Here is a 72,089-nt window from a genome sequence, read left to right as displayed (position 1 = left end):
TAAACGACCTATTTTTACTGAGGGCCCAAATTATGTTTAGGCTTGTTAAAGGCCCACTATGGGCACAGGCCTACCAGAAAATTTTGAAAGCTTATGATGATTGAGGCCCAGATATTTTTAGTGGGCTACAAGCCAATTTCGGCCCGTAATCGTTTTTAGCCCAATTGGAATGGGCCCGACGAATGTTGGCATGTTGGGCTCCTATGAAGCTTTCGGCCGAATATATTACTAAGATAAACCTACACTATACAAAAATAGCGTCGTAATTACTGCAGCCTGAGGCAGCATCATAAATGTCGTATCACAACAAAATAATTTCCAACCATACAACAAAAGGCATGTTGGCATAAAGTTTACAGTCCTTCCAGATAAAAGCACCATCAGATGTATACAGGCGCAGATCATTTGACCTGATTGCTAATGTTTCAGGCTGTAGAATCTGATGGAGCAGCACAATCTCCACCTTTTTTCCGCCATTGCTCTTGAACAACGAAGTGAATGTCTAATAGTCTGGTTTCAAAACCATTCATACCTTGACGACATTTCCCAACCACTATTCTTGTTTCTGAAACAACGTCCATTAGGGATTGGACTTGTGTCTGTAGCACAGATATATCACTCTGTCTAGCAGGAAGATTTTGTTCAGTAGGCGATTTGGACGAGGTTACCTTGACAACCAACCCAGAATTACGCAGGAAGGTGCTTTTTGCACTGTTAGTGGAGTGATACTGACGCACTGCAGCAAGAGGTGACATTGTGCCTGTAGTAGCCTCGTCACCTTCTGGTGGTTGTGGCTGTTCAATCATTTGTTCCATAGCTTCCTGAAAGTTTGAACTTGTAGATTAGTGTACCAGATAAGTTACTAATGAGACAAAAACAAACAAAGTAGGTTAAACGTTTATACATAACTTTTTTTGGTGAACTACTTTAATACATTAACATGTATTGTAGTGTCAACTACATAATAAAATCACTTTTGGAACATATGTCCATGTAGAATGCCTACTGTATTGTCTATTTCCTCACATTCGTTGACATCTAAGGATAAAGAGACATGGTTTAAAGTAGGATGAACATAGTATGACATCATTCATATCATGGGCAAACAGATATAAAACAAACAGGCTATTTTATCATTGTGTGCGCACGTGAACATAACAACTAGATTACAGATCAAGACCAAAAGAATATCCTTCATCTCTTTTAAACCATGTAAGGTGAAATGATACGTTAAGAAAACTATGAATAAAAGTGAACAGAGTAACTGACATTGGCTGCAAACCAAGTAGTTAAATGAACACGTCACAGTACCAATCAGTTCAAGGCAGGAGGAGTAAGGACTTACAACAGCGGCTTGAACTGGTGTGCTCATGCCCTTCATCTTGCTGGTGTGGCAATCCTTGAAGATTTGCACTGCATTCGGTTCAGGTTCTTTTTGGTCCGCACAGGATTTCCTCTGTATTTGGAACAAGTCAATATAGATACGATAATATGGCACAAAAAAAAGAAGGAAGTAGCAGCTATTTACAAGAGCCTCGCAGTGTGCAATATAGCTACGAGATCCTGTTGTCTGTTGGAATTTCACTTTGGAACGGTTGGTTTTGTTCTTCAAACAGTTAGCCTAGAAGAAGATACACTTGTAAGGCACATACATAAATACAAGTTCAATATGTGGTCTGATCAAATACATATAGCCTACCTGATACTTTGGATTAGACCAGTGTTTAACGAGGGCTGTCCAGTCTTCATCTGTAATATATTCCACTGGAGATGTTTGGGCGATTTCATTGTTAGCCTTGCCTTCAAAGTGATATTTTCGAAGGTGGTACCGATACTATCGCAGAGTAGACTGAAAAACATGAGTGCATGCTTGTTTAGTTGCATCATCTTTCGGATCCAACTTGAACATCATCTGTTGAAAAAAGAATGCGAGTCTTATTAGGAGGAAGCTAGAAAGTATGGGACAGAGCAAGACAATATTACTAATTGCGATGAATAACATTACTTACGGATAAATGGTCAAGGAAGGTGTTAAACTGGGTATTGTCTTTCTCATTCCTGTACTGGATCCACGTTGGGAGGATACGTGCATGACACCTAACGGCAACGGCTGCCTCTGATACTAACTTGGCTGACTCTGTAGCATCACGTGGCCTTTTTAAACTTGCCTCAAAATGGATCTCCATTCTTCCTCCTTTAGATTTTGTTAATTTGTCAAGCATTATCCCTGATGTCTGTTTCCGCTTGTGCCGTGGTGGTAGTTCAACAACGAATATGGAAAGTGTTAGTGTACATCAAACTGTGAGAGTACATATAAAGGAGCATGCAACTGCAACTTGACTCGGTCAGGTACCGTCTTGGTGTTGATGCTCATGAGGTTCATCTGATCTTGCCAAGTCCTGTTGTGTCAGCAGTGCTTCAGAAGTAGTGTTAGGTGTGAAGGCAGTTTGGGAACTGGCCAGTTCCGGAGCAAACAAATGAGTAACTAGTTGAGATGTTGGTACAGTTGAAGCGGATGCTGCAGCTGGTGGAGCAGGTGATACTGTGTTTGTAGATTTAGCCGGTGGACTTAGAGCTTCTACTGCACTATAAGTACCGGCAGAATCTCGATGGCAGAACCTTTTCCGTTTCACCCGACGAGTAACAACACTCCCTACTATATTATTTTCCTTGCTCTTTTTTTACTTTGCCATGTCAAGCTGTACCCACAACACAAAATAATAGAATCACTCTTCAGAACTCATTGATGCATGATACATACAAGCAATACTTTGATGTAAGACAACCGTATGAGGATGGAATATGTAAGAAAAACAGGACGGCATGACATATTCATAGCTACGATGTGCAAACTAAGCAAAAGGATTTTCAAGAAAATAGAAGTAATGCAAGCTAGACACCATATGAAAGATGCAACCAATATTACTCTGCCAAGTTAAAAGTGTCTTGTCATAAGTGGCAATTCGAAAAATTAGAAGCAGTACAATGTAGAAATCAATGCAAGATGCAACCACTATCAAACTGCCATGTTAAAAGCGTCCAATCATGAGTGACTGATGCGGGATACACAACAACAGTACTTTGATGTAAGAACATGGTATGACAGATAGATGCAGTGTATTCTAGACACAGAAAGTCATGTCATATGCACATGTATAACGTATAAACTCAGCAGGTGAAATTTAATCAAAATAGAAGAAATACAGGCTAGACAACATATGCAACATGAAACCAATTATCACACTGTCAACTTAGAGAAAGCACCTGCGATGGTGGAGTACGGAAGATGAACTCATCATGTAGACTTGGGATTTCAACTTCATTAGCAGTAGCAGTGGCAAATCTAGAGAGTCTCTGTTTGCGTCGGTGCAGAGGACCACCAACATCCCCTAACTTTCTCTTTTCCTTCCTATTTTCTGATATTGCCTTATGAAGTCAAAACCACAAGAAGATGTATAAAGTTAGCTCTGCATAACTGGTTGATGCATGATACAGACGAACACTAATTTCATGTAAGGCAAGTGCAGGATAGGAGGATGGAATATATACAAAAAAATAGCATTTCATATTCACACGTACGATAGGAGGATGGAATATGTATGAAAAAATAGTAAGCGGAAGGCATTTCAACAAAATTAGAAGAAATGAAAGCTAGGCACCATATGAACATGCAACCAATATCAATCTATCAGGTAAAAGTGTCTCGTCGTAAGTGCCATTTCAAGAAATTAGAAGCAGTACAAGCTAGAAGAAAATGCAAGATGCAACCTACATCACAGTCCCAAGTTAAATGTGTCTTATGGGTAAGTGATCGTTGCAAGTATAAGGTATAAACTACGCAGATGCAATTCAACATAATCAGAAGCAATACAAACTAGACATCGTACGGAAAACGCAACCACGTATAACAGTTCCAAGTAAGAGCAAGCACCTGTGATGGTGGAGTAGGGGAGATGTGCTCATCATGTACACATATGTTCTAGAAACAGGAACACATGTCATATTCACAGGCATTATGTGTAAAGTAAGCAGATGCAATTCAAGTTAGAAGCAATACAAGCTAGACATCATACGCAACATGCAACCACATATAATAGTGTCAAATTAGAGCAAGCACCTGTGATGGTGGAGTAGGGGAGATGTGCTCATCATCTACACAGCTACGTTGACTGTCCAGCCTTGTGTTGTCTTGCGAATCTTGTTGGGAGGATGGCGGAGTAGAATCTGTAGAGACCCCCTGTTTGAGTTGCTCCAAAGGACCACCATCATCCACTGCTGGACTAATTTCCTTCAGCTGTAATGATTTTGCATTGTGAAGTCAAACCGATAAGAAAAAGGAATAAAATTCGCTCTTCAGAACTCATTCATGCATGATACTGAAGAACACTACTCGGATGAAAGGCAAACACATGATGCGAGGATGGAATATGTATGAAAAACAGGATGGTGTGACATATTCACACCTATGATGTGGTAACTAAGCAGAAGGCATTTCAACAAATTAGAAGCACTGCAAGCTAGACACCATATGAAAGATGCAACCAATATCACTCTGCCAAGTTCAAACTATATGGCGTTTCAACAAATTAGAAGCAGTACATGCTAGAAATCATATGCAAGAAACAACCAATATCAAAGTGGCGACCTAAAGGTGCCTTATCATAAGTGACTGATGCGGGATATGCAATAATAGTAGTCTGATGTAGAAACAGGAACACATGTCATATTCACAGGCATTATGTGTAAAGTAAGCAGATGCAATTCAACAAAGTTAGAAGCAATACAAGCTAGGCATCAGAGGTGTGAAGTAAGCAGATCCAATTCAACAAAGTTAGAAGCAATACAAGCTCGACATCACAAGCTAGACCACATATCACACTGCCAAGTAAGAGCAAGCACCTGCGATGGTGGTGTGGGGGAATTGCGGTGATCAACTAGAGAGCTACGTTGACTATCTTCATTTAGCCTTGCTGTTTCTTGAGAATCATGTGGGGAGGATGACACTGCACTCTTTAAACGAGTATGGCGTCTCACAGTAAACCACCCGGGTGACTGTATCATCATAAGTGATTGACGAGGGATACAAAAGAGCATTAGTTTGATGTACGAACATGGTTAATAGACATATGTAATATGTATCAAAAACAGGAAGGCATGTCATTATCAAAGGTATAATGTGTAAAGTATGCAGATGCAATTTAACCAAATTGGAAGCAATACAAGCTAGACACCATATGCAACATGCAACCACATTTGACAACGCAAAGTTAAAGCAAGCACCTGGGATGGTTGTGTGTGGCAATTCAGATCATCAACTGCAGAGCTACGTTTACTGTCTCCTACTGCTGACACTGCACCCGTTAGAGCGCTGGAACGCTTAGTGCTTATCTTCAAATTACACTGGAGCGACTTCTGTCTTTTCTTTTTCGCATTCATCAACACTGCGTCAGAGTCTGAAATACCCATGCATAAAAAAACAATAGTGTGAGTATGGGTGAAGTGTGTGCACAATTAGTACAGCGTAAAGGTAGCAGATAGCAGGTCGGTGAGAAATAAATGACGGGAGACATATGATAGCTCTACAACATGCATGTCACACTAAATTATTACAGGATTCTATGAAAATAACAGTCGACTGAAAGCAAATAGGTCAGTCGATTTTTTCTGCACCATCTGATGTACAAAGAACGGGCAGATCGCCTTCATCTACCTCCCGCCAGTCAGTGTTGACGATCTTCCTCGAAATGCCAATGACCACTGTCCCAATATTCCTCCCCTGCCTGCGCCCTCCCCTTGATCTCACTGCACCGCCGTGCTTGGCACCGCCCCCTGGCCATCCATTCAAGCCCCGCCGACCTCCAGATCGAGCGCAAGCAGCTCCTGCGCCCCACACCCCTATGATAGACACCGATGCACCACTTCCCCGGGGAACAGGCGGACTACGTGCTCCGCGCGCCTAAGCGGGTGCTGCTTCTTTTAATTGCGGTTCGACTGACCCTGAATTGAAATCCAGGCAGGCTACTGACCTCTAGCAAAGGTGAAATAGTAAAAGGGAGGAAACCTTGTGCATTTAGTATCACGAAGAAGATGCAGTAAGAAGCGCTCAACTAGTTTCTTTAGTGGGATGAATACGGTGTGAGCGGAGACGTAAGATTTGCACGAATAAGGGAAGAGGACTGGTAGTGGTGTGTCCTCCTTCTATTTTTCCGACGATCTTCTTGTTATTCGCTGGAAACCAGAAGTTGTGGAGGACGGTGCAGCCTTGGACAAACCCATGGCCAAGTTGTTAAGTGTGGTGCGGTGGCCATCTGTTGGCGGTGGGGAAGCAGATCCAAGGAGGCGAACAATGGCGTAGCGGGAACAGCTCCAATGTGGTGGACGGTTGCGACAGTGGAGCCGCAGCAGTGAGGCGCAAGACGGCGTGGTCGGAGTGGTTCTGGTACGGCGCACGTCGGCGTCGGTGTCGTGGAGGCAGCTCTGCCTCGGCTTCAGCTGCTAAGTCCTTAAGGGCGTTGCTGTTGCGGTTGCGTTGGACGACGACGCCGGGGTACCGGCTCCGGCGTGATGGAGGAGGGCGGCGGTGGATTGGCCGCTATGGGGTGGAGGACTGAGGAGGCTTGGGTTTCGCGGCTGGTGGAGAGGGTGTTTTCGCGCCCACGGAGTATGAATGGGGAAACGGAGGGAGGCGGGGAACTAAGGGGGAACAATGTTTCAGTTTGAGACACGCTTGTTTGAAATTTGGGGAAAGCTACAAACTTTGCCCCCATCTAAAATTTCAGACATATTGCGGGTTGGGGGTAGGACAGTAATGTCAGGTGTCCCAAATGTGGGCGGGATAGATTTCAGCCGAGCGCATGGGTAGGCGCCCACGGCGTATGAATGCTTCTCCTACGTCTTGGTGAAGTTACAAACCTACCCTGGTTTAGACCTTTGGACATCGGGCCGATAGGCTACACGGGCCAGAGTCAGGACAATAATTTCCTACCACCAAAACATTAGTCTCGCGCGGTTTCGGGTGACCAGAGGCCTATTTGGCGCTTCGTTCAATATTTCGGAGCAGAAGCATTAATGTTTTCGGTTCTCTTGAATTGAACTTTCAGGATTTGTCAAACTTCACAAATCTTTACTCTTGAAAATCCTAAAGCAACGATTATTTTGGAATGGAGGGGGTACATTTGAATATACATTGTACACGAGTATATATTAAAAAAATATGCAACTTACCTCAGTTCATGCATGGTTCCAGATATAATCTCCTTGGTTGCAAAAAAAGTTAGATATGCGTATGAATATATATAGCATGTTCGAACTCACAACAAAGATTGATGCCCCCTTTTACATCTGATTAACAAATGCCATTATCTCGGGTTCAAATAGATGAATGCACTTCCTATGAATTCGAATCTTCGAAAGCCCCTTTATGTTGAATTCGACATGTATTCTATTTCGTAGCTAGCAATTTGGAATGTATCCATGCAAGTGACAAATGTATAAAGTGCTTCACACTAACAACATGGAGTGCACTAATTAATGTTCATACATGAATTGCAAAAGCATCCATTGCCTGTATTTCAAACCGCTCTCTGGATGGATAATATGAAATAAACACATGCACATGCGAGAAATCAATTGCAGTTGAAGAAAGAGCCTACTCCTGGTACTGTATATTAGTGATAGGGGTGTGTAGAAAGTACATGTGAATACCAGGCATTGTGCATGTGTGTATACTATCGACGAACTATCCCCCAAGCTTGTATAACATACTAAGGGCCTAGGGTTACAAATCATATATAGTCGGCTTATCACCAGTGGGGATAGAGTCCTCCGCAACTCTGGTAGCTTCGTGTTGTACACCGAGTCCTCCACATGGGTCTTCGTATAACACGTCTCGGTCCAACCTATATGTGGCGGAGGATGGAACCGACCCATGAGTCTTCATGTTGACCCACCAAAACTAGAAATGATGTGCCCACCACACCACACACGCAATCGGCCACTAAGAAAATAAGCATATACAATAGTACAACGGTATCTAGCTCATGATACGTCTCCATATTTTGTTGATGACACTGACGGACTTTGCATTTGATGTGTGCTCCGTATTTTTTTGACGACACTTACGGTCATTGTATTTGAAGCGGAAGCACGATATGGTCACTGGACTTCAGAATAAGCTCATCACGGTCACCACATACATTTTGTCGTGCTAACCAACATGTGGTTGGATGGTTAGAGGATGATTATACGGTCACTGGCTCACCCGTACAACTCCGTATTTTGTTGATGACACAATCAATTGACCAGTCAAACGTTCCATGCGGCGCAACTAGTGTTGCACCATCGGGGCGCGTAACCGTGGGGCCCACCTGTCAGCTCGTATATGAAAGAAAGAAATGGTAGTTTGAGTCTGTACTGTGTTAATTAAATAGGAGTACATTTTAGGGTGATCATACGGTCAATGGCTCACCGTACAGCTCCGTAATTTGTTGATAACACGATCAATTAACTAGTCAAATGGTCCACATTCAGCAGCGCACATTACCATAGGGCCCACCCGTCAGCACGTATATGAAGGACAGAAATGGTAATAAATTAGTGGTCGGTGGGTATTCGAAGTCGTGAGACCTCTGGTTGGCAGTCAACGGCGGTTGGGGGGCGTTCATTGGGCGGTGGGGTGGGGATCCCCAGAGAAAAAGCTCGGCGGGTGGGGGGGGCTAGAGGGATGGCCGATGCAGCGGCGGACCGGCGGTGGGGAGTGGTTTCGGGGAGGGCGGGCCGGCCGCGGGCGGCGGGGGCTGGCGGTTCGGTCAGTGGTGGCTAGCGGCTCAGGGGGGGTGGAGTTTGATGATAAACTGGAGGCCCTTGATTTCGTATCCAACGCTGGAAAATATAATGACCAGAGATGAAAAAGTCAGTCAACTGACGTGTAGCCTCACCCCGCACGTACACATGCACGCACTCAAGACACGCATGCATGTAGGCGTGCAACACTGACACGTACACACGCACGCATGCTGGCGTGCAACACTGACACGTACACATGCACTCACGAACACACGCACGTACGCATCCATGCATGCAACACTGAAACGTACCCTTGCACGCACACAACACTCGCACGCCTGCATGCACACAACACACGATGCAAGACACACGCTCAACCTATACGTGCATGCACCCTTTGTTAAGGACATGGATTGTTATGGGTATTAATCAATCTTATCCGTGATAAGCAGAACATTGATGTTTGCAGCGGTCTTTATGAATCACAACGTATCGAACGGGCTATCAACATAGTAGGCTTATCTACATGAAAAAGATGACGTCACACTCAATGAACAATCATCGGTTTATGAAATGCCCGCTTCTGACCGCCCTGGCCCACCAAAGGTTCCTCTGCTGTGCGTTGCCTGTGTTGGGTCACTGACATGCAGGCCATGCACCCAAAGAGCCCACAGGTCAGTGGAAGAACAGCGCAGTGTCCTAGGTCAGAGTCGAGGGCGCCACTCGCAGCACGCCCGACTGAACACGCCTCTGTGCCGCATTCAAACGCCTCCATGAAACCCGCCCGTGTGGAAGCCGAGAAACCCACTCTGGACACACCTCTGTTCATGACCGGGCCGGCGTTAAACGCAACACCGGCCGAGCTCCTCCCGTCCGCCGTCTATTTAATCTCCTATTTAAACGAGGCCAAACGCCGGCCAAGAATCGCACACCTCCGCCGCTCCCCTATCTCCTCCACCATTTTGTCCACTCTTACAATGGCTTACGAGAGTAGTTATTCCGCATCCAAGTCGGCTGGGTAGCCCGCCAGATATGAGCTATGCAGATCGCCGATCCACCTCCCTCCCCTCGCCCGACGGAGCCAGTTGCCGCCCCAAGCCGGTGCGCGGTTCAGCAACTCGCCGCTCCAGGACAGCTAGATGAGGAGCGGCGCACGGGCGTCGTTGCTGCCGTCCACGCCGCCGCCTCATACCGCGTCTCCCATTTCTGTGGCCGAGACTCCCATGCCGGCGGCCGCGCCATGCAAGCAGCGACAGAAGTCGGGTGCACGGAGAGCGACGAGTCGGTGGCCAGCGCCTCCGCGCCCGCCGCCATCATCGAGGAGAAGTAGAACATGGGAGGCCGCCGCCGCTTGGGTCCCATGAAGGCCACCACGGAGGCGACGCCGGCGTACACAGTAGGTGTCTTGCCGGATCCTTTTGTTGCGAGGACCTTCATCGACCCCGCATGGGCTCCACGGAAGAGGGGAATGTTTGGATGAACTCGAGCCGGTGCCGGCCATGGCGAAGTAGTGGCCGGTGATGAACTCGAACCGGTGCGGGCCAACATCATCTTTGGCACCAGCCAATGATATAAGTTGGGTAGTGGGGAAGCGAGCCCTCCTTTGCGCTGAAGCATATACCTCCGGGGCTCCCGGCAGTCCGATGATCGTGTTGCCGGACATGAGGAACACAAATCGATCGGCGGGCGACCATTTAGGCCAGGTATTATATACCTGTGCTGTCCAGAACTAGCACCGCGTAGTTCATTTGAATGTAATGAAATCCGCATGTTTGTATGAAAATCCGGTATTTTATATGATTTCCGTCGTTGTTTATACGAAATATCAGTTTGTGTACGTGTTTGCGTGAATTTCGTCCGGTCGGTTGAGTTGCTGTCATAATGTGTGCGGCTCTGGTTGGATGGCGTAATTTGCGGGTCGCCGGTCGGTCTGCGGGCGGCTCGGGCGCCGTTGTGGGACAAAAAAACACAGCTCGTGTGAGCTCATCTCCAACATGCGCGCTGGAGGATGCATGACAGCATGAGCACCCGAGCCATTCCTCGTTCATCGGTGGCAAAGGCACCGGTGGACAAAAGGGTCGCCAATATTTTGGCTATCCCGGGCAAGATCCAAACAGCCCCTCCCAACAGATTCAAATCCCTCGTTCGCCATGGAATTTTTCCATGTGTTGTTTTCATGGACTAGCAAGATGCCCGTGCATTGCACGGAACATCAAGATGCATTTTTTTACAAACTTCCGCATCCATGCAAGGGATAATTAATGTCCTCCTTTGCTAGTACCACGAGGCAAACACCATTAATATTGCATCAATTAGTGTTAGTGGCCTTGTATATCTGCAAATTGTAATTTTGATAGTAGCCCCTTGTATATAAAAATGGAGGGAGAAAGATGAGAGATAAGGCGAGGAGGAGTGGGGCGTGGTGGTGACTAGTGGTCGGACTGGGCGGAGGCATGGGGATGGACGGTGCATTATGTCTAGGTTTGTATCTCTCTCACACACACACCCACGTAGGTGGGCGACGTGCACGAAGAGAAGAGGTGCACGCACGGCGCACGTACTCCCGTCTCTTTCCCAACCACACCCGCGTGGGTACACGGTGGAGCTCATTTCAGTATGAAAAAGGCAGCCCACGTGGTAATTTGGCACGTGTACTGGTTGTCCACTTGGTTGAGGGAGGATCGTCTACCATAGGTGAACAAACAAATTGCGATTTGACGCGTTATGTTAAATTTAAAAAAGAGGCAAACCATGTGGGGCCTACCTTAGAGGCAAGGCTCTATACACTGGAGTACTTTTGATGTGTCCCGTCAACTCATAGAACGAGGAGAAGCTTGCTCAGTACGCCGTCTCCACCGCCCACGGGTGCGGTGGCTCGCAGGATGAGGTGAAGCTTGCTTACGAGTACTACTACTACTACTACTGTACGCCTTTACGCCCGCTCCCTCGCCCACGCGCGCGGTGGCTCGCAGCACGAGGAGAAAATTTTACTACTCCCTCCGTTTACTCCTCGTCCCTACTACGTAGGAGTACTTTGGTTAGTACTCCCTCCATTTACTTATACAAGGCCACTATAAAAAAACATTTTGCATCTATACAAGGCCACAAATAGTAATCGACACAAAAGTTACTACTCCCTCCTTTCCAGTTTATGGCTCAATTTCAAAATCTCTCCAACCAAGGTAGACGGTGAGTGGTCGAATTAATTTCGTAGTTTGCACAAGTAATTAGTACGCTCATTTTTCTCAAGAAGTTATGTTTACTGAGGCATTAATTAGAACGAATGCATGAATGACCACTAAATTTCCATGAACTTGTACATGCATTGGTTAGTTTCCTCTTAACACTGCTTGCGTCGGGTGATCTAACGCACCTCGAAATCCAACATGTAATGGTACTACTACTAGTATAGTAGAATTGAGACTTATCAAACGAAAAAACGAATGTTTTTTAGATGAGCCTTATAAACCCTAGTGGGTACGTACTCCGTAAAAACAGATTTTTCCAAAACTAAGTCGCTCCCTTTCATGAATTATGTAGTATACTCCTCCGTCGACGCTCCCTTTCATGAATTCGGTACTTCCTGTCGCCGACATGTGGGACATATAGCAACCGGGTCGACGTGTCAAGCACCAAATAACAGTGCAGAACAGCAGGGGGGACGCACCGCACTCGTACCGGCCCAGTAGTAGTAATGAGCAATGAGACGTGAAATCACAATGCCGCACCTTCCCAGACGGACGAAGCAACCATTATTTCACACTTTGGTTCGCCATCATCTCAAACCACGTAGTATTGCTTCTGCCTCAAGAGGGACACGCGCATCGCCTTGGTACATCATGACACGTGGGACCGCATGACAGGCCATGCTCCCCCACCGATCACTCGGTAAAATCACCTCATTTTTACTATATTTCCTCCGTATCGGTTTACTACATGGCATGCACGTCGTTCTAGGTTGAGAATTTAACTGGCTATATATGTGATGAACAGTACTCTAGCCTTTTAAAAAATGTATACTTTTGTACAGTAGTACTATCGATGGATTGCGCCATGGAGCAAAAATTGAAATTGAAAAAAAGGTGGTACATATAGAGAGCGCTCGTCACCAAATTATGCATATAGTACTATTAAAAAAGCTAGTACGTGCTTAATTGGGGTGCTAAATTCTATTAAAGAAATACTAGTAGTATGTACATACTGAAGAGTTAAAGTAACGAGAAGAAACATAACATAGTTCTGTTGGGGGCTCAGCACAACACACCCCTCAAATTAAACTAAGCACACCTGAAATTAAACTATGCAACTAATCCGGTAGACACTACATTAGAAGTTTAGAACCACCATGAGCGACGACACTGCCACCTTACTCGGAGTCCTCGTCCACGTCCTCGACTTCATCCTTGTCCCTCTTCCTCTTGGCCGATACTTCTTTGCTTGAACCGCACACTTGGCTGTTGCTCTTCATCCAACCCTTGTAGATATTGAAACAAAGGTAGCCATCCATTGCAGCATAGTGGATGTGGTCTATATCTAGTACATTCCGCTGCCATGCATGACGATGAAATGTGTAATGAGGTTTCTCCAGTTTACGGTACGAAGGATGAACCATGGCTCCTGCCAGGGTCAGCATTGAAGGCTGACGAGAGGGCACCAGCCGATTCTTCTGGAGGTCGAAGGGGTTGCCTACAACGAGGCCGATCCGACCCAGGACTTCTTCGTCGTTCTTAAAGTCTAAAGAAACGAATTTCACTATTTTGTCCTTGAGGAAGTTCTTAAAATCCTAGAACTCAACGTCGGCATGGCATATGTGGTAGACCAAGCAAACGTTATGTACGCAAACCTGGATCACGGCGGGCTTCTTCCTCTCTTCGTCCTTTAGATCCTTCTCTCGTCTCAGGACTGTGGTGTACTCAACATCTAGCCTAGCGACCCACTCATCATCTGAGTTTTCGAACATGCGTCTGAAGCGAGTAAGGCATCCTTTCACCGTCGCGGAAGAACGGGTGTAGATGACGTCGAACTCATCACTAGTGATGGTTCTAACCATGTACTCCCCACCGATCATGGAGATTTGGGATGCCATGGATTTGGGAGGAGGGTTAGGATTAGTGGAACTACCGTAATGTGAATGGACAGGACGACTACGGGCGAACCACCGTAGTATTGAAGGACGTGCGGGGACGAGTAGGAGCGAACTGCCAGCGTGCGAACGGCAGGGTAGTACTTTCCATTCTCCCATGATACGGGCTTCCGAGAGCCCTTGGATCTGAGATCGAACGGTTGCATAGCGTGATTCTAGACCTATGGGTGAATATCCTATCCTGGAGGGTTATTCTGCAAATTTTCAGCAACTTAGCATACGACTATCTTTCAAAGTTATTGGCACACTATATAGTTCTTGTGCCATAGTTGCATGTTTTGGAAAAAAGCTACTAGTGGGTTGTACTATCTATTTAGGAATAGAAGATGTATACATGGAAGTTGTAGGGAAAGAGATGACATGGAGCATCTCAATTCCTATGAGTAGGGATTGGAAAAGAGATGTCATTTGGTTCACATCATAGGAACTTTTCTATTGAATCTAGAGATGACATGTATCTCAATTCCTATGAGGAGGGATTAGAAAAGAGATGTAATTTGGTTCATATCATAGGAACTTTTCTATTGAATATACGCTAATGTTTATTTTCCTTTGAAATTAAGGGAGTATAGGAATCCATTCGTATGAACCAAGTGGCTCTAAAGCTATAGAAATGATATCATGTTTATTTCCTTTGAAATGTGGAGTATATGAATCTATTCCTATGAACCAATTGGCTCTAAAGGAAAAAATCCTATAAAAATCATATCATATAGAGTTCCTATGATATTCCTCGACACTAAAGGATGCTTGAAATTGCTGCGGGTGATACGATGGTCTTTCTTTGTAGACTCCTCACCCATCTTTATAGTTACCTCTTGAAGATGAATGAAATGATATATACATGGTATTCTACATGTGCAATTTGGTACACGAAAACTCGGTAAAAGTTTGCGAGGTTCGAATTTTCAATAAAGCTATATGCACTGCATTTTGGAACGGAGGGAGCATACGGCAGTTGCTAACACTCACATGGAAGATTTGTGTGTAGGAGTGGCTGTTCTGTTAAATGACATGGCAAAACTGACACTGTCGGATGCCGATCTAACGGTTCTTCTGGCGTTCGTCAGGAAAAGGCTTATGGCGACCGTTTGTCGGATAATGATTTACGGACACATGCATTGCATTGATATGTGCCCCCCTCTCTCTCATGCACACGCACCCTCACGAGTCACGACTGTCCCGAGTCCTCTCGCAGACTCGCACGTCGCACCCACCGTCTATCTGCAGGTAGACGTCACGCACATATGTGCTCTTCACACCCTACCCTCAGAACTTCTAAAAAACAAAAGACGGCGCAAACATTTTATTTTAGCTCACACGTCACACACTTATACTATTACTCTTGCGGTGAACGTTCTTTGGGCATAGTATACTGTACTCTCACAAAGAGAAGCGGTGCACGCACGCACTAGTTCTCTCACACCCACTCGCGGGTACACGTAGGAGCGCATTTTTTTGAAGCTGGTACAACAAAATCACTCCACTATATATAAAAAAGGAGCCTTAGCGCTTGCTTTACTAGGGTTCCTCTCGTTCACTCTCTCATGCTATCCAGATCTAAGCAACACATAGGTGGCCATACTCCCTCTCAGCTCACGGTTGGTCACAAATCCGGCTGGACAACCTCGACCGGGGCAGGGGTGTAGGTGCATCGTTCACGCTGTCGTCGGCGGCGAGGGAGGAGACCAACGGCTGCCCGCGCGTCCCGATCGGCGGCCGTGCCGTTCTCTCCGAGAGAGCGCCGGCTCGGGAGGACCTCCGACCCCTTCTTCCTCCCTGCGGTATTGTGGCCAAGATGCGGCCTCCCAACACCGTCTTTGCCACATGCCGACGACCCTCAGGTATATATTCCTTCGAAACCTACCTTGCTCTACTGCCCCAGCTCCCTTCATGTGGATCCTTTTCTACTTCCGTCCGCTGTTCCAAAGCCACCTAGACTTCTACTATTATTAGAAGTAAAGCTAGTTCATACAGTTGACTCAAAGCGTTGGTTCAAACAGGGAAGAAAGTGGGAAAGCTGTAGCATGAATCTAGGACTTGGTTCTAAGAGGAAACAGGGGAAAGTAGTAATATTTGTCCCTGTTTAAATAACCGTATTTCGTATTTGCGCAACCAGGGATGTCTGTCTCCATATCGTTTCGGGATGTCTGTCTCCGTATCATTTCTATCCGCGCAATCAAAAGCACACACCTCAGTTTTAGTACAACTGCGCAAAATGAGATGGCTATCCCTCGTTGCCGTCGTCTAACCTCCCATCTTCAAGGTATCCCTACATTGGTAGTAACTAAGGTAGAATGACCAACGCAATCTAAAAGAAGTTGATTCATACATTTTACTTCCTGATTGTAGTGCAGGGACAAGCGAAAACAACTACATCCTAGTCTGGAATGCACTTTCTACCAGTTCATCCATGGACCAAGGACTAGCTAGCACGGCTACACGGCGGTTTTTTGGACAGGTGCGCGGACAAGAGGCATTGTGGTCTGCTTATTTCTGCAAATAGCGGTGCTTAAATTTAGTGGAATGCACAAGCATTTTAGCTGGTCAGTACACTGCATGGTTCAGTTCAGCATTCCAGCTGAGACCACAATTATAATTGGTTATTCTGGAATGAGAGAACCCAACCCTGAATGGTGGCAACAAGAAAAAACCAGAGTGAACTCCAGGAAATTTAAGCCTGCCGGGAGGCCCTTTGCTCAGAGAAGCCTTGCTTGTTTTTTCCTAATTTGTAAACCTTCTCACAACTATGTCTTTTGCTGTGAACTAGTATATGTTTGTTATGTTCTATGAATCATTGAGATGTATAAAATTGCTTAACTTATGCTTTTCATGTTTTTTATGAAGACGAGTTTAATGTGAGTGCTCCACATGAGCGCTGGACTAGTGTGTGAACGTTTGGAATTTATTACATTGTGGCCTCAATTAACTGCATGAACCACTGTAACAAGATACATAGTTGCTTATATGTCAGACAGCAGATTGTTAATTGTTAGCTAGTCGATAGCCTAGTGTTGAAGCGAGCCGAGCCAATGTGTCGTGTTTTGCACAACTGCTTACAAGTGGGGTAGCACCAACAGTTTTTACAAGTACTTATGTATACGTCGGCGCACGGTTCTCGAACGAGTGCTCTATTTCATCAAAACACTCACTACTCGTATGATAAACCGTGACAACTTATGTCTTACCATGCCATATTCATGAAAAAACTAGTGAGGACGCATCTGTTTCAGCAACAATTATGATGGTTCTCACATGATTCACGGGCACACAAAAGTAGCAGTAGTTCCCATAGACGGATTCAAACAGAGTACTAGCCCGAGAGGGGTTGATAACCCACAAGTATAGGGGATCGCAACAGTTTTCGAGGATAGAGTATTCAACCCAAATTTATTGATTCGACACAAGAGGAGCCAAAGAATATTCTCAAGTATTAGCAGCTGAGTTGTCAATTCAACCACACCTGGAAACTTAGTATCTGCAGCAAAGTGTTTAGTAGCACAGTAATATGATAGTGGTGGTAACGGTAACAAAAGTAAAGGAAGCAAAGGTAATATTTTTGGTATTTTTTAGTGATTGTAACAATAGCAATGGGAAAGTAAATAAACGAGAACCAGTATATGGAAAACTCGTAGGCATTGGATCAGTGATGGATAATTATGCCGGATGCGGTTCATCATGTAACAGTCATAACATAGGGTGACACAGAACTAGCCCCAATTCATCAATGTAATGTAGGCATGTATTCCGAATATAGTCATACGTGCTTATGGAAAGAACTTGCATGACATCTTTTGTCCTACCCTCCCATGGCAGCGGGGTCCTAATGGAAACTAAGCGATATTAAGGCCTCCTTTTAGTAGAGAACCGGAACAAAGCATTAGCACTTAGTGAATACATGAACTCCTCAAACTATGGTCATCACCGGGAGTGGTCCCGATTATTGTCACTTCGGGGTTGCCGGATCATAACACATAGTAGGTGACTATAGACTTGCAACATAGGATCAAGAACACACATATATTCATGAAAACATAATAGGTTCAGATCTGAAATCATGGCACTTGGGCCCTAGTGACAAGCATTAAGCATAGCAAAGTCATAGCAACATCAATCTCAGAACATAGTGGATACTAGGGATCAAACCCTAACAAAACTAACTCGATTACATGATAGATCTCATCCAACCCATCACCGTCCAGCAAGCCTACAATGGAATTACTCACGCACGGCGGTGAGCATCATGAAATTGGTGATGGAGGATGGTTGATGATGACGACGGTGACGAATCCCCCTCTTCGGAGCCCCGAACGGACTCCAGATCAGCCCTCCCGAGAGGTTTTAGGGCTTGGCGGCGGCTCCGTATCGTAAAACGCAATTATTTCTTCTCCTTGATTTTTCTCTCCCCGAAAGCAAATATATAGAGTTGGAGTGGGTGTCGGAGGAGCTCCAGGGGGCCCACGAGGTAGGGGGGCGCGCCCTGGGGGGGGCCCACCCTCGTGGACAGGATGTGGGCCCCTGGTCTTCATCTTTGGCAAGGATTTTTATTATTTTTAACTTCACGATCCGTGAAGTTTCAGGTCATTCCGAGAACTTTTGTTTTCTGCACATAAAGCAACATCATGGCAATCCTGCTGAAAACAGCGTCATTCTGGGTTAGTTCCATTCAAATCATACAAGTTAGAGTCCAAAACAAGAGCAAAAGTGTTTGGAAAAGTAGATACGACGGAGACGTATCAACTCCCCCAAGCTTAAACCCTTGCTTGTCCTCAAGCAATTCAGTTGGCAAACTGAAAGTGAAAAAGAAAAACTTTTACAAACTTTGTTTCTCTTGTTGTTGTAAATATGTAAAGCCAGTATTCAAGTTTTCAGCAAAGATCATGACTAACCACATTTGCAATAATTCTCAGGTCTCATGTTTACTCATATCAATAGCATAATCAACTAGCGAGCCTTAATAATAAATCTCGGATGACAACACTTTCTCAAAACAATCATAATATGATATAACAAGAGAGTATCTCGCTAGCCCTTTCTGAGACCGCAAAACATAAATGCAGAGCACCTTTAAAGATCAAATCACCGAAAAAGTTTCGGACACCGGAAAGGTTTCGGACAGCGGAATCGTACTGCAGAGAGAGGTCATCGGATAAGTTTCGAATGATACCGAAAAGTTGTTTCGGGATATACTATTAAGTCAAATTGGTTTCGGCACATGCCTGATAATTCTTGGAGCGTGCCAGAATCATTCTAGAAGCTTTTGGAATTTTCTGAGATAAAACCCAGAAATGTTCCGGAGCTGCCGGAGGCGATGCGTTTCCCACATGAAAATCACTAAACCGGAATTGTTTCAGGACGCGTTGAAAATCATTTTAGTGGGTACTGGAAATGTTCTAATTAAGCCCACATAAATATTTTCGGTTTGAACGGACGCTGAAATAAGTCATCGTGAATAGTGAAAATCACTTTATGGATTTTTTTGGAAAGCCACCTTTTAGGGCTTTTGCAAAAAGGCTTCTAGAAGGGCTTGGGGGCCAAGGAAGCCCCTCATGGGGGGCCCCAAGGGGGTGGACAGCCAAGCATGGTGGAGCTCCATGGAGTTCCACATGGCATCCCATTTTTCCCATAAATCCCTCATCCCTTGGTTTTTTGGTAATTTGTGGAGGCACACTACCCCTTGGTTTTCCTATAAATAGAGGGGGTGAGGGCTGCCATATCTTCATCCCTTGCTCTCATACACATGCCATGACTTGTCTGGATTCTCTCTCCCTCCCAGCGAAATAGTTTCGTAGAGCCGAAAGGCTGTCTTGGTTTCGGCAGGAACTAGTTCTGGACGGCGAAGCCCTGCTGGATAGCTGACACCGTATGTGTGCAACCCCGTAGAGAGATTGTAGTTTCGATCTTTTGCCCGAGGGGCTGTTCGAGTGTCCTCCTGAAGGGCTGTCCGAGTCTTCGTCCGAGTTTCGAGGGTCCTCCCGAAGGGTTGTCCGCGACATCATCCGGGGACTGTCCGACCGCCTCCCGAAGGGCTGTCCGGAGAGGGAGTACATCCTCGTTGTTGGGAGGTTGTAAATCCTAGCTGCGGGGATCTGCACCGACGATCTCCACTGACTCTTCTTCCGCTGCGCTTCGAGTCGGTATGGATCAAATCAAACCTTGTATGCAGTCTCCATAGTGGTCCTGGGCGCGATCGCTATACCGACAATTTTTGTTTTCTGTTGCGTTCCCCTACACATATCACATCACAACATGCCCTGCAAAAACAAGTTAGATGTCCTCTATTTTGTTGTTGCAAGTTTTACGTGGCTGCTACGGGCTTAGCAAGAACCGTTCTTACCTACGCATAAAAAACCACAACAGTTTTCCGTCAAGTGTGCTATTTAACCTTCAACAAGGACCGGGCGTAGCCACACTCGATTCAACTAAAGTTGGAGAAACTGACTGATACGTCTCCAATGTATCTATAATTTTTTATTGCTCCATGCTATATTATCTACTGTTTTGGACTATATTGGGATTTATTTTCCACTTTTATATTATTTTTGGGACTAACCTATTAACCGGAGGCCCAGCCCAGAATTGCTGTTTTTTGCCTATTTCAGTGTTTCAAAGAAACGGAATATCAAACGGAGTCCAAACAGAATAAACTTTCTGGAACGTGATTTTCTTCCCGAATATGACCCAGGAGACTTGGACCCTACGCCAAGGAAGCTTCGAGGTGGGCAGAAGGTAGGGGGGCACGCCCTACCCCCCCAGGCACGCCCCCCACCCTCGTGGGCCCACCGAAGCTCCACCGATGTACTTCTTCCTCCTATATATACCTACGTACCGCAAAACGATCAGAGACGGAGCCAAAAACCTAATTCTACCGCCGCAACTTTCTGTATCCACGAGATCCCAGCTTGGGACCTGTTCCGGAGCTTCGCCGGAGAGGGCCGTCATCACGAAGGGCTTCTACATCATCATAGCCTCTCCGATGAAGTGTGAGTAGTTTACCTCAGACCTTCGGGTCCATAGTTAGTAGCTAGATGGCTTCTTCTCTCTCTTTGGATCTCAATACAATGTTCTCCCCCTCTCTTGTGGAGATCTATTCGATGTAATCTTCTTTTTGCGGTGTGTTTATTGAGACAGATGAATTGTGGGTTTATGATCAAGTCTATCTATGAATAATATTTGAATCTTCTCTGAATTCTTTTATGCATGATTGGTTATCTTTGCAAGTCTCTTCGAATTATCCGTTTGGTTTGGCCAACTAGATTGGTAGTTCTTTCCATGGGAGAAGTGCTTAGCTTTGGGTTCGATCTTGCGATGTCCTTTCCCAGTGACAGAAGGGGCAGCAAGGCACGTATTGCATCGTTGTCATCGAGGATAACAAGATGGGGTTTATTTCATATTGCATGAATTTATCTCTCTACATCATGTCATCTTGCTTAAAGCGTTACTTTCCATTTTCCTTTTACTTTTCACTTTGCATCTCTATATCAAAAATACCAAAAATACTATCTGTCAGATCTCACTCTCGTATGTGACCGTGAAAGCGATTGACAACCCCTAATCGCGTTGGTTGCGAGTAGCTATCATTTTGTGCAGGTACGAGGGACTTGAGCATGGACTCCTACTGGATTGATACCTTGGTTCTTAAAAACTGAGGGAAATACTTACGCTACTCTGTTGCATCATCCTCTCCTCTTCGCGGAAAACCAACGCAAGCTTAAGAGGTATCACTGACACCCACTAGCCACCTGTGTGCGAAGAACGTCGGTAGAACCAGTCTCGCGTAAGCGTACACGTAATGTCGGTCTAGGCCGCTTCATTGAACAATACCGCTAAATCAAAGTATGACATGCTGGTAAGCCGTATGACTATTATCGCCAACAACTCTTTGTGTTCTACTCGTGCATGTAACATCTACGCATAGACCTGGCTCGAATGCCACTGTTGGGGAACGCAGTAATTTCAAAAAAAATCCTATGAAAACGCAAGATCTATCTAGGTGATGCATAGCAACGAGAGGGGAGAGTGTTGTCTACGTACCCTCGTAGACCGAAATTGGAAGCGTTATGACAACGAGGTTGATGTAGTCATACGTCTTCACGATCCGACCGATCATAGCACCGAAGGTATGGCACCTCCGCGATCTGCACACGTTCAGCTCGGTGACATCCCATGAACTCTAGATCTAGCTGAGGTCGAGGGAGAGTTTCGTCAGCAGGACGGCGTGATGACGGTGATGATGAAGTTACCAACGTAGGGCTTCACCCAAGCACTGTAAGGATATGACCGAGGTGGAAATCTGTGGAGGGGGGCACCGCACACGGCTAAGACAACTGTCAACTTGTGTGTCCTAGGGTGCCTCCTGCCCCTGTATATAAAGGAGCAAGGGGGAGGCCGGCCGGCCCTCATAGGGCGCGCCCCAAGTAGGATTCCTACTAGGAATCCTATTCCTAGTAGGTTTCCAACAAGGGAAGAGAGGGGGAAGGAAGGAGAGCGGGAGAGGGAGAAGGAAAGGGGGGCGCCACCTCCCTTCCCTAGTCCAATTCGGACCCAATGGAGAGGGGGAAGGAAGGAGAGCGGGAGAGGGAGAAGAAAACTAGCTTGACAGTAATTCCCATGTGTCCTCGGGAGCGCTTTGCTTTATATAAAAGTTCGTCCAGGCTTGTCCTTTGCTACAAAAAGGATTGACCCACCTTGCTGCACCTTAGTTACTCTTGTTACTTGTTACCCTTTACGAATTATCTTATCACACAACTATTTGTTACCGATAATTTTAGTGCTTGCAAAGAATACCTTGCTGAAAACCGCTTGTCATTTCCTTCTGCTCCTCGTTGGGTTCGACACTCTTACTTATCAAAAGGACTACGATAGATCCCCTATACTTGTGGGTCATCAAGACTCTTTTTTGGCGCCATTGCCGGGGAGTGAAGCGTCTTTGGTAAGGAAACATTTATATAGTGTTGTGAAATTTACTATCACTTGTTACTATGGAAAATAATTCTTTGAGGGGCTTGTTCGGGGTATCTTCACCTCGACCGGAAGAGAAAAGAGTTACTCCTCAACCTACTACACGCACTGAAAATATTTATTATGAAATTTCTTCGGGTATGTGATGTCGCTTGAAGCTACATCGGTATTTCCCCAAAGAGGAAGGGATGATGCAGCACAGCGGTGGTATGTATTTCCCTCAGATATGAAACCAAGGTTATCGAACTAGTAGGAGAACCAAGCAACACAACGTAATCAGCCCCTGCACACAGATAAGAAATCCTCGCAACCTGACGTGCTAAAGGGGTTGTCAATCCCTTCCGGGGTACGGCGCCTCAATATAAGGAAACGGGCGTGAGGAAATTGTAGTAGATTGATAGATCGAACGCCAAATAAAATAAATATAAATAAAACGCAGCAAGGTATTTTCTATTTTTGGTTTAATAGATCTGAAAAAAATGCAAGAGAAAAGTAGATCGCAAAGGCAAATATATGAGAAAGAAGACCCAGGGGCCGTAGGTTTCACTAGTGGCTTCTCTCAAGAAAAATAGCAAACGGTGGGTAAACAAATTACTGTTGGGAAATCGATAGAACTTCAAATAATCATGATGATATCCAGGCAATGATCATTATATAGGCATCACGTCCAAGATTAGTAGACCGACTCCTGCCTCCATCTACTAATATTACTCCACACATCAACCTCTATCCAGCATGCATCTAGTGTATTAAGTTCATGGAAAAACAGAGTAATGCAATAAGAACGATGACATGATGTAGACAAGATCTATCTATGTAGATATAGACCCCATCGTTTTATCCTTAGTAGCAACGATACATACCTGTCGGTTCCCTTTCTGTCACTGGGATCAAGCATCGTAAGATTGAACCCACTACAAAGCACTGATACATCTCCAACGTATCTATAATGTTTGATTGTTCCATGCTGTTACATTATCAATCTTGGATGTTTTATAATCATTTTATATCATTTTTTGGTACTAACCTATTGACATAGTGCCAAGTGCCAGTTGTTGTTTTCTGCATGCTTTTTACATCGGAGGAAATCAATATCAGATGGAGTCCAAATGCAACGAAACTTTACGAAGAATTTTTATGGACCAGAAGACACGTAATGGGCCTTGGCTACGCCTGGAGAGTGTCCTGAGGAGGGCACAACCCACCAGGGCGCGCCAGGAGGCCCAGGCGCGCCCTGGTGGGTTGTGCCCACCTCGAGTGCCCCCCCCGACCGCCTCTTTGCTCTATAAATACCCCAATATTCCAGAAACCCTAGGGGAGTCGAAGAAATATTCATCCAGCCACCGCAGAGTCCAGAACCACCAGATCCAATCTAGACACCATCTCAGATGGGGTTCACCACCTACATTGGTGCCTCTCCGATGATGCGTGAGTAGTTCTTTGTAGACCTTCGGGTCCGTAGTTAGTAGCTAGATGGCTTTCTCTCTCTCGCTGAATTCTCAATATAATGTTCTCTTGGAGATCCATATGATGTAACTCTTTTGCGGTGTGTTTGTTGAGATTTGATGAACTTCGAGTGTATGATTGCTTATATTCATGAGTTATATCTTTTTATATCCATGACAGTTATTTGAGTTTCTTTGATCTCTTATATTCATGATTGCTTATAACCTCATATTTATTCTCCGATATTTGGGTTTTGTTTAGCCAACTTGATCTATTTATAACACTCTGCGCTGGATGAATATTTTGTTGACTCCCCTAGGGTTTCTGGAATATTGGGGTATTTATAGAGCAAAGAGGCGGTCCGGGGGGCACCCGAGGTGGGCACAACCCACCAGGGCGCGCCTGGGCCTCCTGGCGCGCCCTGGTGGGTTGTGACTGATACGTCTCCAACGTATCTATAATTTTTGATTGCTCCATGCTATATTATCTACTATTTTGGGCAATACTGGGCTTTATTTTCCACTTTTATATTATTTTTGGGACTAACCTATTAACCGGAGGCCCAGCCCAGAATTGCTGTTTTTTGCCTATTTCAGAGTTTCGAAGAAACGGAATATCAAACGGAGTCCAAAAGGAACGAAACCTTCGGGAACGTGATTTTCTCACCGAATGTGATCCAGGAGACTTGGACCCTATGTCAAGAAACAAGGGAGGAGGCCACAAGGTAGGGGGCGCGCCCACCCCTAGGGCGCGCCCTCCACCCTCGTGGGCCCCCTGTTGCTCCACCGACGTACTCCTTCCTCCTATATATACCAATGTACGCCCAAACGATCAGATACGGAGCCAAAAACCTAATTCCACCGCCGCAACCTTCTGTACCCACGAGATCCCATCTTGGGGCCTGTTCCGGAGCTCCGCCGGACAGGGCATCCACCACGGAGGGCTTCTACATCATCACCATAGCCCCTCCGATGAAGTGTGAGTAGTTTACCACAGACCTTTGGGTCCATAGTTAGTAGCTAGATGGCTTCTTCTCTCTTTTTGGATCTCAATACAATGTTCTCCCCCTCTCTTGTGGAGATCTATTCGATGTAACCTTCTTTTTGCGGTGTGTTTGTTGAGATCGAGGAATTGTGGGTTTATGATCAAGATTATCTATGAACAATATTTGAATCTTCTCTGAATTCTTTTATGTATGATTGGTTATCTTTGCAAGTCTCTTCGAATTATCAGTTTGGTTTGGCCTACTAGATTGGTTTTTCTTGCAATGGGAGAAGTGCTTAGCTTTGGGTTCAATCTTGCGGTGTCCTTTCCCAGTGACAGCAGGGGCAGCAAGGCACGTATTGTATTGTTGGCATCGAGGATAACAACAGTACAAACAAAATACACTTCCGTGATGATACGTGTTTGTCACAGTAGGTCGCGTTTTTTGTCATGCATGTACATCCATGACAAATTTATGACAGAATCAAGATAGTCATACCTGTGCTGTCGTAAAGTGTTCCATGACATTGCCAAAATTATCATCACGGAAGTGTCCACTTCCATGACGATAAATCGCGCGTCACAGAAGTGCTTTCGTCAAGGGTGACCGACATGTGGCATCCACCGTAACTGAACGCTGTTAAGCTATCGAGTTGGATTTTGGATCCGATAACCCATTAACAGCCATGACCAATGCTGATTTTCCACGTGTAAAATTCTCATTGGCTGACGGATCCACGCGTCAGCTCCTCATTGGCACAGGTGTCACTCATCCAACGGTCGAGATGGGCCTATGATATGTTGACACTTGGACCGGCCCAAAAGTGGCCCACAAAGTTTAAATGGACCGGCCCAACTGAAGGCCCATAAGATTTAGCGGACTATAATGGGCCGGCCCAGCTAAAGGCCCACAAAATTTAGCGGACCATAATGGGCCGGCCCAGCTAAAGGCCCACAAGATTTTGCGGACCACAATGGGCTGGCCCAACTAAAGGCCCGCAAGATTCCGCAGACCATAATGGGCCGGCGCAGCTAAAGGCCCAACATTCTCTGTCAAATCGGCCCGTTAGCGGCCTGTCCTAAACTTGTCATCAACGCGGCCCATGGTCACTTCTGGCCCGGTAACAGTCCGCTAAGTAATTGGGCCGAATTATGGCCCGGTGTATTTCCCGCCTGTTAAAGGTCCAGCTTCATTTGGGCCCATTTACAAGCCATCAAAACTTTTGGCCCATAAATGACCGTGAAGGATTTGGGTCATATTCGGCCATGTCTGACATTCGGCATGTTAGAGGCCCACTATAGCTTTGGGCCACTTTCGGCCTGTTTTCATTTTCGGCCTGTTAACGCCGGACGTAAACCATGGGCCATATGTGGCCCAACGTCATATCGGGCCCAATAACGACCCATATAAAAATGACGATAGTCTAGCCCGACCGAAGTTCCGGCCTGTTAAAGGCCCGTGTATTAGGTTGGCGCATTTACGGCCCGTCCGAATTTCGGCATATCAAAGATCCGCATCGTAAATGGGCCACCATTTCAGCCTGCTTTCGGTCTATTAAAGGCCCATGTTTTTTATGGGCTTGAGATATTTACACCTGTAAACGACCTATTTTTATTGAGGGCCCAAATTATGTTTAGGCCTGTTAAAGGCCCACTATGGGCACAGGCCTACCAGAAAATTTTGAAAGCTTATGATGATTGAGGCCCAGATATTTTTAGTGGGCTACATGCCAATTTCGGCCCGTAATTGTTTTTAGCCCAATTGGAATGGGCCCGACGAATGTTGGCATGTTGGGCTCCTACGAAGCTTTCGGCCGAATATATTACTAAGATAAACCTACACTATACAAAAATAGCGTCGTAATTACTGCAGCCTGAGGCAGCATCATAAATGTCGTATCACAACAAAATAAATTCCAACCATACAACAAAAGGCATGTTGGCATAAAGTTTACAGTCCTTCCAGATAAAAGCACCATCAGATGTATACAGGCGCAGATCATTTGACCTGAGTGCTAATGTTTCAGGCTGTAGAATCTGATGGAGCAGCACAATCTCCACCTTTTTCCGCCATTGCTCTTGAACAACGAAGTGAATGTCTAATAGTCTGGTTTCAAAACCATTCATACCTTGACGACATTTCCCAACCACTATTCTTGTTTCTGAAACAACGTCCATTAGGGATTGGACTTGTGTCTGTAGCACAGATATATCACTCTGTCTAGCAGGAAGATTTTGTTCAGTAGGCGATTTGGACGAGGTTACCTTGACAACCAACCCAGAATTACGCAGGAAGGTGCTTTTTGCACTGTTAGTGGAGTGATACTGACGCACTGCAGCAAGAGGTGACATTGTGCCTGTAGTAGCCTCGTCACCTTCAGGTGGTTGTGGATGTTCAATCATTTGTTCCATAGCTTCCTGAAAGTTTGAACTTGTAGATTAGTGTACCAGATAAGTTACTAATGAGACAAAAACAAACAAAGTAGGTTAACCGTTTATACATAACTTATTTTGGTGAACTACTGTAATACATTAGCATGTATTGTAGTGTCAACTACATAATAAAATCACTTTTGGAACATATGTCCATGTAGCATGCCTACTGTATTGTCTATTTCCTCACATTCGTTGACATCTAAGGATAAAGAGACATGGTTTAAAGTAGGATGAACATAGTATGACATCATTCATATCATGGGCAAACAGATATAAAACAAACAGGCTATTTTATCATTGTGTGCGCACGTGAACATAACAACTAGATTACAGATCAAGACCAAAAGAATATCCTTCATCTCTTTTAAACCATGTAAGGTGAAATGATACGTTAAGAAAACTATGAATAAAAGTGAACAGAGTAACTGACATTGGCTGCAAACCAAGTAGTTAAATGAACACGTCACAGTACCAATCAGTTCAAGGTAGGAGGAGTAAGGACTTACAACAGCGGCTTGAACTGGTGTGCTCATGCCCTTCATCTTGCTGGTGTGGCAATCCTTGAAGATTTGCACTGCATTCGGTTCAGGTTCTTTTTGGTCCGCACGGGATTTCCTCTGTATTTGGAACAAGTCAATATAGATACGATAATATGGCACAAAAAAAAGAAGGAAGTAGCAGCTATTTACAAGAGCCTCGCAGTGTGCAATATAGCTACGAGATCCTGTTGTCTATTGGAATTTCACTTTGGAACGGTTGGTTTTGTTCTTCAAACAGTTAGCCTAGAAGAAGATACACTTGTAAGGCACATACATAAATACAAGTTCAATATGTGGTCTGATCAAATACATATAGCCTACCTGATACTTTGGATCAGACCAGTGTTTAACGAGGGCTGTCCAGTCTTCATCTGTAATATATTCCACTGGAGATGTTTGGGCGATTTCATTGTTAGCCTTGCCTTCAAAGTGAGATTTTCGAAGGTGGTACCGATACTAACATGAGTGCATGCTTGTTTAGTTGCATCATCTTTCGGATCCAACTCGAACATCATCTGTTGAAAAAAGAATGCGAGTCTTATTAGGAGGACGCTAGAAAGTATGGGACAGAGCAAGACAATATTACTAATTGCGATGAATAACATTACTTACGGATAAATGGTCAAGGAAGGTGTTAAACTGGGTATTGTCTTTCTCATTCCTGTACTGGATCCACGTTGGGAGGATACGTGCATGACACCTAATGGCAACGGCTGCCTCTGATACTAACTTGGCTGACTCTGTAGCATCACGTGGCCTTTTTAAACTTGTCTCAAAATGGATCTCCATTCTTCCTCTAGATTTTGTTAATTTGTCAAGCATTATCCCTGATGTCTGTTTCCGCTTGCGCTGTGGTGCTAGTTCAACAACGAATATGGAAAGTGTTAGTGTACATCAAACTGTGAGAGTACATATAAAGGAGCATGCAACTGCAACTTGACTCGGTCAGGTACCGTCTTGGTGTTGATGCTCATGGTTCATCTGATCTTGCCAAGTCCTGTTGTGTCAGCAGTGCTTCGGAAGTAGTGTTAGGTGTGAAGGCAGTTTGGGAACTGGCCAGTTCCGGAGCAAACAAATGAGTAACTGGTTGAGATGTTGGTACAGTTGAAGCGGATGCGGCAGCTGGTGGAGCAGGTGATACTGTGTTTGTAGATTTAGCCGGTGGACTTAGACCTTCTACTGCACTATAAGTACCGGCAGAATCTCGATGGCAGAACCTTTTCTGTTTCACCCGACGAGTAACAGCACTCCCTACTATATTATTTTCCTTGCTCTTTTTTTACTTTGCCATGTCAAGCTGTACCCACAACACAAAATAATAGAATCACTCTTCAGAACTCATTGATGCATGATACATACAAGCAATACTTTGATGTAAGACAACCGTATGAGGATGGAATATGTAAGAAAAACAGGACGGCATGACATATTCATAGCTACGATGTGCAAACTAAGCAAAAGGATTTTCAAGAAAATAGAAGTAATGCAAGCTAGACACCATATGAAAGATGCAACCAATATTACTCTGCCAAGTTAAAAGTGTCTTGTCATAAGTGGCAATTCGAAAAATTAGAAGCAGTACAACGTAGAAATCAATGCAAGATGCAACCACTATCAAACTGCCATGTTAAAAGCGTCCAATCATGAGTGACTGATGCGGGATACACAACAACAATACTTTGATGTAAGAACATGGTATGACAGATAGATGCAGTGTATTCTAGACACAGAAAGTCATGTCATATGCACATGTATAACGTATAAACTCAGCAGGTGAAATTTAATCAAAATAGAAGAAATACAGGCTAGACAACATATGCAACATGAAACCAATTATCACACTGTCAACTTAGAGAAAGCACCTGCGATGGTGGAGTACGGAAGATGAACTCATCATGTAGACTTGGGATTTCAACTTCATTAGCAGTAGCAGTGGCAAATCTAGAGAGTCTCTGTTTGCGTCGGTGCAGAGGACCACCAACATCCCCTAACTTACTCTTTTCCTTCCTATTTTCTGATATTGCCTTATGAAGTCAAAACCACAAGAAGATGAATAAAGTTAGCTCTGCATAACTGGTTGATGCATGATACAGACGAACACTAATTTCATGTAAGGCAAGTGCAGGATAGGAGGATGGAATATATACAAAAAAATAGCATTTCATATTCACACGTACGATAGGAGCATGGAATATGTATGAAAAAATAGTAAGCGGAAGGCATTTCAACAAAATTAGAAGAAATGAAAGCTAGGCACCATATGAACATGCAACCAATATCAATCTATCAGGTAAAAGTGTCTCGTCGTAAGTGCCATTTCAAGAAATTAGAAGCAGTACAAGCTAGAAGAAAATGCAAGATGCAACCTACATCACAGTCCCAAGTTAAATGTGTCTTATGGGTAAGTGATCGTTGCAAGTATAAGGTATAAACTACGCAGATGCAATTCAACATAATCAGAAGCAATACAAACTAGACATCGTACGGAAAACGCAACCACGTATAACAGTTCCAAGTAAGAGCAAGCACCTGTGATGGTGGAGTAGGGGAGATGTGCTCATCATGTACACATATGTTCTAGAAACAGGAACACATGTCATATTCACAGGCATTATGTGTAAAGTAAGCAGATGCAATTCAAGTTAGAAGCAATACAAGCTAGACATCATACGCAACATGCAACCACATATAATAGTGTCAAATTAGAGCAAGCACCTGTGATGGTGGAGTAGGGGAGATGTGCTCATCATCTACACAGCTACGTTGACTGTCCAGCCTTGTGTTGTCTTGCGAATCTTGTTGGGAGGATGGCGGAGTAGAATCTGTAGAGACCCCCTGTTTGAGTTGCTCCAAAGGACCACCATCATCCACTGCTGGACTAATTTCCTTCAGCTGTAATGATTTTGCATTGTGAAGTCAAACCGATAAGAAAAAGGAATAAAATTCGCTCTTCAGAACTCATTCATGCATGATACTGAAGAACACTACTCGGATGAAAGGCAAACACATGATGCGAGGATGGAATATGTATGAAAAACAGGATGGTGTGACATATTCACACCTATGATGTGGTAACTAAGCAGAAGGCATTTCAACAAATTAGAAGCACTGCAAGCTAGACACCATATGAAAGATGCAACCAATATCACTCTGCCAAGTTCAAACTATATGGCGTTTCAACAAATTAGAAGCAGTACATGCTAGAAATCATATGCAAGAAACAACCAATATCAAAGTGGCGACCTAAAGGTGCCTTATCATAAGTGACTGATGCGGGATATCCAATAATAGTAGTCTGATGTAGAAACAGGAACACATGTCATATTCACAGGCATTATGTGTAAAGTAAGCAGATGCAATTCAACAAAGTTAGAAGCAATACAAGCTAGGCATCAGAGGTGTGAAGTAAGCAGATCCAATTCAACAAAGTTAGAAGCAATACAAGCTCGACATCACAAGCTAGACCACATATCACACTGCCAAGTAAGAGCAAGCACCTGCGATGGTGGTGTGGGGGAATTGCGGTGATCAACTAGAGAGCTACGTTGACTATCTTCATTTAGCCTTGCTGTTTCTTGAGAATCATGTGGGGAGGATGACACTGCACTCTTTAAACGAGTATGGCGTCTCACAGTAAACCACCCGGGTGACTGTATCATCATAAGTGATTGACGAGGGATACAAAAGAGCATTAGTTTGATGTACGAACATGGTTAATAGACATATGTAATATGTATCAAAAACAGGAAGGCATGTCATTATCAAAGGTATAATGTGTAAAGTATGCAGATGCAATTTAACCAAATTGGAAGCAATACAAGCTAGACACCATATGCAACATGCAACCACATTTGACAACGCAAAGTTAAAGCAAGCACCTGGGATGGTTGTGTGTGGCAATTCAGATCATCAACTGCAGAGCTACGTTTACTGTCTCCTACTGCTGACACTGCACCCGTTAGAGCGCTGGAACGCTTAGTGCTTATCTTCAAATTACACTGGAGCGACTTCTGTCTTTTCTTTTTCGCATTCATCAACACTGCGTCAGAGTCTGAAATACCCATGCATAAAAAAACAATAGTGTGAGTATGGGTGAAGTGTGTGCACAATTAGTACAGCGTAAAGGTAGCAGATAGCAGGTCGGTGAGAAATAAATGACGGGAGACATATGATAGCTCTACAACATGCATGGCACACTAAATTATTACAGGATTCTATGAAAATAACAGTCGACTGAAAGCAAATAGGTCAGTCAATTTTTTCTGCACCATCTGATGTACAAAGAACGGGCAGATCGCCTTCATCTACCTCCCGCCAGTCAGTGTTGACGATCTTCCTCGAAATGCCAATGACCACTGTCCCAATATTCCTCCCCTGCCTGCGCCCTCCCCTTGACCTCACCGCACCGCCGTGCTTGGCACCGCCCATTGGCCATCCATTCAAGCCCTGCAGAATTCCAGATCGACCGCAAGCAGCTCCTGCGACCCACACCCCTATGATAGACACCGATGCACCGCTTCCCCGGGGAACAGGCGGACTAGGTGCTCCGCGCGCCTAAGCGGGTGCTGCTTCTTTTAATTGCGGTTCGACTGACCCTGAATTGAAATCCAGGCAGGCTACTGACCTCTAGCAAAGGTGAAATAGTAAAAGGGAGGAAACCTTGTGCATTTAGTATCACGAAGAAGATGCAGTAAGAAGCGCTCAACTAGTTTCTTTCGTGGGATGAATATGGTGTGAGCGGAGACGTAAGATTTGCACGAATAAGGGAAGAGGACTGGCAGTGGTGTGTCCTCCTTCTGTTTTTCCGACGATCTTCTTATTATTCGCTGGAAACCAGAAGTTGTGGAGGACGGTGCAGCCTTGGACAAACCCATGGCCAAGTTGTTAAGTGTGGTGCGGTGGCCATCTGTCGGCGGTGGGGAAGCAGATCCAAGGAGGCGAACAATGGCTTAGCGGGAATAGCTCCAATGTGGTGGACGGTTGCGACAGTGGAGCCGTAGCAGTGAGGCGCAAGACGGCGTGGTCGGAGTGGTTCTGGTACGGCGCACGTCGGCGTCGGCATCGTGGAGGCAGCTCTGCCTCGGCTTCAGCTGCTATGTCCTTAAGGGTGTTGCTGTTGCGGTTGCGTTGGACGACGACGCCGGGGTACCAGCTCCGGCGTGATGGAGGAGGGCGGTGGTGGATTGGCCGCTATGGGGTGGAGGACTGAGGAGGCTTGGGTTTCGCGGCTGGTGGAGAGGGCGTTTTCGCGCCCACGGAGTATGAATGGGGAAACGGAGGGAGGCGGGGAACTAAGGGTGAACAATGTTTCAGTTTGAGACACGCTTGTTTGAAATTTGGGGAAAGCTACAAACTTTTCCCCCATCTAAAATTTCGGACATATTGCGGGTTGGGGGTAGGACAGTAATGTCAGGTGTCCCAAATGTGGGCGGGATAGATTTCAGCCGAGCGCATGGGTAGGCGCCCACGGCGTATGAATGCTTCTCCTACGTCTTGGTGAAGTTACAAACCTACCCTGGTTTAGACCTTTGGACATCGGGCCGATAGGCTACACGGTCCAGAGTCAGGACAATAATTTCCTACCACCAAAACATTAGTCTCGCGCGGTTTCGGGTGACCAGAGGCCTATTTGGCGCTTCGTTCAATATTTCGGAGCAGAAGCATTAATGTTTTCGGTTCTCTTGAATTGAACTTTCAGGATTTGTCAAACTTCACAAATCTTTACTCTTGAAAATCCTAAAGCAACGATTATTTTGGAATGGAGGGGGTACATTTGAATATACATTGTACACGAGTATATATTAAAAAAATATGCAACTTACCTCAGTTCATGCATGGTTCCAGATATAATCTCCTTGGTTGCAAAAAAAGTTAGATATGCGTATGAATATATATAGCATGTTCGAACTCACAACAAAGATTGATGCCCCCTTTTACATCTGATTTACAAATGCCATTATCTCGGGTTCAAATAGATGAATGCACTTCCTATGAATTCGAATCTTCGAAACCCCCTTTATGTTGAATTCGACATGTATTCTATTTCGTAGCTAGCAATTTGGAATGTATCCATGCAAGTGACAAATGTATAAAGTGCTTCACACTAACAACATGGAGTGCACTAATTAATGTTCATACATGAATTGCAAAAGCATCCATTGCCTGTATTTCAAACCGCTCTCTGGATGGATAATATGAAATAAACACATGCACATGCGAGAAATCAATTGCAGTTGAAGAAAGAGCCTACTCCTCGTACTGTATATTAGTGATAGGGGTGTGTAGAAAGTACATGTGAATACCAGGCATTGTGCATGTGTGTATACTATCGACGAACTATCCCCCAAGCTTGTATAACATACTAAGGGCCTAGGGTTACAAATCATATATAGTCGGCTTATCACCAGTGGGGATAGAGTCCTCCGCAACTCTGGTAGCTTCGTGTTGTACACCGAGTCCTCCACATGGGTCTTCGTATAACACGTCTCGGTCCAACCTATATGTGGCGGAGGATGGAACCGACCCATGAGTCTTCATGTTGACCCACCAAAACTAGAAATGATGTGCCCACCACACCACACACGCAATCGGCCACTAAGAAAATAAGCATATACAATAGTACAACGGTATCTAGCTCATGATACGTCTCCATATTTTGTTGATGACACTGACGGACTTTGCATTTGATGTGTGCTCCGTATTTTTTTGACGACACTTACGGTCATTGTATTTGAAGCGGAAGCACGATATGGTCACTGGACTTCAGAATAAGCTCATCACGGTCACCACATACATTTTGTCGTGCTAACCAACATGTGGTTGGATGGTTAGAGGACGGTGGTTTCTCGAGCTCACCAAGGTTAAAGTCCCGGTGCTCGCATTTATCTTCTGTTAATTTCAGTATTTTCCGGTGATGTACGTTCAGTGGGAGGAGACGTTCCACTCGACTACGAGGCACCTATGGTGACTTCGTAAAATCTCAAGATCATATATGCTGGCCCACTCTCTCGAAGGTGCTCATAGGGGTAGGGTTCACGTGTGTGCGCTTATAGCGGTGAGTGCTTGCGTGTATATATGAGCCATTGTGTATGTACCATGTTAAACAAATACATATCATGATTATACGGTCACTGGCTCACCCGTACAACTCCGTATTTTGTTGATGACACAATCAATTGACCAGTCAAACGTTCCATGCGGCGCAACTAGTGTTGCACCATCGGGGCGCGTAACCGTGGGCCCCACCTGTCAACTCGTATATGAAAGAAAGAAATGGTAGTTTGAGTCTGTACTGTGTTAATAAAATAGGAGTACATTTTAGGGTGATCATACGGTCACTGGCTCACCGTACAACTCCGTAATTTGTTGATAACACGATCAATTAACCAGTCAAATGGTCCACATTCAGCAGCGCACATTACCATAGGGCCCACCCGTCAGCACGTATATGAAGGATGGAAATGGTAATAAATTAGTGGTCGGTGGGTATTCGAAGTCGTGAGACCTCTGGTTGGCAGTCAACGGTGGTTGGGGGGCGTTAATTGGGCGGTGGGGTGGGGATCCCCAGAGAAAAAGCTCGGCGGGTGGGGGGGCTAGAGGGATGGCCGATGCAGCGGCGGACCGGCGGTGGGGAGTGGTTTCGGGGAGGGCGGGCCGGCCGCGGGCGGCGGGGGCTGGCGGTTCGGCCAGTGGTGGCTAGCGGCTCAGGGGGGGTGGAGTTTGATGATAAACTGGAGGCCCTTGATTTCGTATCCAACGCTGGAAAATATAATGACCAGAGATGAAAAAGTCAGTCGACTGACGTGTAGCCTCACCCCGCACGTACACATGCACGCACGCAAGACACGCATGCATGTAGGCGTGCAACACTGACACGTACACACGCACGCATGCTGGCGTGCAACACTGACACGTACACATGCACTCACGAACACACGCACGTACGCACCCATGCATGCAACACTGAAACGTACCCTTGCACGCACACAACACTCGCACGCCTGCATGCACACAACACACGACGCAAGACACACGCTCAACCTATACGTGCATGCACCCTTTGTTAAGGTCATGGATTGTTATGGGTATTAATCAATCTTATCCGTGATAAGCAGAACATTGATGTTTGCAGCGGTCTTTATGAATCACAACGTATCGAACGGGCTATCAACATAGTAGGCTTATCTACATGAAAAAGATGACGTCACACTCAATGAACAATCATCGGTTTATGAAATGCCCGCTTCTGACCGCCCTGGCCCACCAAAGGTTCCTCTGCTGTGTGTTGCCTGTGTTGGGTCACTGACATGCAGGCCATGCACCCAAAGAGCCCACACGTCAGTGGAAGAACAGCGCAGTGTCCTAGGTCAGAGTCGAGGGTGCCACTCGCAGCACGCCCGACTGAACTCGCCTCTGTGCCGCATTCAAACGCCTCCATGAAACCCGCCCGTGTGGAAGCCGAGAAACCCACTCTGGACACACCTCTGTTCATGACCGGGCCGGCGTTAAACGCAACGCCGGCCGAGCTCCTCCCGTCCGCCGTCTATTTAATCTCCTATTTAAACGAGGCCAAACGCCGGCCAAGAATTGCACACCTCCGCCGCTCCCCTATCTCCTCCACCATTTTGTCCACTCTTACAATGGCTTACGAAGAGTAGTTATTCCGCATCCAAGTCGGCTGGGTAGCCCGCCGGATATGAGCTATGCAGCTCGCCGATCCACCTCCCTCCCCTCGCCCGACGGAGCCAGTTGCCGCCCCAAGCCGGCGTGCGGTTCAGCAACTCGCCGCTCCAGGACAGCTGGACGAGGAGCGGCGCACGGGCGTCGTTGCTGCCGTCCACGCCGCCGCCTCATACCGCGTCTCCCATTTCTGTGGCCGAGACTCCCATGCCGGCGGCCACGCCATGCAAGCAACGACAGAAGTCGGGTGCACGGAGAGCGACGAGTCGGTGGCCAGCACCTCCGCGCCCGCCGCCATTATCGAGGAGAAGTAGAACATTGGAGGCCGCCGCCGCTTGGGTCCCATGAAGGCCACCGCAGAGGCGACGCCGGCGTACATAGTAGGTGTCTTGCCGGATCCTTTTGTTGCGAGGACCTTCATCGACCCCGCATGGGCTCCACGGAAGAGGGGAATGTTTGGATGAACTCGAGCCGGTGCCGACCATGGCGAAGTAGTGGCCGGTGATGAACTCGAACCGGTGCGGGCCAACATCATCTTTGGCACTAGCCAATGATATAAGTTGGGTAGTGGGGAAGCGAGCCCTCCTTTGCGCTGAAGCATATACCTCCGGGGCTCCCGGCAGTCCGATGATCGTGCTGCCGGACATGAGGAACACAAATCGATCGGCGGGCGACCATTTAGGCCAGGTATTATATACCTGTGCTGTCCAGAACTAGCACCGCGTAGTTCATTTGAATGTAATGAAATCCACATGTTTGTATGAAAATCCGGTATTTTATATGATTTCCGTCGTTGTTTATATGAAATATCAGTTTGTCTACGTGTTTGCGTGAATTTCGTCCGGTTGGTTGAGTTGCTGTCATAATGTGTGCGGCTCCGGTTGGATGGCGTAATTTGCGGGTCGCCGGTCGGTCTGCGGGCGGCTCGGGCGGCGTTGTGGGATAAGAAAACACAGCTCGTGGGAGCTCGTCTCCAACATGCACGCTGGAGGATGCATGACAGCATGAGCACCCGAGCCATTCCTCGTTCATCGGTGGCAAAGGCACTGGTGGACAAAAGGGTCGCCAATATTTTGGCTATCCCGGGCAAGATCCAAACAGCCCCTCCCAACAGATTCAAATCCCTCGTTCGCCGTGGAATTTTTCCATGTGTTGTTTTCATGGACTAGCAAGATGCCCGTGCATTGCACGGAACATCAAGATGCATTTTTTACAAACTTTCGCATCCATGCAAGGGATAATTAATGTCCTCCTTTGCTAGTACCACGAGGCAAACACCATTAATATTGCATCAATTAGTGTTAGTGGCCTTGTATATCTGCAAATTGTAATTTTGATAGTAGCCCCTTGTATATAAAAATGGAGGGAGAAAGATGAGAGATAAGGCGAGGAGGAGTGGGGCGTGGTGGTGACTAGTGGTCGGACTGGGCGGAGGCATGGGGATGGACGGCGCATTATGTCTAGGTTTGTATCTCTCTCACACACACCCACGTAGGTGGGCGACGTGCACGAAGAGAAGAGGTGCACGCACGGCGCACGTACTCCCGTCTCTTTCCCAACCACACCTGCGCGGGTACACGGTGGAGCTCATTTCAGTATGAAAAAGGCAGCCCACGTGGTAATTTGGCACGTGTACTGGTTGTCCACTTGGTTGAGGGAGGATCGTCTACCATAGGTGAACAAACAAATTGCGACTTGACGCGTTATGTTAAATTTAAAAAAGAGGCAAACCATGTGGGGCCTACCTTAGAGGCAAGGCTCTATACACTGGAGTACTTTTGATGTGTCCCGTCAACTCGCAGAACGAGGAGAAGCTTGCTCAGTACGCCGTCTCCCCCGCCCACGGGCGCGGTGGCTCGCAGGATGAGGTGAAGCTTGCTTACGAGTACTACTACTACTACTGTACGCCTTTACGCCCGCTCCCTCGCCCACGCGCGCGGTGGCTCACAGCACGAGGAGAAAATTTTACTACTCCCTCCGTTTACTCCTCGTCCCTACTATGTAGGAGTACTTTGGTTAGTACTCCCTCCATTTACTTATACAAGGCCACTATAAAAAAATACATTTTGCATCTATACAAGGCCACAAATAGTAATCGAGACAAAAGTTACTACTCCCTCCTTTCCAGTTTATGGCTCAATTTCAAAATCTCTCCAACCAAGGTAGACGGTGAGTGGTCGAATTAATTTCGTAGTTTGCACAAGTAATTAGTACGCTCATTTTTATCGAGAAGTTATGTTTACTGAGGCATTAATTAGAACGAATGCATGAATGACCACTAAATTTCCATGAACTTGTACATGCATTGGTTAGTTTCCTCTTGACACTGCTTGCGTCGGGTGATCTAACGCACCTCGAAATCCAACATGTAATGGTACTACTACTAGTATAGTAGAATTGAGACTTATCAAACGGAAAAACGAATGTTTTTTAGATGAGCCTTATAAACCCTAGTGGGTACGTACTCCGTAAAAACAGATTTTTCCAAAACTAAGACGCTCCCTTTCATGAATTATGTAGTATACTCCTCCGTCGACGCTCCCTTTCATGAATTCGGTACTTCCTGTCACCGACATGTGGGACATATAGCAACCGGGTCGACGTGTCAAGCACCAAATAACAGTGCAGAACAGCAGGGGGGACGCACCGCACTCGTACCGGCCCAGTAGTAGTAATGAGCAATGAGACGTGAAATCACAATGCCGCACCTTCCCAGACGGACGAAGCAACCATTATTTCACACTTCGGTTCGCCATCATCTCAAACCACGTAGTATTGCTTCTGCCTCAAGAGGGACACGCGCATCGCCTTGGTACATCATGACACGTGGGACCGCATGACAGGCCATGCTCCCCCACCGATCACTCGGTAAAATCACCTCATTTTTACTATATTTCCTCCGTATCGGTTTACTACATGGCATGCATGTCGTTCTAGGTTGAGAATTTAACTGGCTATATATGTGATGAACAGTACTCTAGCCTTTTAAAAAATGTATACTTTTGTACAGTAGTACTATCGATGGATTGCGCCATGGAGCAAAAATTGAAATTGAAAAAAAGGTGGTACATATAGAGAGCGCTCGTCGCCAAATTATGCATATAGTACTATTAAAAAAGCTAGTACATGCTTAATTGGGGTGCTAAATTCTATTAAAGAAATACTAGTAGTATGTACATACTGAAGAGTTAAAGTAACGAGAAGAAACATAACATAGTTCTGCTGGGGGCTCAGCACAACACACCCCTCAAATTAAACTAAGCACACCTGAAATTAAACTATGCAACTAATCCGGTAGACACTGCATTAGAAGTTTAGAACCACCATGAGCGACGACACTGCCACCTTACTCGGAGTCCTCGTCCACGTCCTCGACTTCATCCTTGTCCCTCTTCCTCTTGGCCGATACTTCTTTGCTTGAACCGCACACTTGGCTGTTGCTCTTCATCCAACCCTTGTAGATATTGAAACAAAGGTAGCCATCCATTGCAGCATAGTGGATGTGGTCTATGTCTAGTACATTCCGCTGCCATGCATGACGATGAAATGTGTAATGAGGTTTCTCCAGTTTACGGTACGAAGGATGAACCATGGCTCCTGCCAGGGTCAGCATTGAAGGCTGACGAGAGGGCACCAGCCGATTCTTCTGGAGGTCGAAGGGGTTGCCTACAACGAGGCCGATCCGACCCAGGACTTCTTCGTCGTTCTTAAAGTCTAAAGTAACGAATTTCACCGTTTTGTCCTTGAGGAAGTTCTTAAAATCCTGGAACTCAACGTCGGCATGGAATATGTGGTAGACCAAGCAAACGTTATGTACGCAAACCTGGATCACGGCGGGCTTCTTCCTCTCTTCGTCCTTTAGATCCTTCTCTTGTCTCAGGACTGTGGTGTACTCAACATCTAGCCTAGCGACCCACTCATCATCTGAGTTTTCGAACATGCGTCTGAAGCGAGTAAGGCATCCTTTCACCGTCGTGGAAGAACGGGTGTAGATGACGTCGAACTCATCGCCAGTGATGGTTCTAACAATGTACTCCCCACCGATCGTGGAGATTTGGGATGCCATGGATTTGGGAGGAGGGTTAGGATTAGTGGAACTACCGTAATGTGAATGGACAGGACGACTACGGGCGAACCACCGTAGTATTGAAGGACGTGCGGGGACGAGTAGGAGCGAACTGCCAGCGTGCGAACGGCAGGGTAGTGGCTTTCCATTCTCCCATGATACGGGCTTCCGAGAGCCCTTGGATCTGAGATCGAACGGTTGCATAGCGTGATTCTAGACCTATGGGTGAATATCCTATCCTGGAGGGTTATTCTGCAAATTTTCAGCAACTTAGCATACGACCATCTTTCAAAGTTATTGGCACACTATATAGTTCTTGTGCCATAGTTGCATGTTTTGGAAAAAAGCTACTAGTGGGTTGTACTATCTATTTAGGAATAGAAGATGTATACATGGAAGTAGTAGGGAAAGAGATGACATGGAGCATCTCAATTCCTATGATTAGGGATTGGAAAAGAGATGCCATTTGGTTCACATCATAGGAACTTTTCTATTGAATCTAGAGATGACATGTATCTCAATTCCTATGAGGAGGGATTAGAAAAGAGATGTAATTTGGTTCATATCATAGGAACTTTTCTATTGAATATACGCTAATTTTTATTTTCCTTTGAAATTAAGGGAGTATAGGAATCCATTCGTATGAACCAAGTGGCTCTAAAGCTATAGAAATGATATCATGTTTATTTCCTTTGAAATGTGGAGTATATGAATCTATTCCTATGAACCAATTGGCTCTAAAGGAAAAAATCCTATAAAAATCATATCATATAGAGTTCCTATGATATTCCTCGACACTAAAGGATGCTTGAAATTGCTGCGGGTGATACGATGGTCTTTCTTTGTAGACTCCTCACCCATCTTTATAGTTACCTCTTGAAGATGAATGAAATGATATATACATGGTATTCTACATGTGCAATTTGGTACACGAAATCTCGGTAAAAGTTTGCGAGGTTCGAATTTTCAATAAAGCTATATGCGCTGCATTTTGGAACGGAGGGAGCATACGGCAGTTGCTAACACTCACATGGAAGATTTGTGTGTAGGAGGAGTGGCTGTTCTGTTAAATGACATGGCAAAACTGACACTGTCGGATGCCGATCTAACGGTTCTTCGTTCGTCAAGAAAAGGCTTATGGCGACCGTTTGTCAGATAATGATTTACGGACACATGCATTGCATTGATATGTGCCCCCTCTCTCTCATGCACACGCACCCTCACGAGTCACGACTGTCCCGAGTCCTCTCGCAGACTCGCACGTCGCACCCACCGTCTATCTGCAGGTAGACGTCACGCACATATGTGCTCTTCACACCCTACCCTCAGAACTTCTAAAAAACAAAAGACGGCGCAAACATTTTATTTTAGCTCACACGTCACACACTTATACTATTACTCTTGCGGTGAACGTTCTTTGGGCATAGTATACTGTACTCTCACAAAGAGAAGCGGTGCACGCACGCACTAGTTCTCTCACACCCACTCGCGGGTACACGTAGGAGCGCATTTTTTTGAAGCTGGTACAACAAAATCACTCCACTATATATAAAAAAGGAGCCTTAGCGCTTGCTTTACTAGGGTTCCTCTCGTTCACTCTCTCATGCTATCCAGATCTAAGCAACACATAGGTGGCCATACTCCCTCTCAGCTCACGGTTGATCACAAATCCGGCTGGACAACCTCGACCGGGGCAGGGGTGTAGGTGCATCGTTCACGCTGTCGTCGGCGGCGAGGGAGGAGACCAACGGCTGCCCGCGCGTCCCGATCGGCGGCCGTGCCGTTCTCTCCGAGAGAGCGCCGGCTCGGGAGGGCCTCCGACCCCTTCTTCCTCCCTGCGGTATTGTGGCCAAGATGCGGCCTCCCGACGCCGTCTTTGCCACATGCCGACGACCCTCAGGTATATATTCCTTCGAAACCTACCTTGCTCTACTGCCCTAGCTCCCTTCGTGTGGATCCTTTTCTACTTCCGTCCACTGTTCCAAAGCCACCTAGACTTCTACTATTATTAGAAGTAAAGCTAGTTCATACAGTTGACTCAAAGCGTTGGTTCAAACAGGGAAGAAAGTGGGAAAGCTGTAGCATGAATCTAGGACTTGGTTCTAAGAGGAAACAGGGGAAAGTAGTAATATTTGTCCCTGTTTAAATAACCGTATTTCGTATTTGCGCAACCAGGGATGTCTGTCTCCATATCGTTTCGGGATGTCTGTCTCCGTATCATTTCTATCCGCGCAATCAAAAGCACACACCTCAGTTTTAGTACAACTGCGCAAAATGAGATGGCTATCCCTCGTTGCCGTCGTCTAACCTCCCATCTTCAAGGTATCCCTACATTGGTAGTAACTAAGGTAGAATGACCAACGCAATCTAAAAGAAGTTGATTCGTACGTTTTACTTCCTAATTGTAGTGTAGGGACAAGCGAAAACAACTACATCCTAGTCCGGAATGCACTTTCTACCAGTTCATCCATGGACCAAGGACTAGCTAGCACGGCTACACGGCGGTTTTTTGGACAGGTGCGCGGACAAGAGGCATTGTGGTCTGCTTATTTTTGCAAATAGCGGTGCTTAAATTTAGTGGAATGCACAAGCATTTTAGCTGGTCAGTACACTGCATGGTTCAGTTCAGCATTCCAGCTGAGACCACAATTATAATTGGTTATTCTGGAATGAGAGAACCTAACCCTGAATGGTGGCAACAAGAAAAAACCAGAGTGAACTCCAGGAAATTTAAGCCTGCCGGGAGGCCCTTTGCTCAGAGAAGCCTTGCTTGTTTTTTTCCTGATTTGTAAACCTTCTCACAACTATGTCTTTTGCTGTGAACTAGTATATGTTTGTTATGTTCTATGAATCATTGAGATGTATAAAATTGCTTAACTTATGCTTTTCAAGTTTTTTATGAAGACGAGTTTAATGTGAGTGCTCCACATGAGCGCTGGACTAGCGTGTGAACGTTTGGAATTTATTACATTGTGGCCTCAATTAACTGCATGAACCACTGTAACAAGATACATAGTTGCTTATATGTCAGAAAGCAGATTGTTAATTGTTAGCTGGTCGATAGCCTAGTGTTGAGGCGAGCCGAGCCAATGTGTCGTGTTTTGCACAACTGCTTACAAGTGGGGTAGCACCAACAGGGTTTACAAGTACTTATGTATACGTCGGCGCACGGTTCTCGAACGAGTGCTCTATTTCATCAAAACACTCACTACTCGTATGATAAACCGTGACAACTTATGTCTTACCATGCCATATTCATGAAAAAACTAGTGAGGACGCATGTGTTTCAGCAACAATTATGATGGTTCTCACATGATTCACGGGTACACAAAAGTAGCAGTAGTTCCCATAGACGGATTCAAACAAAGTACTAGCCCGAGAGGGGTTGATAACCCACAAGTATAGGGGATCGCAACAGTTTTCGAGGATAGAGTATTCAACCCAAATTTATTGGTTCGACACAAGAGGAGCCAAAGAATATTCTCAAGTATTAGCAGCTGAGTTGTCAATTCAACCACACCTGGAAACTTAGTATCTGCAGCAAAGTGTTTAGTAGCACAGTAATATGATAGTGGTGGTAACGGTAACAAAAGTAAAGGAAGCAAAGGTAATATTTTTGGTATTTTTTAGTGATTGTAACAATAGCAATGGGAAAGTAAATAAACGAGAACCAGTATATGGAAAACTCGTAGGCATTGGATCAGTGATGGATAATTATGCCGGATGCGGTTCATCATGTAACAGTCATAACATAGGGTGACACGGAACTAGCTCCAATTCATCAATGTAATGTAGGCATGTATTCCGAATATAGTCATACGTGCTTATGGAAAGAACTTGCATGACATCTTTTGTCCTACCCTCCCATGGCAGCGGGGTCCTAATGGAAACTAAGCGATATTAAGGCCTCCTTTTAGTAGAGAACCGGAACAAAGCATTAGCACATAGTGAATACATGAACTCCTCAAACTTTGGTCATCACCGGGAGTGGTCCCGATTATTGTCACTTCGGGGTTGCCGGATCATAACACATAGTAGGTTACTATAGACTTGCAACATAGGATCAAGCACACACATATATTCATGAAAACATAATAGGTTCAGATCTGAAATCATGGCACTCGGGCCCTAGTGACAAGCATTAAGCATAGCAAAGTCATAGCAACATCAATCTCAGAACATAGTGGATACTAGGGATCAAACCCTAACAAAACTAACTCGATTACATGATAGATCTCATCCAACCCATCACCGTCCAGCAAGCCTACAATGGAATTACTCACGCACGGTGGTGAGCATCATGAAATTGGTGATGGAGGATGGTTGATGATGACGACGGCGACGAATCCCCCTCTTCGGAGCCCCGAACGGACTCCAGATCAGCCCTCCCGAGAGGTTTTAGGGCTTGGCGGCGGCTCCGTATCGTAAAACGCGATTATTTCTTCTCCTTGATTTTTCTCTCCCCGAAAGCAAATATATAGAGTTGGAGTGGGTGTCGGAGGAGCTCTAGGGGGCCCACGAGGTAGGGGGGCGCGCCCTAGGGGGGGGGCGCCCCCCACCCTCGTGGACAGGATGTGGGCCCCTGGTCTTCATCTTTGGCAAGGATTTTTATTATTTTTAACTTCACGATCCGTGAAGTTTCAGGTCATTCCGAGAACTTTTGTTTTCTGCACATAAAGCAACATCATGGCAATCCTGCTGAAAACAGCGTCATTCTGGGTTAGTTCCATTCAAATCATACAAGTTAGAGTCCAAAACAAGAGCAAAAGTGTTTGGAAAAGTAGATACGATGGAGACGTATCAACTCCACCAAGCTTAAACCCTTGCTTGTCCTCAAGCAATTCAGTTGGCAAACTGAAAGTGAAAAAGAAAAACTTTTACAAACTTTGTTTCTCTTGTTGTTGTAAATATGTAAAGCCAGTATTCAAGTTTTCAGCAAAGATCATGACTAACCACATTTGCAATAATTCTCAGGTCTCATGTTTACTCTTATCAATAGCATAATCAACTAGCGAGCCATAATAATAAATCTCGGATGACAACACTTTCTCAAAACAATCATAATATGATATAACAAGAGGGTATCTCGCTAGCCCTTTCTGAGACCGCAAAACATAAATGCAGAGCACCTTTAAAGATCAAGGACTGACTAGACATTGTAATTCATGGTAAAAGAGATCCAATCATAGTCATACCCAATATAAATTAATAGTAATGAATGCAAATGACAGCTGTGCTCTCCAGCTAGTGCTTTTTAATAAGAGGGTGATGACTCAACATAAAAGTAAATAGATAGGCCCTTCGTAGAGGGAAGCAGGGATTTATAGAGGTGCTAGAGCTCGGTTTTTAAATAGAGATAAATAATATTTTGAGCGGTATACTTTCATTGTCAACATAACAACTAAGAGATGGAGATATCTTCCATGCTACACACATTATAGGCGGTTCCCAAACAGAATGGTAAAGTTTATACTCCCCCTCCACCAACAAGCATCAATCCATGGCTTGCTCAAAACAACGAGTGCCTCCAACTAACATCAGGTCCCAGGGGGAGTTTTGTTTGCAATTAATTTTGATTTAGTTTGCATAAAGCATGGGACTGGGCATCCCGGCAACCAACCATTTTCTCGTGAGTGAGGAGCGGAGTCCACTCCTCTTGAGAATAACCCGCCTAACACGGAAGATTCGAGCATACAAAACAGAATGTTTATTTGAAGGTTTAGAGTTTGGCACATACAAATTTACTTGGAACGGCAGGTAGACACCGCATATAGGAAGGTATAGTGGACTCATCTGGAATAACTTTTGGGGTTTAAGGGATTGGATGCACAAGCAGTATTCCCGCTTAGTACAGGTGAAGGCTAGCAAAAGACTGGGAAGCGACCAACTAGAGAGCGACAACAGCCATGCACATGCATTAAAATTAATAAACATTGGATGCAAGCATGAGTAGGATATAATCCACCATGAACATAAATATCGTGAAGGCTATGTTGATTTGTTTCAACTACATGCGTGAACATGTGCCAAGTCAAGTCACTTAAATCATTCAAAGGAGGATACCACCCCATCATACCACATCATAACCATTTCAATAGCATATTGGCACGCAAGGTAAACCATCATAACTCATAGCTAATCAAGCATGGCACAAGCAACTATGATCTCTAATTATCATTGCAAACATGTTTATTCATAATAAGCTGAATCAGGAACGATGAACTCATCATATTTACAAAAGAAAAGAGGTCGAGTTCATACCAGCTTTTCTCATCTCAGTCAGTCCATCATATATCATCATAATTGCCTTTCACTTGCACGATCAAATGATGTGAATAATAATAAGAGTGTGCGTGCATTGGACTAAGCTGGAATCTGCGAGCATTCAATAAACAGGAGAAGACAAGGCAATATGGGCTCTTGGTTAAATCAACAATAATGCATATAAGAGCCACTTCAACAATTTAATCATGGTCTTCTCCTACTGACCCCCAAAGAAAAGCAAAGAAATAAAATCTATTTACACGGGAAAACTTCCAACAAGCAAAAGAAGAACGGGAAATATTTTTGGGTTTTCTTTTTAATTATTACTACTACAGAAGAAAGTAAACTACTACTAATTTTTTTCTTAAGGTTTAACAAACACACAAGAAGAAAGCAGGAAAAAGAAAGTAAACTAGCATGGATATTATAGTGAAAGAGTAAGAGCACTGACATCTAGCAATGAGTGTGTGTGAACATAAATGTAATGTCGGTGGGAAATACGTACTCCCCCTAGCTTAGGCTTTTGGCCTAAGTTGGTTTATTGCCAGGGATAGCCTGGCGGATACCCATAGGTGTATCTGGGGTTGTACTGTGATGCATCGTTTATCGCCGCCTGAGCTGTAGCATGGTGTCGGGCTGCCTCCGCTCTCCTCTCATACTCATCTGCCTCCTCTCTAGTAATAGTATATCGTCCTTTTTCCTGGTGATCAAAGAAGGCAGGAGCAGGGAGAGTAATACGGAAAACATGCCGTTTGTTAAAGATTAGTCGATATAAGAGAGGTGATTCAGTCCTCTCGACAAACTGGTGGGAGACCATAGTATTAAAATCTAAATAAGCAGGAGGCAACTCCATATCACCCTCACGAACATCCACCTCAAGAAAATTAGCTAAGCGGGTTGCATAAATTCCTCCAAAGAAATCTCTATTATATCTATTATGATGCAACCTACGAGCTACAATGGCTCCCATATGATAAGATTGGTCTCCTAACACAGCACTCCTGAGAATGCTAAGGTCAGGGACACACATGTTACATGCTTCATCCTTAGCATTTATGCACCTACCTATGAAGAGAGCAAAGTAATGTATAGCAGGAAAGTGAATGCTCCCTATGGTAGCTTGCGTTATATCTCTAGATTCCCCTACGGTTATACCAACAAGAAAATCTCTAAATTCAGATTTACAGGGAACAATAGTGCTACCCCATTGTGGAAGTTTGCAAGCAAAAGTAAAATCCTCTAAGGCCATGGTATAGGATTTGTCATAAAGATCAAACATGACTGAAGGAGAATTACGCGAAGATGAAAATTCAAACCTCCTCACAAATAAGCTAGTGAGTTGATGGTACTGGGGGCATTTGTGTGCCTCAAAGTCCACAAGATCGGAGTTACGCAAATATGCGTTAAATTCTTCTTTAATTCCCACTCGATCCATAAAATTTTCCGAAGGCCATTCACAAGGACACATTGGAGCATCCATTGGGGGCTCCTCATCAGCATCACGCATTGCAAGCCTAGGGCCTTGCTTCCTTGAAGAACCACCTTGGAACATCTTCCTAAGAATATTGTTTTCTCTGAAAAATTTCTGAAATTTTTAGTAACTTCAAGAAAAAGTGAACCAACTTCATTAAAATTGATAGCAACTACTCATACAAGTGTCTAGAGCCTATATCAAGCATTAGAACTACTTGGGACCAAATAAATTTGACATGCAAGCTCAAGAACATGGTCAGCTATGCAACACAAATTCGCAATGAATAAAGCACTAGAACAAAAACTAATTGGACCAAAGGAGGAGTCACATACCAAGGAACAATCTCCCCAAGCAGTTTGCGAGAGGTGCTTTGAGCAAGGAGATCGAAAATCACAGCAAAGTGAGCTAGAACTCGTGCTTGAGTTGGTTTTTCGGGTTTGTGTGAGGCAGAGGAAGAAGATGGGTGCTGGGATAAGTGGAGGAGGGCCACCGTGGGCCCACGAGGCAGGGGGCACGCCCTAGAGGGGGGGCGCCCTCCACCCTCGTGGCCAGGTGGCAGCTCCTCCCGTGGTATTTTTTGCACAGTAAATCCTCAAATATTCCCGAAAAAATCATATTAAATTGGCATGTCATTCTGAGGACTTCTATTTTCGGGATATTTTTATATTGCACGGATAAGCCAGGGAACAGACAGAAAATACTATTTTTACTTTATTTCAACTAAATTACAGAGAGTATAGAGGGGGTACATAAGTTTGTGCTTCTAGTTTCATCCATCTCATGCTCATAAAAAAGAATCCACTAACAAGGTTGATCAAGTCTTGTTAACAAACTCATTTCGATAATCATGGAACCAGAGAAATTTCGAATAACACTAAGTTACCTCAAAGGGGATATGCACATCCCCAATAATAAGTATATCATATTTCTTCTTGACGGTAGGAAGAGGAAATTCAAAACCTCCAAATATAATCGATGGAATTTTTCCAATAGAGTTGATACTATGAACTTGAGGTTGTTTCCTCGGAAAGTGTACCGTATGCTCATTACCATTAACATGAAAAGTGGCATTGCCTTTGTTGCAATCAATAACAGCCCCTGCAATATTAAGAAAAGGTCTTCCAAGAATAATAGACATACTATCATCCTCGGGAATATCAAGAATAACAAAGTCTGTTAAAATAGTAAAGTTTGCAACCACAACAGGCACGTCCTCACAAATACCGACAGGTATAGTAGTTGATTTATCAGCCATTTGCAAAGATATTTCAGTAGGTGTCAACTTATTTAGGTCAAGTCTACGATATAAAGAAAGAGGCATAACACTAACACCGGCTCCAAGATCACATAAAGCAGTTTTAACATAATTTCTTTTAATAGAGCAAGGTATGGTAGGTACTCCTGGATCTCCAAGTTTCTTTGGTATTCCACCCTTAAAAGTATAATTAGCAAGCATGGTGGAAATTTCAGCTTCTGGTATCTTTCTTTTATTTGTAACAATATCTTTCTTATACTTAGCATAAGGATTCATTTTGAGCATATCAGTTAATCGCATATGCAAAAAGATAGGTCTAATCATTTTAGAAAAACGCTCAAAATCCTCATCATCCTTTTTCTTGGATGGTTTGGGAGGAAAAGGCATGGGTTTTTGAACCCAAGGTTCTCTTTCTTTACCATGTTTCCTAGCAACAAAGTCTCTCTTATCATAACGTTGATTCTTTGATTGTGGGTTATCAAGATCAACAGCAGGTTCAATTTCTACATCATTATCATTACTAGGTTGAGCATCATCATGAACATCATCATTAATATTTTCACTAGGTTCATGTTCATTACCAGATTGTGTTTCAGCATCAGACATAGATATATCATTTGGATTATCAGGTGGTTCAACAATAGGTTCACTAGAAGTTTGCAAAGTCCTATCATTTTTCTTTTTCTTCCTTTTAGAAGAACTAGGTACATCAGTATTATTTCTCTGAGAATCTTGCTCAATTCTCTTAGGGTGGCCTTCAGGATACAAAGGTTCCTGAGTCATTCTACCAGTTCTAGTAGCCACTCTAACAACATAATCATTTTTCTTACTATTCATTTCATTGAGCAAATCATTTTGAGCTTTAAGTACTTGTTCTACTTGAGTGGTAACCATAGAAGCATGTTTGCTAACAAGTTTAAGTTCACCTCTAATATTAGCCATATAATCACCCAAGTGTTTAATCATATAAGCATTTTGTTTTAATTGTCTACCAAAATAACCATTGAAGTCTTCTTGCTTAAACATAAAGTTATCAAACTCATCCAAGCACTGACTAGCAATTTTAGAAGGAGGGATTCAAGCTCTATCATATCTATAGAGAGAATTTACCTTTACTACCTATGTCGGGTTATCAAGATCAGGAGGTTCTTCAATAGGTAATGGATCAAGATCATATGTTTCTTCAACATGCGGTAAATTAAGACCATGTATTTCTTCAATAGGAGGTAAATTCTTAACATCTTCAGCTTTAATACCTTTCTCTTTCATAGATTTATTTGCCTCTTGCATATCTTCGGGACTGAGGAATAGAACACCTCTCTTCTTCGGAGTTGATTTAGGAATAGGCTCAGTAAATGGAGCGGGAGCTGGCTCAGGAACTGGCTTAGGAGATTCCCAATTATTTTCATTTGCCAACATATTATTCAATAGTATTTCAGCTTCATCCAGTGTTCTTTCCCTGAAAAGAGAACCAGCACAACTATCCAGGTAATCTCTGGAAGCATCGGTTAGTCCGTTATAAAAGATATCAAGTATTTCATTTTTCTTAAGAAGATGATTAGGCAAAGCATTAAGTAACTTGAGAAGCCTCCCCCAAGCTTGTGGGAGACTCTCTTCTTCAATTTGAACAAAGTTGTATATTTCCTTTAAAGCAGCTTGTTTCTTATAAGCAGGGAAATATTTAGCAGAGAAGTAATAAATCATATCCTAGGGACTACACACACAACCAGGATCAAGAGAATTAAACCATATCTTAGCATCACCCTTTAATGAGAACGAAAATATTTTGAGGATATAAAAGTAGCGAGATCTCTCATCATTAGTGAACAGGGTGGCTATATCATTTAATTTAGTAAGATGTGCCACAACGGTTTCAGATTCATAGCCATGAAAAGGATCAGATTCAACCAAAGTAATTATATCAGGATCAATAGAGAATTCATAATCCTTATCGGCAACACAAATAGGTGAAGTAGCAAAAGCAGGGTCAGGCCTCATTCTATCTCTAAGAGATTCCTTGTTCCATTTAATTAATAACCTTCTAAGCTCATCGTTATCATTGCAAGCCAAAATAGCAGCAGAAGCCTCTTTATCAAAAATATAACCTTCAGGAATAGCAGGCCTATCCTCATCATCACTTTCATCCATATTATCAGTTTCAATAATTTCTTTCTCTGTAGCCCTAGCAATTTGTTCATCAAGAAATTCACTAAGGGGCACAGTAGTATCAGGCATAGTAGTAGTTTCATCATAAGTATCATGCATAGCAGAAGTGGCATCATCAATAACATGCAACACATCAGAACGAATAGCAGAAGCAGGTTTAGGTGTCGCAAGCTTACTCATAACAGAAGGTGAATCAAGTGCAGAGCTAGATGGCAGTTCCTTACCTCCCCTCGTAGTTGAGGGATAAATTTTTGTTTTCTCGTCTTTCAAGTTCTTCATAGTGTCCAGCAGATATAAATCCCAAGTGACTCAAAGAATAGAGCTATGCTCCCCGGCAACGGCGCCAAAAAAGGTCTTGATAACCCACAAGTATAGGGGATCGCAACAGTTTTCGAGGATAGAGTATTCAACCCAAATTTATTGATTCAACACAAGGGGAGCCAAAGAATATTCTCAAGTATTAGCAGCTGAGTTGTCAATTCAACCACACCTGGAAACTTAGTATCTGCAGCAAAGTGTTTAGTGGCACAATAATATGATAGTGGTGGTAATGGTAACAAAAGTAAAGGAAGCAAAGGTAATATTTTTGGTATTTTGTAGTGATTGTAACAATAGCAAAAGGAAAGTAAATAAACAAGAACCAGTATATGGAAAACTCATAGGCATTGGATCGGTGATGGATAATTATGCCGGATGCGGTTCATCATGTAACAGTCATAACATAGGTGACACAGAACTAGCTCCAATTCATCAATGTAATGTAGGCATGTATTCCGAATATAGTCATACGTGCTTATGGAAAAGAACTTGCATGATATCTTTTGTCCTACCCTCCGGTGGCAGCGGGGTCCTAATGGAAACTAAGGGATATTAAGGCCTCCTTTTAATAGAGAACCGGAACAAAGCATTAGCACATAGTGAATACATGAACTCCTCAAACTATGGTCATCACTGGGAGTGGTCCCGATTATTGTCACTTCGGGGTTGTCGGATCATAACACATGGTAGGTGACTATAGACTTGCAAGATAGGATCAAGAACACACATATATTCATGAAAACATAATAGGTTCAGATCTGAAATCATGGCAACCGGGCCCTAGTGACAAGCATTAAGCATAGCAAAGTCATAGCAACATCAATCTTACAACATAGTGGATACTAGGGATCAAACCCTAACAAAACTAACTCGATTACATGATAGATCTCATCCAACCTATCACCATCGAGCAAGCCTACAATGGAATTACTCACGCACGGTGGTGAACATCATGAAATTGGTGATGGAGGATGGTTGATGATGACGACGGCGACGAATCCCCCTCTCCGGAGCCCCGAACGGACTCCAGATCATCCCTCCCGAGAGGTTTTAGGGCTTGGCGGCGGCTCTATATCGTAAAACGCAATTATTTCTTCTCCTTGATTTTTCTCTCCCCGAAAGAAAATATATAGAGTTGGAGTTGGCGTCGGAGGAGCTCCAGGGGGCCCACGAGGTAGGGGGCGCGCCCTAGGGGGGCGCCCCCCACCCTCGTGGACAAGGTGTGGGCCCCCTGGTCTTCATCTTTGGCAAGGATTTTTTATTATTTTTAACTTGACGTTCTGTGAAGTTTCAGGTCATTTCGAGAACTTTTGTTTTCTGCACATAAAACAACATCATGGCAATTCTGCTGAAAACAACGTCAGTCCGGGTTAGTTCCATTCAAATCTTACAAGTTAGAGTCCAAAACAAGAGCAAAAGTGTTTGGAAAAGTAGATACGACGAAGACGTATCAGGGGTCGATAACAGGCAAGGTTCGGATAATTAGACACAATCCAAACTACTAAACACTAGCTGGGGCAACTATTTCATGCCTCGATCTAATTTGGGCTGGACACAAGATGGACCTTGCCATGAACATCGTCAAGGACGTCCCGCAGCAGCTCAATCCTGTGAACCTTCATGAAGACAACCTTGTGGCCTTGCCACTGATAAACTTGTTTGTGGACGCATGCCACGTCATCTTCCTGCGTAAGCTTGACAAGAAGAGTATGCCTCACAAACGAAGGAGTAGCTTTGAACTTCTTGTGCTTCAGTGCATCCTGGACAACACGCCTGACAACAGTGAGGCTGGAATACAACTCTTCATTGGTATAACCGCAAATGGCTTCCAGGATCCAACAGCCTAAGAACTCTGTTTTCCCAGTGCGTATATTCAGGTCGTCCGCCTCATAGTGAGTGACATGTACAACTACACAATCCTTGTCTGCATCAGGGCTCTAATTTAAACAGAAACAAATTCTGAATTACTTTTCAGTATAAGAAACACAAGTTATTTAAACCACTATGTATAGCATGGCATCGAAGCTAATAAAATTTTGCATTATTAATCACCACATACTTCCTTTTCTAAAAAAAATCACCACATACTTAGATGAAAAACCACAATCGAGATCCGCAAAGAAGGAAATCACCTTGGGCAGCTCAGCGGGGGGGGGGGGGGGGGGGGGAGGACACATCCTCGAAGGGGGAAAACTGCTCCTGTAGTGCCACGGGGGCTGTAACCTCAAACGGGGCGTTGACCATCTCAGTAGTGGCCGTGAGCATCTCTGGGGTCGCCTCGGTGGTTGCCTCCATCTTCTTGGAGCTCTCTGTCTCGTGGGAATCAGCCTCCCGCGTCTGCTCCAATATCGGCAGATCTTTGCCTGGTTGTCCTTGGTGCATCATGAAACTGACAAATACTAGGAGACCACTGAAAGGAAAACACAATCGCAATGACAATGAATCAAAAAAGAGAGTGGGGATCGGTTACTGCTTTGCAAAAGTTCTTTTTTTCTTCTCTGAACGAAAATATACCAACATCACGGATCCGCTTACCTTCCCTTTGTTCGGAGAGAAGAATAGTGGCAGATGCGAGTGTTGCCTTTCTTGAAGATGGTGAGGGAGAAGGGGATTCAGCGAAGAGTGGAATGATGGTTGCTTCGTCCGTCAAACTTAGACTGCGGGGAGGTGGGGTTTTGTGATACGACGGCTCGTTAATGCCGCGCTATGACCGGCGTGACTCTCCGCCTTCATACTGCCTTCTAATTTGGTTGGTGGCATTTGGGCCCGCGCGTTGCATGGCCTGCATGTCGGTGAACAAAAGTATAACGGCATTCAGTAGAGGGAGATGTTTCAATGACCTAGGAGGAGCCAAAAGCGGTAGAGTGTCTCCACTATACTAGTAGTAATTGTTTTTCTGGGTAGCTGTAGAGTGTCTCCACTGTACTAGTAGTAATTGTTTCTCTGGGCCCAAGACAAAACAGCCAATCCACACTAGTAAATAGTAAAATCAATTCAAAAGCCCATATATTTACTGAATGAGAGGCGCTACCCACACCCAGCACACCGCCCCCCCCCCAAAAAAAACCTGGGTGCTCTTCTTCCTCCTCGCTCCCACCCACCTCACGTCAGCTCGCTCCACTCGTACCCCCAAATTCTTCACCTCACTCCTACAGAAAACCCCAGCTCCCCTTCTTCCTCATTCCTATAGAAAAACCCCAGCTCCCCTTCTTCTTCGCTCGCACTACAACTAGGCTCGTCATTCGTTACTCTGCTCAAATCCGTGAGCGCGACGCGACGCCCTCGAGGAAAATGGAGTCGGCTGACCCTAGTGCCAAGAAGATGAGGCTCCCGCCAGCGGCGACGCCTGTTGTAGATCCTGCACCCGGCAGCGCGGGGAGAAGCGGCGACCCCGCCCCCACCGGATCCCAGGAAGCCGTAGAATCTCGGGTGGACCACATCAGCGATCTCCCGGACACAGTCCTTGGGGAGATCATGTCGCTTCTCCCCACCAAGGATTGCTGCTGCAACCAAGTTCTCTCAATTCGGTGGCGCCCTCTATGGCGCACCGTGCCCCTTAATCTCGACTGTCGTCAGCTATCTCTCTTCAATGATTTTGAAATCCCCAGAGCCATCATCTCCTCCCACCAGGGATCCGTTCAAAGCCTCAGCATCCCGTCATGCTATCTGAGCAAGCATACCATGCCCTGCATGGTGGACGCCTGGCTAAAATCCCTTGAATTCACAGAACTACAGCTGCTTGAGTTCTACTATTCCCCTGGAAATCACATACCACATACCGAACGCCATGAACTTGTGCCCTCAGCACCGATGTCCATCTCACGGTTTTCGTCCTCTCTCCACACCGCGACCTTTGCGCTGTGCTACCTACCAGACAATCTGGTACTAAACCTTCGACTCCCATTTCTCAAGAAACTTTCACTTGTGCGGGTTCGTATATCGGAGGCCTCATTGCACAACATCATCCACTCCAGTTGCCCTGCGCTGGAGTGCTTGGTGCTTGTTTTCACAGTTAGAATCGGTTGTCTCCAAATAAATTCACCTAACCTTGTAAGAATTGGAATTTCTTTTGACGGAAGGCAGCTCATCATCCAAGATGCCCCTTCACTTCAAAGGTTGATCCTGGATTCTAGTTATTCACCATTGCAAATAACCGTCCTCTCTGCGCCTAAACTGGAGACCTTGGGTGTAATACATGATCTCTGTGCTCATTTCAATATGGTGTTTGGCTCCATAGTTCTTCAGGTACTTTATATTATCATCTACACTTGTAACCATAAGCTGTATTTTAAATTTCTGCGCATAATTTATATATCATCTTGGAGTACACATTTTGTTAATATTATGTTCTATGCTCAATGAAGAGTTTCTCCATGGATGGCCTATCAATGGTGCTGGATTCTGTCAAGATGTTATATATCCAAATGAATAGTTTTGATCTGAACAAGATTATTGGCTTGCTGTAATGCTTTCCATGTCTGGAGAATTTGTATATAAAGGTGATAATTTCACGCACATTGGAAGCCCGCATATAGTGTACTAGAATTAACCGTTCAGCTGTTGCTCTTTCCACGCTCTTCTTTTAGACCTTAACTGTTTTCAATCTTCATGTCTATTTAGGCAACAGGACGGGGTAAGAATGTTATAACCAATCGGTGGATTCGTAAGCATCGAGATTTTCTCACTTCTCATGAGATTCGATTGAAGACAATAACGCTAGAATGGTATGTAGCCAACCGTGCAAACACAAGATTTGTCACATTCTTCCTGCTGAATGCGAGGTTACTATTGTCCATCAGGCTTAAGTTTATCAGCAGCATGGTTTTGACGGATGGGTATGTCAAAGAGCAAAATAGGATTTTCAGGTGGGCAAAAGAGCTTCTGAACGTGCCGGGTTTCTATTTACAACATATTGCTGTCATAATCCAGTAAATTTTACGACCCAGGATGTTCATTCTATGGACCTGAACGATCCATTTGACTGTGACTGCCGAAAACAATGCTGGAGTTAGATGTTGTTGCCCTTTTCAATCTGTTTTTTTGTAAACCTGATGAACAATTAACCCTCGTGCTCTTGTACAGTTTGTAACCTGGAGTTAGATGTTCCTGCCCTTTTCAACTCGGCTGTGACTGTCATATTTTCTTTGAAACAAGGCAAATGTCTTGCCATTCGTTTAATTTAGAGTGAAATATTGTAACAAATCCCAACAAAGGGAAATAACTTCACTCTCGCCGGCTGCTTGAGCTCACTGTGCATTACAAAAGCCAAGTGATTAGCCCCCACCAGCACCCACAAACTTATTTCGAACTAGCACATCAAATGGGCTGTAAATTTTCATAGGAAAAGCTGCATGACCATGACAGATTTGGATTCTGACATTTGGGACCTGCGAGGAAATAGCCTATCCAAGGTGGTGTCGACTTACTAGCCAGTCAACAAATGATTCTGCCTACCAGCCGTTGGATTGTCATCCAACATCTGTCGTGTATCTTCTATCTCTTGTCTTCTTCTTCGTCCAGCCGCCCAAACCAAACCACCCCGTCAGCTCTACCGTACGTACCCTCCAATGTTGGCCAGTCCCTCCCTCTATTCTCCCACATGTCCTGTTATTCTCCAGCGATGTCAGCCCCAACACGCACCCTCGCCCGAACCAGTCAACCCTCGTACTCCCTCGGCATGCGACTGGACCGACGCATCTTCAACGGCTCATGTTCGTTCCGTCCGAGGCCTCGCCGTCGTCCTCCGCCTTGCAGCCTTGGTTCGCTCGCAAGGAAGTGCCTGACAGTCGGGACCCACCTGGTCGAAGCATACATAGCGTTGTCATTCTGATCGCGAATGTGTACGTACATATATACTGGTGCATGTAGAGGCGCGCACGTGTCGTAGTAGAGGCGCGCACGTAGCATGTACACGTACGTACAGCGGCAGGGTGCAAGAAAGAAAATATGGCCACGTATGTGTACATATGGGCGGGGTCTCGAACGCCTACTCGCGCATACGTACGGCCAGGGCTCGTGTACATGGCTGGGTCGGAACGGAGAAACAGCGTCGTCGTCGTGTTCATGGGGAGGCAATGGAATGCGTCGTGTTCATGGGGAGGCAACAGAATGCGTCGTGTTCATCGGGAGGCAACGGAACGCGTGGGAGCCAACCGGCTGGGTCGGAACGGAATGCGTGGTCGTGTTCATCGGGAGGGCTTGGACGGAACAGACGATGGAAACGAGGCCTGGCATACCGCAGAACGAAGGAAACGGCCTTGTGTTCGACCGGCCACGTTCGAAAAGGGATTCTTTTCATCGGGAGGGGTCTGGCGTACCACAAAACGGAGAAACGGTCCTCCTACGGTCGAAACGGGGGTCATGTTGATCGGGAGGGGTGTGGCGTACTGCAAAATGGACGAAACGGACCTCCTACGGTCAAAACGGGGGTCCTGTTGATCGGGAGGGGTGTGGCGTACCGCAAAACGGACCTCGTACGGTCGAAACGGGGGTCCTGTTCATCGGGAGGGGTGTGGCGTACTGCAAAACGGGACTCCACGGGATACTGTTCATCTCCACCGTCGACCTCCTCCAGCCTCCACGGGCTCCTATTCATCCAGCCTCCACCGCGCGCTACTCCACCGGCTACTGTTCAACCACCCCTCCACCGTCTACAGTTCATCCATCCCTCTACACCACGAGGTCCTGTTCAACCACCCCTCCACGGGCACCCCTCCACAGTCTACTGTTCATCCAGCCCTCCACACCATGGGGTCCTGTTCAACCACCCCTCCACGGGCACCCCTCCACCGTCTACTATTCATCCAGCCCTCCACCACACCACGAGGTCCTGTTCATCCATAGGCAATGCCACCGCTCACTGTTCATCCAAACCCCCCCGCAACACTCACTATTCATCCTAGAGGCAGCATCGATCGACTTCAGTTAGCAGCAGTAGCGAAGGAATCGCTCGATCCAGTTCAGTTAACAGCCATCAATCAATCGCTCGGGTTCAGTAACGCGTAGCCTGCAGTGCAATCGCTCGGGTTCAGTTAGAGCCCAACGCCTTGCTCGGGTTCAGTTAGAGCCAACGCCTTGCACACACGCGTGTACGTGTACAAGAGAAACGCGCATCACTCGGCCCCCGACCTCCCACCGTAACCGGGAACTCCCCGAAATTTTCCTCCCCTCACTTCTACCACGGTTTTTTCCGTCATGGACGGCCGAAAGAATGTCATGCAACTGCGTCTCCGGCCCGCCCAGGACGAAAAGCCCATTTTCTGTCATGATTTTTTGTCATAGAAGTAGGAGCCCACCACATCTATGATGATACCAGGTTTTTTCACAATTATCATCATAGAAGTGTCATATGTATGACAAAAAATTTCGTTCGGCCCAAAATGTCACGGATGTGTCTTTTTTTGTAGTGCAAGATGGTTTTTTTTTATCATATTGCATGAATTTATCCCTCTACATCATGTCATCTTGCTTAAGGTGTTACTCTGTTTTCTTGAACTTAATACTCTAGATGCATGCTAGATAGCGGTCGATGAGTGGAGTAATAGTAGTAGATGCAGGCAGGAGTCGGTCTACTTGTCTCGGACGTGATGCCTATATACATGATCATACCTAGATACTCTCATAACTATGCTCAATTCTGTCAATTGCTCAACAGTAATTTGTTCACCCACCGTAGAATACTTATGCTCTTGAGAGAAGCCACTAGTGAAACCTATGGCCCCGGGTCTATCTCTATCATATTAATATTCCATCACTTTATTTATTGCCTTTGCTTTTTTACTTTTCTTTTATTTTACTTTGTATCTTCATCATAAAAATACCAAAAATATTATCTATCATCTCTATCAGGTCTCACTCTCGTAAGTGACCGTGAAGGGATTGACAACCCCTAATCGCGTTGGTTGCGAGGAGTTATTTGCTTTCTGTAGGTACAAGGGACTCGCGCATAGCCTCCTACTGGATTGATACCTTGGTTCTCAAAAACAGAGGGAAATACTTATGCTACTTTGCTGCATCATCCTTTCCTCTTCAAGGAAATACAACGCAGTGCTCAAGAGGTAGCAAGAAGAATTTCTGGCGCCGTTGCCGGGGAGGCTTACGCAAGGTCAAGTCAAGATTTGGACTCCCGACAACGAGCCATTTCTGGCGCCGTTGCCGGGGAGTCTACGCAAAAGTCAACATACCAAGTACGCATCACAATCCCTTATCTCCCGCATTACATTATTTGCCATTTGCCTCTCGTTTTCCTCTCCCCCACTTCATACTTGCCGTTTTATTCGCCCTCTCTTTTTATGTTTGCCTTTTTCTCGCTCGCTTTTTGTTTGCTTGTGTGTTGGATTGCTTACTTGTCTCGATGGCTCAAGATAATACCAAATTATGTGACTTTACCAATACCAACAATAATGATTTCCTTAGCACTCCGATTGCTCCTCTTACCAATACTGAATCTTGTGAAATCAATGTTGCTGTCGGTGTCAAAACCAGCGGATCTTGGGTATGGGGTCCCGAACTGTGCGTCTAGGCGGATGGTAACAGGAGACAAGGGACACGAAGTTTTACCCAGGTACGGGCCCTCTTGATGGAGGTAAAACCCTACATCCTGCTTGATTAATATTGATGATATGGGTAGTACAAGAGTAGATCTACCACGAGATCAAGGAGGCTAAACCCTAGAAGCTAGCCTATGGTATGATTGTTGTATGTTGTTTTGTTGTCCTACGGACTAAAACCCTCCGGTTTATATAGACACAGGAGAGGGTTAGGGTTACACAAAGTCGGTTACAATGGTAGGAGATCTAAATATCAGCATCGCCAAGCTTGCCTTCCACGCCAAGGAAAGTCCCATCCGGACACGGGACGAAGTCTTCAATCTTATATCTTCATAGTCCAGGAGTCCGGTTGATGGTATAGTCCGGCCATCCGGACACCCCCTAATCCAGGACTCCCTCAGTAGCCCCCGAACCAGGCTTCAATGACGACGAGTCCGGCGCGCAGATTGTCTTCGGCATTGCAAGGCGGGTTCTCCTTCCAGATTCCGCGTACCTGTTGAATAATGTCCTGTTCTTTATGAATGCTGCGCTCCTTGGCTTCTACGCCCAATAATGGCCGCCTTCCACGTGTCCAATGAATACAAAAAGTCGGGGTGTTTTTACATATACACCCCCAGCCGCATAAATGAGTCGCCTATTTAAAGAGATGGGGATTTAGATCCCAACCACACCTTCTTCCCTCCGCGAGTAGTCATCAGAGCGCATCCAGCGAAGGCCCATTCCACCATGGCCAGCCGCCGCCACTCCTCCTCCCGCCCTTCCAGTCCTAAGCCTGGAGACTGGGAGAGGTGCTCCATCCCGCATAGCGAGCTAGTATCGCTTCAGACCCAAGGATTCCTCCCTCCGGCCTATATGGTCCCGGTCCGAGCCGGACTCGCCACCTACAATGGCAGAGAGCAAGAGGAGAGCACCCCCAATCCCTCCAAAGGAGAGCGGGTATGCCTCGTCCCTTATCTAATAAGAGGACTTGGATTTCCAATTCATCCGTTTCTCCGGGGACTTCTGGAGTTTTATGGCCTCCAGCTGCACAACCTCACGCCTGCCTCTATATTGCATATCGCGGGCTTCGTTGCCCTTTGCGAGCTGTTCTTGGGTGTTGAGGCTCATTTCGCGTTGTGGAAGAGGCTATTTTGCCTGGTGCTCCATTCTCAGGAGGGGTCAATATATCAAGTGGGCGGAGCCGAAGTGTGGCGCATCGCCGCGACCGAATATCTATCTAGAACCCCAAAGAAGGCAATAGAGGACTGGCCTTCAAAATGCTTTTATATGGAGGATGTCCCGCTGCTGGATCCTATTCGGATCGGCCTCCCTGAATTCAACAGTGCTCCCCTGAAGAAGCGCCTAAGCTGGCGTCCATGGAGCTCTCAGAGAGAAGGTGACAGGGACGTCCTCTACCTGATGGGTCGGATAAGACTATTGGCTCATTCCGGACTAACCATGATCAGAGTCATGGCCATATGCATCATGCGAGGCACTACTAGGAAAAGGCCTACTAATGGCGCACCTAATTTTGCCATTAATGGCGCATTAGTAGTGCGCCATTAGTGCCACGCCATTAGTATATTTTACTAATGGCGCACCACTGGTGCGCCATTAGTATCTGGTATACTAATGGCGCACCTCAGATGCGCCATTAGTATATACAACAGTGCGCCATTAGTATGCCTCCCAGGGGGCCATGTATACCCAGGTGCTTTGGCATACTAATGGCGCACAACAACAAGATGCGCCATTAGTAACTTCGGCATACTAATGGCGCACTGTTTAATGATGCACCATTAGTATCCTTTGGCATACTAATGGCGCATTGTGATGTGATGCGCCATTAGTATGAATATTAGGTTTTTTTTATTTTTTTAATTTTCTGTTTTTTGCACAGGTTACAAAATGTATAATTGGACAAAATATAGACTGCACACATCAACAACAGATTCATCGAATACAATAAAAGATTAGTCTCTGAATACAATTCATCATATTAGTCTCCGAATTGAAAAGACCGAACAAAGATAGAATATTATATTACAAGTCTCGAGACCGCGAGTAGCGAGTTTGTCTTCACATTACAACTCGATATCGATCATCTAAACTACCATCACATAGAAGAGAGCTGCGGTCATCACGATGAGCATCATCACGATGAAACTCGTCTTCATCCGGTTCCTCCAACGCTCCCTCCCCTCTCCCGCTAGATAGCGGGCGTATCTAGAAAAAGTCCTAAACTAAACCTATACTAAACTATCTAGTTCTTCATCTTTTGCTTCTTTCTTCCAGTTCATCAACCTGCAAAACAAGAAACAACAAACATGAAAAACTTGATCAAGGTTTAAATGTAGCATTCCCCTTAGCAAAATGCCTTTGTTGTAGGAGCTAGAACTTACGAGTTTGGAAACATTAGCAAACCCCAATCAGATTAAGTTGATCAAAGAAACAGTAGAAGAGAGCCAACACTGCATAAATGGAGCCAATAACCCAAAAGACAGAAGTAGAGCCAGCAAAGTATAGATCAAAGCCAAACCCAAAGATCAACTCAAACTAGAACTAACTCCATGATTAGGGGATTCCTCAATTAGGCTTGGGTTAGTTTTCAGATGAAATCCAACAAACCCACTACTAATCAACTAGCCCAGAGGTAGGGTTTGAAGTAGGGATTGTCCTCAGGCAGCCTAGTAGTGCTAGGACTATTGCATCATTGGATCAAGTAGTGCAACATCTTTAAGTAACGACGAGAGCCTCAGGACACCATCATTGGCATGGCAAGATTAAGGAGCACCTGTTCTTATCAGTGAGAGTAGGAGAGAAAGAAAGAAAGTGAAAAGACCAGTGCAGCATCTGTTCAAATCAGATTTAAGAGAGAGGGAATTGGCAAGGAAAGATATAGTCCATAATCTGCAAGAAGAAATAGGCCATTGATAGGACATTTACTAAACATCTGCTATAAGCAGAACACATACACCCACTTACACATGGGTACTATTTTGTATATAGGTACACAAGCACAACACATGCACCTGGTATAGATAGGAGTATAAGCATGCATCTAAATTATCTGAAACATATGAAATAGCTAATGCAAAGAAAGAATTATCACTACATGCAACCGTCAGGACTATGTCCTGTACAATATACAACTAAACCACCAGTAGATGATGTACAAACCATACAAGAAATACCAATACATGGTATTTAGATAAAGACTAGTATATATCAAACACAGATACCAGCTTGAAAGAGAAACTATAATTTTATACCACTACAGGAGCAAATCATGAAGTACACAGAGTAATTGCAGTAAAGAGATGAATCAGTATATGTTGATCAATAAGAGAGTTACGGCTATATACAAATGAAGGACTATATCCTTTGTAAGATAACAAAGAAACAATAGCACTTATGCATATGAACAAACAGAACCAGTAGCCAACCAATAAAGAAACTAGCATGTGCTATATGACAGGAACAATAACATCTATAAGACCAAGATAATTGAAATGATAGGCCAACATTAGGGTCATGCAATCACAAGGTTATTTTGTTGTTGTTGCTAGCAGTGCTAGCTGTATGTATTGATCCATCCATCCATGACCTAACTAATGTTGTTGTATCTCTAGACTAAGTGCAGCAACACAAGAAGAACTAAAACTACAGAGCACATGTGTACGTAACTACTATACTCATCCATGGCAAATTGTACCAAACCATCCATACATAGCCAGATTGCAATGGAGTGGATTTAACACAAGACATGAAAAATTGATGAGCCAAATGATTTTTAGTATTACTAACTTGAAAGGAAGCTCACTGTTTCCATCTTCTATCTATCCATGATTTTATTTTTCTGAAGCAAGCATCAAAAAGCACAATGACAATCGAATTTCACACAAAAACTGAACCAATACTTGCTGTTATGTAGTGTCCATGACAATTGCAATTCATGTCCATTCCAGATCAGATTTGCAAGGGCTAGAAAGAGAGGTTGTAGCTCACCATGTATGGGGGTAGGAGGTGGATGCAGGGGAGGGGTGGAGGGTGTCCTGCAGAAGAAGCTTCGCCATTAGAGCAACCTGCACAAAACAGAGGAAGGGGAGATGAATAAATCATGGTGAGGAAAAGGGTCTTCCACATGATTAGATCGGGAAGAGAAACAACAACAAAAATACCAAAAAAATCCCTTCCATGGCGTGCTGTACTAGGAGCAGCTCCTCTCTCTCCGCTAGGGTTTGGGGCGCTGGGAGGCTCCATGGTGCCGCTACGTGGTGGCGGACAAGGGAATCCATCTCCATGGCGGCATCCCGCCCCACGGAGGTCCGCCCCTCCTGCCATCGTCGTCGGCACGCCCATGGCGACCTGCAGAGAAGGAAGAGAAGATGAGGTGAGGTGAGGAGGAGATGGTGGGCGAAGAAGGAGGGGGAGGGGCTTACCAGTGCTGGATCCGGTCACCTATGGCCTCGCCGTGGCCTGCCATGGTGGATCCCGGCGAACAAAAGGGGATGCAAAACCCTAGCCAGTGGGGGAGCCTCGGATCTGCATGGAGGTAAGCCAGATGCGGACCAAGGGGATCTCGTCGGCGTGCTGCGCGCGGCCGGAGCTCGCCGGAACCGGGCGGCGTGGGTGGCGACGGCGGCGAGGGAGAGAGGGGTTCGGGGGGAGAGAGGAGGCGACGAGGGTTTGGGTGGGTTCGAGCGAGAGAGAGAGAGAGAGAGAGAGAGAGTGTGTGTGTGTGTGTTGGTGCGTTGGGTCGGATGGATGGATGGATGTGGGATTGTGGGATTCCTGGGCACTAATGGCGCACCAACTCTAAATGCGCCATTAGTAATCCAGGTTACTAATGGCGCACCTTCTGGTGGTGCGCCATTAGTAGTTTTGCAAAAAAAACATATTAATGGCGCACTGTCCCACAGTGCGCCATTACTAGTTTAAACTAGTAATGGCGCATGGTGGAACAGTGCGCCATTAGTAGTTTTGAAAAAAAAGGAATAAAAAATATAATAAAAAAAACAACATTAGTGGCGCACTTTCCGACAGGTGCGCCATTACTAGTTACAACTAGTAATGGCGCACTGTGTCTGGATGCGCCATTAGTATGTTTGGACAGGCGCACTAGTTCAAAAAAAATTGATACTAATGGCGCACCCTGGGCCAGGTGCGCCATTAGTAGTTTCAACTCTAATGGCGTATCAGAAGGTGGTGCGCCATTAGTATATACTAATGGCGCACCGCTTGTCTAGTGCGCCATTAGTGTCAATCCCATCTATAGCCCTTTTTCTAGTAGTGAGGGGTGCAGCCGCTTCAGTATAGAGGCCACCCCATGTGGGACTTCAACGGGGAGGATGATGCTACCCGTTACGGCCGTAAGGGGACGGACTCGGCTGCCGCTCTGGTAAAGATCTTGTCCACTTTGTACAAGGGAGAAGAGGAGGAATTCCTCCACGTCAACCCACAGGGTGGATTTACTATGTACAATCCTCCAAGTTGGGTAAGCGGACAATTTCACTTGCCCATCCGTTTTATATTCCCATGATTAAATATATAGTCTAACGACTTCAACGCAGGAAATGCGTCAGGAAGTAAAGGACATAAACAGCCGTCCTCCCCAGCCCGAGGATCCAGAATGGTCCCTCGATCCGGCCTACGAAGAGGATTCAGACATATCGGTGGAGTTGATTGACGGGGTGTTTTATCAGCTGAACAAGGACAATGCCTTGGTGGCCATTACGGCCGATTACCCAGGGTTAATCCCGGCCTCCCAGGTAACTGAGACCGGAGCCCCAACACTTTGGAAAGGGATCCATCCTCATGTGTTTTCAGTTTCCTGACAACAACCGTGTTTTGTAGGGGAGGTTCCTGAGGCGGGAGGCCGAGCCTGCGGCGGCTAGCCAACGAGGAGCTGCAGGGCCCCGTGGGGTAAAAAGGAATGTAGTCCGGACTGAGGCGCCGGCGCAAAGGTATAGCGCGCCTTTTATCCCCAGGTGTTATTCCTTTAAGGCATATTAACACTCGTGCTTGGTGTAGGACAAAGAGGCCTCGCCGGACTATATCCGGAGAGGCTGCCAATCGCGCCTCCACCAGAGAGGCTCCACAGCCCGGTCCGGAGGCGGAGGCAAACATGAGGCACGCACCGGACGCTCCTCCGACAGAGGATGCGGACAGGCTGTCTGCCACCCATTCCGAGGTGGAGAATGCCATGAATCACCGGCGCTGCCGGACAGTTCTCCGCGATGGTTGTTTCTTCCAAGAGGCGTTGGATGCCTTCAATTCGGGAGATGCGTATCTCCGTGCTGCTCAAAATGGTCTAGCCAGAGCCACGGAACAATATGTAAAAGACATACGGGTGAGAAAATTTGATAGTTATATAGATCAGTAGCCCCCGAGACCTGAAACAGTTAGAATAACTGATTTAAGGATCATGTAACATGCAGGCTCTTTCAGAGAAGAATACGCAACTGTCCCAGGAGCTACAAGAGTGCGAAGCCCAACTTGAGGCCGCACTAGCCGCGACAGGGGAGCCCAAGGGGACCCCCTCTGGTAATATATGCTTCAAAAAGATAAGTATTATGCGAAATGCGGCGTATGTGCTAATCTGACAAATGATATTGCAGATGGCGCCGGACTGGATCCGGAAAAGCAACAACTTCTGCGCCAGCTAGAGGCTGGTGAGAGCGTGCTGACAAAGGTGAGGCGGGAGAAGAATGATCTTCGGGATGCCAACACCAAGCTGGACGTTGAACTAAAAGATGTTCGTGCCCAGCTGTCGGACTCCACTAAGGAGAATCAACGGCTTTGATGCGGCATATTTAGTAAGTGCTTAAACGAACTCTGAAAAAGGAGTTCGGCGAGGAAGTCGACTGACAGAGTTATGTCTGTAGGTATGCTAACAGGTCGTCCTGCAGAGGAGATGCCCGGTTCTGCGGGTGACCTTCTTCCCGAGCTCTCGCAACTGCACAAGCGAGTTCGGCAGGCGATGCGAGGCGTTGCCCAAGCCTTATGGAGTTCCCACTCCATGCCCGAGGGCCTTGGAGAGCTTGCAGAGAAGCTGAAGGGAGCTCGGCGGCACTTCCCGTTGTGGAAGATATCGGCCTGCCGTCAAGGCGCTAGGGAGGCCTGGGCCATGATGAAGACGCGGTATACAAAGGCTAACCCAAACCACATGGCCGAGGTCGGACCTATGGGGCCCGATGGGAAGGAGATCCCTGTAAGCTTAGTGTACGGCCAAGTAGAATTGGCCGCAAAGTATTCCCAGCAGGACTGTAAGCTAGACAGCCTGTTGGATGGTATTGAAGAGGAATACGATCAGTCATAATGACTATGTAATTTTAATTGACATGTGTAATGCCTTCTAGCCGGATTGTAGATCGTTTGTCGTTGCCGACCTTTTCGCTTCGACCTCGGGACCTGACGGCCCGGAGTGTGTCCGAATACCCTTGCGGTCATATAAGAACCGGGGTATGCATGGAGACCAGGCGTAGGGGTCATTAGTGCTTTATCAGACAAGTGCCCAACTAGTTATGTTATATTACATGGTTAGTAAGAAACATCTTCCAGGGAGAATAGTTCCGTTAGGGGTTCCTTTCCCTGGGAGGCATGCCCTAAAGTGCATGTCCGGACTGCGAAAAAAAGGAGACGCGGAAAAAGCATCTGGGGGCACACAAATAGATAAGTAAAAAGGTCATCTTTAGTTCACCGACCGAATATTCCCTTAAGAATGCTAGCTTTCGGCTTCACCCAGTCTGAGGTACACATCTGGCTGACCCGGCAGTAACAATCACAGAGGTGCTCCCTTTACTGCCTAGCCGAACAATTGTGAACGTAGGGGTAAGCACAGGAGCCAGGCAACCCAGCTTGGCCAAAACATAAGTCATATCGATGCATATAATGGTGAATAAAAGGTACATGTGGAAGTTTGACACATGTGTTGGGCATGAAGCCCATATAAATAAGCTTCTGTTTTAAAGAAGCCCCCGGGTTTAGTGAGCGCGGGTAGCGCATCACTGGATGAGCCTTTAAGGGCTATAAAAGAGAAAAAGAAAAAAAGGGGGAAGGAGAGAAATGTAAGACAGAAAATGTAAAAAGAGGACAGAGGAAGGAGACGAACACAGAGTCCGGTGCTAGGCATAGAATCTTCGGAGACGGGCTGCGTTCCATGGGTTCGGCTCGAGTAGGTTATCCGATGCATCTCGCAGGCGGTATGCTCCACCAGTCAGGACTTGGTCGATTATGAAGGGACCTTCCCACTTGGGCTTGAGTTTGTCCTTCTTCTTATCCGGCAGGCGTAGAACTAGTTCGCCAACATTGTAATTTTTGGCCCGTACTTCTCTGCTTTGATATCTTCGATCCTGCTGTTGATAGAATGCAGAACGGGCTTTTGCCACGTCATGCTCCTCCTCCAAGGCGTCCAAACTGTCCTGCCGATCGAGCTCGGCTTCCCTTTCTTCGTACATGCGCACTCGAGGTGAGTCATGAATTATGTCGCAATGCAAAACTGCCTCTGCGCCGTACACCATGAAGAATGGTGTGTAGCCGGTGGTACGATTCGGCGTGGTCCGCAGCCCCCAGAGTACGGAGTCGAGCTCCTCTACCCAGTGCGTGTTGGATTCCTTGAGGGACCGCACTAATCTGGGTTTGATGCCGCTCATGATAAGACCATTTGCACGTTCGACTTGGCCGTTAGTTTGTGGGTGATAGACGGAAGCATAATCGAGCTTGATGCCCATGTTTTTGCACCAGAGTTTTACCTCATCGGCCGTAAAGTTCGTGTCATTATCAGTGATGATGCTGTGGGGGATGCCGTAACGGTGTACGACCCCGGATATAAAGTCTATCACCAGTCCGGATTCGGCCGTCTTAACAGGCTTGGCTTCTATCCATTTGGTGAACTTGTCACCATGACCAGTAAGTATTTTTTCTTGTGGGTTCCGCCTTTAAGGGGTCCAACCATGTCAAGCCCCCAGACCGCGAAAGGCCAAGTGATGGGGATAGTTTGGAGGGCGGTGGGTGGCATATGGCTTTGGTTTGCAAAAAGCTGGCAACCGACGCATTGTTGGACCAAGTCCTGAGCGTCTGCTCGGGCCGTCGGCCAATAAAAGCCAGTACGGAAAGCCTTGCTTACAAGGGACCGAGCTGCAGCGTGATGACCACCGAGTCCGGCTTGAATTTCCGCCAGCAAGTTCCGCCCTTCCTCTTCGGAGATGCATCTTTGTAGGACTCCGGTAGTGCTTTTCTTATAAAGTTCTCCCTCGTGGACTTTATAGGCCTTAGATCGCCGCACTATGCAGCGTGCCTCATTTTGGTCCTTTGGGAGCTCCTGCCTAGTAAGGTAGGCTAGGAATGGTTCTGTCCACGGGGCGATGACGACCATTATTACGTGGGCTGAAGTTGTAATTTCATTGGCAGAGCCTCCAATTATGTCAGATTGTTAGGTGTCGGTCAGCGCGGTTGGGTCCGGGCTATTATTGCTAGGTTCCCCTTCCCATACTACGGATGGCTTGAACAGCCTTTCCAAGAAGATGTTGGGGGGGACTGCATCGCGTTTTGCGCCGATGCGTGCCAGGACGTCTGCCGCCTGATTGTTTTCCCGGGCTATATGGTGAAATTCGAGCCCCTCGAACCGAGATGACATTTTTAGGACGGTGTTGCGGTAAGCTGTCATTTTTGGATCCTTGGCATCAAAGTCTCCATTTATTTGAGATATCGTGACGTTCGAATCTCCGCGCACCTCTAGGCGTTGAATGCCCATGGATACTGCCATCCGGAGACCATGTAAAAGGGCCTCGTATTCGGCTGCATTGTTGGAGTCCGTGTACATAATTTGGAGTACATATTGAACTGTGTCTCCTGTGGGGGACGTTAAAACGACGCCAGCCCCTAGTCCGGCCAACATTTTGGTGCCGTCGAAATGCATGATCCAGTTCGAATATGTGCCGTACTCTTTAGGGAGTTCGGCCTCCGTCCATTCTGTGACGAAGTCGGCCAAAACTTGCGACTTGATAGCTCGCCGTGGCTTATAAGTTATGTCGAACGAGAGGAGCTCGATGGCCCATTTTGCAATCCGGCCCGGTGTGTCGCGGTTGTTTATAATATCGTTGAGTGGTACTTCCGATGCTACTGTTATTGAACACTCTTGAAAGTAGTGTCGTAGCTTCCGGGATGCCATGAATACCGCATATGCAATCTTTTGATAATGCGGGTACCGTGATTTGCATGGAGTGAGGACAGTGGACACGTAGTAGAGCGGCTTTTGAAGGGGGAATTTGTGTCCGTCCGTTTCTCGCTCGAAGACGAGCACTGCGCTGACAACCTGATGGGTTGCTGCAATGTATAATAGCATCGGTTCGCCGATGTTTGGCGTGGCCAGGACTAGGTTTGTTGCCAATATGGCTTTTATATCGTCGATTCCGGCTGTGGCGGCATCCGTCCACTCGAAGTGTTCGGTGCGCCGAAGGAGGCGATGGAGGGGTAGTGCCTTTTCTCCCAAGCGGGAGATGAAGCGGCTTAGAGCCGCCACGCATCTGGTTAATTTTTGTATTTGTTTGAGGTCCTTTGGGATGTCCAATTGTGACAAAGCTCGGATCTTGGCTGGATTCGCTTCAATTCCTCTCCTGGATACGATGACGCCCAAGAGCTTTCCGGCTGGAACGCCGAAAACGCATTTTTCCGGGTTGAGCTTGATGTCATATGTTCGGAGGTTATCAAATGTAAGCCTCAAGTCCTCTACTAGAGATTCGACATGTCTTGTTTTTACGACCACATCATCCACGTATGCCTCCACTGTTTTGCCGATCTGGTTTGCCAGACATGTCTGAATCATGCGCTGATATGTTGCGCCGGCGTTTTTGAGCCGAAGGGCATTGTGTTGAAGCAGAATGGGCCGTATGGTGTGATGAATGCCGTTGCGGCTTGGTCTGACTCTGCCATCTTGATTTGATGGTAGCCAGAGTATGCGTCGAGGAAACACAACGAATCGTGTCCTGCAGTGGCGTCGATAATTTGATCGATGCGGGGGAGGGGGAAGGGATCCTTTGGGCAAGC

Source organism: Triticum urartu, chromosome 7A (assembly GCF_056163025.1).
Source record: "Triticum urartu cultivar PI428250 chromosome 7A, HENAU_Tu73, whole genome shotgun sequence".
NCBI classification, from domain to species: domain Eukaryota; kingdom Viridiplantae; phylum Streptophyta; class Magnoliopsida; order Poales; family Poaceae; genus Triticum; species Triticum urartu.
The sequence above is the reverse complement of the archived record's forward strand: the minus strand, read 5'-3'. Positions refer to the sequence as shown.